This window comes from Mytilus edulis, chromosome 1 (genome assembly GCF_963676685.1).
Source record: "Mytilus edulis chromosome 1, xbMytEdul2.2, whole genome shotgun sequence".
NCBI classification, from domain to species: Eukaryota; Metazoa; Mollusca; class Bivalvia; order Mytilida; family Mytilidae; genus Mytilus; species Mytilus edulis.
The window spans coordinates 122,791,956-122,864,044 of record NC_092344.1 but is presented as its reverse complement, the minus strand read 5'-3'; the positions used below and the strand labels follow the sequence as shown (position 1 = coordinate 122,864,044).

The 72,089-nt window shown below is 32.0% G+C and overlaps 4 protein-coding genes across 8 annotated transcripts in view; 1 reads left to right on the top strand and 3 right to left on the bottom strand.

Annotated features, from left to right (window-relative positions):
• Positions 1-9,391: 9,391 nt before the first annotated feature.
• Positions 9,392-12,926, bottom strand: LOC139518522 (thrombospondin-1-like). The gene is made up of 4 exons (XM_071310026.1): positions 12,520-12,926; positions 11,178-11,267; positions 9,936-10,023; positions 9,392-9,486 (listed from the first exon to the last, which is right to left on the bottom strand). Exons 1-4 carry the CDS (start codon positions 12,878-12,880, stop codon positions 9,438-9,440), a joined length of 588 nt encoding a protein of 195 aa, XP_071166127.1. The 5' UTR covers positions 12,881-12,926; the 3' UTR covers positions 9,392-9,437.
• Positions 12,927-27,761: 14,835 nt separating this feature from the next.
• On the bottom strand, positions 27,762-50,868 carry LOC139518490 (neurogenic locus notch homolog protein 2-like). Of its 4 annotated transcripts, XM_071310006.1 has the most exons (6): positions 50,505-50,868; positions 45,687-45,755; positions 29,970-30,038; positions 29,475-29,564; positions 28,513-28,600; positions 27,762-27,889 (listed from the first exon to the last, which is right to left on the bottom strand). In XM_071310006.1, the coding sequence occupies exons 1-6, from the start codon at positions 50,836-50,838 to the stop codon at positions 27,832-27,834; spliced, it is 708 nt and encodes a 235-aa protein (XP_071166107.1). In that variant the 5' UTR covers positions 50,839-50,868; the 3' UTR covers positions 27,762-27,831. The 4 variants fall into 4 exon arrangements, 3 of the variants coding, with proteins under 3 accessions (XP_071166107.1, XP_071166112.1, XP_071166118.1); XM_071310011.1 differs by lacking the exons at positions 45,687-45,755; positions 50,505-50,868 and adding an exon at positions 31,076-31,477 and having other exon boundaries at positions 27,765-27,889; XM_071310017.1 differs by lacking the exons at positions 27,762-27,889; positions 28,513-28,600; positions 29,475-29,564; positions 29,970-30,038 and adding exons at positions 43,045-43,173; positions 43,825-43,912; positions 44,782-44,871.
• Positions 50,869-53,463: 2,595 nt separating this feature from the next.
• On the top strand, positions 53,464-55,158 carry LOC139505021 (uncharacterized). The gene has a single exon (XM_071294889.1). It carries the CDS (start codon positions 53,464-53,466, stop codon positions 55,156-55,158), a length of 1,695 nt encoding a protein of 564 aa, XP_071150990.1.
• A 6,430-nt stretch (positions 55,159-61,588) lies between these two features.
• Positions 61,589-72,089, bottom strand: part of LOC139518472 (neurogenic locus notch homolog protein 2-like) — a 70,984-nt gene continuing 60,483 nt past the window's right edge. For both annotated transcript variants that reach the window (XR_011663371.1, XM_071310000.1), the window contains exons 2-5: positions 63,602-63,640; positions 63,097-63,186; positions 62,665-62,758; positions 61,589-61,665 (exon numbers count right to left, since the gene is read on the bottom strand). Coding sequence is in view for 1 of the 2 variants with exons in the window: in XM_071310000.1 (XP_071166101.1) it covers positions 61,608-61,665; positions 62,665-62,758; positions 63,097-63,186; positions 63,602-63,640 (281 nt within the window). In the remaining variant the exon portion in view is untranslated. The remainder of the gene's footprint in view (positions 61,666-62,664; positions 62,759-63,096; positions 63,187-63,601; positions 63,641-72,089) is intronic.

Sequence of the window (72,089 nt, the reverse complement as noted above, 5' to 3'; positions counted from 1 at the left end):
TCCGGCATCAAATAATTAAAAAGAAAAAGCACATGACCTTTACGTCGTTTTGCATTTGCGCCGATCTGCATTTCATTTGCGCCGATTTTAACATCATTTGATGGGTAAACTTGCATTTAGCGGTGTCCAGGTCCTAAATAGAAAATAAAGAGATGCGGACTAAATGTACACGGGACAAAATCGTAATCAATACATAGAAAAAATACAAATTATCAACTAGCAGGGCTCCTGTTCTTCATCTTGAAAGTAGCTGGAGGGATTTCAACTCGGAACCGGACCATTTAATTATACCCATTATACAATAGCCAAATAGGTTAGTGCATCGGACTACAAATTCAAAAGGTTCCTGGTTCGATCCCCTTTCCGGGGAGAAAATTTGCAATCCACTATAAATAAATATGTTTAAACTAACCATAGCCATACACTTGTACATATGTCTTTTGATATTATTCCTGATCCTATATGTAAATACTTAAAGTCTTACACTGTATCTATATATTTTGCTCCGAGACCAGAATATAAAAAAATAAATTAAACAAAACTTGCGCTTTAGATTTAGAGAGGATCCGGTCCACAAGAAACTTTCCGACTGCAAGATTTTGCGTAATTTTTTCCAATTATTCTGGGTTTTTTAAAGTTCTACCCTCGCCAAAAATTTAGGTATGCTTTAATTGTAATAGAGGATAGTCACTGTTATGTCTTATCATCTTAGATCCTCTCCAAACTTAAAAGTAAAGATCACGCACCCTTATTGTTTAGATTGAAAAAGACTTGTGCATCCGTCGACATTATCTCCGATTAAAACAATATTGATCTGACTACCTCTGACCTGTGCATTTATACTTTAAGTTTAACGGGCTAGTTTTTTTGTCAGTTTTAAAAGTAATTACCTCCCTTGTAAGTGTCATGTTGTAATCAATCTATTATTTTGTACCATCTTTATGTAATATCATATTGTACAATTTAAAATTGTGATCTGTTTAATATCTAAATGTAACAATTTATTCTTTATCAAAGATATAAAAAATGTAATTTGAAAGTCTTTGATTACTTTATCACCGTAGTTCAAAACAAATGCTGAATGTTAAAATCGAGCGTTGAATGTTGGAAACAAGTGATAAAAGTCCAAAATCCAATGTTGAAAACGAATGTTTAATATTGAAAACAAATTTTGAAAGTTCAAAGCGAATATTGAAAGTTGAAATTCCAATGTTGAAAACCAATGTTGAATGATGAAAACGAATGTTGAATGTTGGAAACGAATGTTGAATGTTGAAAACGAATGTTGAATATTGAAATCGAATGTTGAAAACGAATGTTGAATGTTGAAAATCGAATGTTGAAAACAAATGTTGAATGTTGAATACGACTGTTGAAAACGAATGTTGAATGTTGAAAACGAATGTTGAATATTGAAATCGAATGTTGAAAACGAATGTTGAATGTTGAAAACGAATGTTAAAAGTTGAAAATCGAATGTTGAAAACGAATGTTGAATGTTGAAAACGAATGTTGAAATCGAATATTGAATGTTGAAAACGAATGTTGAAAGTTAAAAACGAATGTTGAAAGTTGAAAATCGAATGTTGAACACGAATGTTGAAAGTTGAAAATTGAATGTTGAATTTTGAAAACGAATGTTGAATGTAGAAAACCGAATGTTGAAAACGAATGTTGAATGTTGAAATCGAATGTTGAATGTTGAAAACGAATGTTGAAATCGAATGTTGAATGTTGAAAACGAATGTTGAAAGTTGAAAACGAATGTTGAAAGTTGAAAATCGAATGTTGAACACGAATGTTGAAAGTTGAAAATCGAATGTTGAATGTTGAAAACGAATGTTGAATGTTGAAATCGAATGTTGAATGTTGAAAACAAATGTTGAAATTTGAAAATCGAATGTTGAAAACGAATGTTGAATGTTAAAAACTAATGTTGAAAGTTGAAAATCGAATGTTGAAAACGAATGTTGAATGTTGAAAATCGAATGTTGAAATCGAATGTTGAATGTTGAAAATCGAATGTTGAAAACGAATGTTGAATGTTGAAATCGAATGTTGAATGTTGAAAACGAATGATGAAAGTTGAAAACTAATGTTGAAAATTGAAAATCGAATGTTGAAAACGAATGTTGAATGTTTAAAATCGAATGTTGAATGTTGAAAACGAATGTTGAATGTTGAAAAAGAATGTTGAAAGTTGAAAATCGAATGTTGAAAACAAATGTTGAATGTTGAAATAGAATGCTGAAAGTTGAAAATCGAATGTTGTAAAAGAATGTTGAATATTGAAATTGAATGTTGAATGTTGAAAACGAATGTTGAATGTTGAAATCGAATGTTGAATGTTGAAAACGAATGTTGAAAACGAATGTTGAATGTTGAAAACGAATGTTGAAAGTTGAAAATCGAATGTTGAAAACGAATGTTGAATGTTAAAAACTAATGTTGAAAGTTGAAAATCGAATGTTGAAAATGAATGTTGAATGTTGAAAACGAATGTTGAATGTTGAAAACGAATGTTGAATGTTGAATATCGAATGTTGAAAACGAATGTTGAATGTTGAAAATCGAATGTTGAAAACGAATGTTGAATGTTGAAATCGAATGTTGAATGTTGAAAACGAATGGTGAAAGTTGAAAACTAATGTTGAAAATTGAAAATCGAATGTTGAAAACGAATGTTGAATGTTGAAAACGAATGTTGAATGTTGAAAATCGAATGTTGAAAACGAATGTTGAATGTTGAAAACGAATGTTGAATGTTGAAAACGAATGTTGAAAGTTGAAAATCGAATGTTGAAAACAAATGTTGAATGTTGAAATAGAATGTTGAAAGTTGAAAATCGAATGTTGTAAAAGAATGTTGAATATTGAAATTGAATGTTGAATGTTGAAATCGAATGTTGGAAAAAAAAATAAAAAAAAATTAAAAAAAAAAATTTGAATGTTGAATGTTGAATATTGAAATCGAATGTTGAATGTTGAAATCGAATGTTGAATGTTGAAAATGGATTCAAGAAAAAAAAAAAGAAAAAAAAAATGAATGTTGAATGTTGAATGTTGAATATTGAACCAACTTGACATCCGTGAAAGTAACTCCGACAATATGCCAACAATAACAACTTGTTAGATTTATTTTTTATGAACATATTTTAACCTTTAATCATCAATTTCTTCGTCTATTGAATCCTTGCAGATTGTGTTGTTTTTATAAAGGGTTGTGGCATCTTTTTTGTTATGAAAGGGAAGTTACTCTTAACTAACCCAATATGGTAACAAACCATGTATGGTATCTAACCCTATATTTTTTAGGACATTCTATATCAAATAAACATAGTCACCACGTGTATTCTATAGGAGGTAATATAAATATATATATGGCAATGCACTGAACTGATACATCCCGTCATTGTGCTAAAATACTATTGTAAATTTGTGTATTCTTGTCTTTTTTACTAATGTGCTTTGTCTATATGCCTTTTTGTGCTTCTTTGTTACATATTTATTTGTTTTGATAATGATTCAGATTATAGGACAATGTTAACTGTATATACATTTTTTACATGTTAACCTTTTATGTGTGTTGTTTTGTTCACACATCGTTGTCAATATAATTGAGTTTGATGTGACTGTCATACAAGTGAGATGTTTATCTAGCTATCAGTCCAGGTTTGGTCCATCATTTTCCACATAAGAAAATGCCTATACCAAGTCAGGAATATGTCAATTTTTATCCGTTCATTTGAAGTGTTTAAGCTTTTGATTTTGCTACTTGATAAGGGACTTTCCGTTTTGAATTTTTCTTGGACTTCAGTATTTTTGTAATAATACTTATAACATTATATTAAAATATTTTAATATTTTGGTGAAAGACGTTACTATGATCTCAACCTTCGTTGCCATTTTCATTTTTTATACATATAAACATATACATGTGTATGCATTGTACGACACAGCTGAGACAACACAACAAAAATAACATCAAAAGACACAGAACGGCAACATATGGACTCAAATAGTGGAAGAATGAAAGCGTTCTGCCAATTGTTAAAAAAATATTATAATTTGGTCTTAAATTTTTCAATAGTATTTATCAATATATGGTTCAACCAACTTCTTGATAAATATGTCATTACATTGTGATATTTCTTAAAACAGAGTAGAGAAGCCAAAGATTTGACTTTGATTTGAGGACCTAGAACCCACTGTGAACTGACATGAATTATCATTGATTTTGTTATATTTATAAATCAACTTTTTACAAAATTTTGAATTTTTTGAAATCCTAAGACTTTTCTACCTCAGGCATAGATTACCTAAGCTGTATTTGGCAACACTTTTAGGACTTTTGGATCTCAATGCTCTTCAACTTCGTACTTTATTTGGCTTTTTTTTTTGACTTTTTTGGATTCGAGCGTCACTGATGAGTCTTTTGTAGACGAAACGCGCGTCTGGCGTATATATAAAATTTAGTCCTGGTTTCTATGATGAGTTTATCTAAACAACACCGGCAAAAATTGTTCGGACTCGATGGTATCAAACATCCGGCACAATGACGGAACATCAATAGACAGAAGAAAGATAGGTTTCACCTTATTTTCGTATATAAAATATATATACATATACAACTATTTTCTATTGTGAGATGCAATATTTTCTACAACCGTTCAAAATTATCGGAGAAATAAGTAAAAATGCACGTCAAAATGACGAATTGAGTGAACCTTTCCTCGAAATTGTTTAAATTTTCGTTAAATTATTCACACTGTACGGAAAGAAAGGTACGGGAAGATAGATACTGACAAGGAGATTGCAAAACTACTCATTATGAGCATCTCAATACTTGTCATGTCAAATTAAAAATACCGGTTTTGTCAATGTTATTTACTACACAATCACCTGGTTTCGTCTATATATATCATCCGGGGTTTTTTTTTTTTTTTTTTAAACCAACAATTTATGAAAAGCAACGTTAACACGGATCTGAACATTGTCTTTCGAAAGAATTTGAGTATAATATATATTTATTGTAAAGTAAACTTGGCGTGTTTAAGTTTATTTTAAACGGGACCTTTTGGACATCGGTAATACACATTTTCCTTTATTAGGTTTTGAGATACATCGCAATATGTGAAACCCCCCCCCCCCCTTTTTTTTATATAAAAAAACTAAACGCTAAAACAAAGTTTTAAACATCACCAAAAAGTATGCAAAAGTTAAGATTTATATAACTAAAAAGTGTGTAAAGTTTGATGCCAAAATGATAAATCGTTTTTGAGATATGGCGCAACATGTTAAAAAAAAACACACTCCAGTTTTACTTACTTACAAAGTCCTGTAACTCAAAAAGATTTAATTTGATTTTCACTAAAAGATTAACAGATCGTTTGACAATTATAAGAAATATCTTTGTCAAGTTTCATAAAAATTAGATAAGCTGTTCTCAAGTTACGATGCGACATGTTTACGCTGGACAGAAGGATAGACGGATAGATAGACGGACGGACGGACAGAATGACTGATAGATGGAGGAAAGAACGGATGGAAGGGAGGACAGACGGACGGACAGATGTATACAATAATACGTCCTGTCAAAATTGTGACGGGCGTCTAAAAACGCAAAGAAATGAAAAAAAAACCTCTTAATTAAAGGTCAATAAGTTTTATAAAGATATCAGCCAAGTCGACTTATTTGTATATCTTGTCTTCCTATATAATTTTTGCTATATTACTTTTATATGTTTTAAAATAATAGATAGAAATTGATAAAAAGAACTTCTAATTCGTCATTTAAGGGCAATGCAATAACTCCTTTAAGAAGTAATGTGAGAATTTTGAAGTATATGGACAAATGGTAGAGCTCAACATTTTGAAGATAATCATCTGGCCCTTTCGAATTTTCTATGTCTACGGCTGTTTTTAAATGATTGACATCGATTGATATCATGTACTTGCATGTCCCCCTATGTTTATTTTTTAGCCATGATGGCCATCTTGGTTTACAAGCAAGGTTACAGTAAACTTTTTAAAACAAGATACCCTAATTATGATTTTAAAAAGACATATGATTAAAGATAAGGTTTGTTGCATGCAGCCTAGTAATTTTAGATATGAAAATTTATGTAAAAAATTGTATTGAAAGATAATCAACGACGGTCGACCGGTGCCAAGTGATTTAAAAAAATGACTTTTCCTGTTGGGTTAAGTGACCTAAAAACAACCAAGAATTCCAAACAAAATTGCACCGTTCATGGATTTAAAACAAAATTGTGTAACAACTGAAAATTTCAAATTTCACGAACGAGATCACTTAATCGGACATAGCAAACAACTTCACTGGCGTTTTTTTTTTTTTTTTTTTTAAATAAGACATATTATTTATACTTAAGTGTACATACTGACATGTCACAAATGCTTAAATGATCGCAATTCAATGTATTTTGAAGGTCTGTAAGATAAAAAAAAAATGGTCACAGAAACTTAACCGATTGTTTATGGAATAATTTAAGTCAAGGTCAAAAGAATCCTGCCAGACAGACATGAATACATTCTAATTATTAAAACGAACAACACAAACCCTTAACATTTACCAATAAATCAAGGAAATAAGTGCACGGTCACATGAATCGTCATGTGGCCAAAGGAAAAATAATATAGAAATAAGTTCAAGGGCAAGGGCAATGGACATATTGCAAAAAAAAAATCGTTAGATTTGTGTTCCATACTTGTATATGTTGCAGTCAAACCTTCTAACTATTGACATATGCAGCTTTATACAAATAATTTAAAACGCTAGGAATACGAATCACTTGGTCTGGCTTGTTTAAAAATATCAATGGGAATGAAATAAACATAATCAAACTCACATATGCGATTTCGTGGGTGTCCATGTTTTCTTATTTCTTAAAATATTTTAATTCGGTATACACTTTATAAGATAGGTGGCGAATCTAGAAGACGTATAGGTTGCACTCCCCCGACCCAAAATTTGATTGCCAAAAACTATATTGATTCATGTATTTAACGATTTTTTAAAGCAAACAATAGTGAAAATATTGTTCGACTCGCTACGCTAGGCGTTATGTAATTTAGCTGTTCGAATTACCGTAACGTCGACTTTGAAATAAGCTGAATCTGTCTGTCCGTATATATTGTCAAAATATATTGACCAACGTCAATGTACGATCATCATAACACAATGGCAACAGGGATGCGACAGTACAGACCCGTTTTTGTATAGTAAGGCTAACCATGGATGTAATTTGTAAATATTACTTCCATGGGTTAACAAAATAATTATTATTGAATTTTGTCGATGACCTGAGACTATTTGCGAGAAAATCACATATCAATTGCGTGTTTCGATTTCTAAGACCGTAGACTATAATTTCAAGTTTAAACATATTTTCCATAATTCATATAGAAAACGCATATTTGAGAGCTTTAACCTCAATTTGCGTTATAGACTTCATTTCTATCTATTTTGGTGTTCACAAATTTTGAATGCAAAGTAAAATTAAAATCATTTGTATTCTATAAGAGTAGGAATTCAAGTGTTTGCTTATTATTTATTTGAATCTGAGACTGATCATATGAATAATAAGCCGTTGTCCTGTGAAAGAACTTGTTTTCCAACCACCCCAAAAAAACTCTTTTTTAACGCTGAATTTAAATTATCAATTATAATGTAATGCGATGTTTTTTTATTTGACCAAACCGGGTTATGCATTGTGAAATCTATGACAAAACCGGGTGGTAAACATTGACAAAACCGGCCAGTTCCATTTTGACATGACCCATTTCTTTCGTTCCATACTCAGAAATACAAGTATTGAAATGTTCATAATGACAAGTTTTACAATCTTTGTGTCAGTATCTATCTTTCCGTACAATGTGAACAATTTAACGAGAAATTAAACAATTTCGAGGAAAGGTTCACTCAATTCGTCATTTTGACGTGCATTTTTACTTATTTCTCCGTTAATATAGAACGGTTGTAGAAAATATTGCATCTCACAATAGAAAATAGTTGTATATGTATATATATTCTTCGATATCATAAAAAAAATAAAAAAATAAAGAGAAACCTATCTTTTTTCTGCCTATTGATGTTCCTTCATTGTGCCGGATGTTAGATACCATCGAGTCCGAACAATTTTTGCCGGTGTGGTTTAGACACAGTGGAATCGGCCGTCAATTTGGAATGTTATTGTATTGTGACGTCAAAATTTGACGGACTCTAGTTAGAAGGTCTCCACGTTTTCAATAAAATTGTGAAAATACTTTAATACTTGATTTTTAACTCTTTTTTTGTGTTATTGAGATAAAGGCGAATCAAAAAGGTGCTTCGGATTCGCCAAACTCATAAAAGTGTCATTTTCATCTTACAATATATTTTTAAGTAGAAAACTGTTTATTTTCGAATATATTTCTATCAAGATTAAATCTGGAAAATATCCCAATACGTACATTTGATCTTTGTGGAATGTATTGGAATTGTTTAAGGAACTAAGTAAACGATTTGGCAGATTTTTAGCCGGATGGTGGAATCAATGCTTATTGATATGACAAAAATTTTTGTTTAGCAACTAAAAAGTAATTTCACAGATAAAAACAGAGAGAATTCTGAATTGATATTAAAAATAATCCCCGAACGTTTACATATACTTAAAATTACCGAATTTATGAAAACATTTATTATATTCATTTTTCAAATTACATTACAACATATCAGTATATATCATAAATTAAATATGGGTTAAAGTTTACAATACATATGCCATGTTATTAATAAAAAAGGGAAGTTAATACTTCTTTTGTATTGGCTAGAAACTCTATCATTCTATATAATGAAAGATGGGCGGGAAAGAGTTTACATTAAACAGAACAAACCTGTATAGTGACACATATACAAATTAGTATAACAATTATTTTTGTTCCGTGTTGAAGAATTCACTGTGATTTTGAGATGTCTCTTTCTTTGCTTTTTGTATGCTTTTTGCTGCAGGTGTATTGACTTTAACACGAAGAATACCCTATGTCTTTTTTTTTTTATGAAACAAATATGATGTACCTAAAAACTTTAATTACTTCAACCTTGCCATTAATAATATTTAGTTCAATAGATAAAAGAAACTCCCAACATGGAACGCAATCTAGTGTTATTAATAAAAAGATATAAACTTTTTTTAATGTTTGGCATTGTTTTCTATTTAATCGCCATTTTTTTCATTGTGTGCTTGTTCTGTCTCAAATATTGACTTTTGATCGATCCCTTTTCCCTTTATTGTTCGCCTCGATATAGTTCGTTTGGTTGATGCAACGTAATGCAAATTTTATTATGATTCTTTTTGTTTCCAGTAGACAAAAAATTGAAATTGAAACTTCTGATTTATTTAATTATTACTACAATTCTTTATAACGGTCTATTTCAATTATTGAACGCTGTTGTCTGTCTGTTCAGGCTCAGTTTTTCTTCCATATCTACAAATACAAGATGGAACATTTGTTAATCAATTCAAAAGCATAAACAATTTTAAACAGAGTCGGGAAACTGGGTATTAGATCGGTATGAGCCATTTTGTTTGATGTATTTTTATGAACAAAGTGTTCTATACAATTCAATCATAAGTTTGTTCAAGTTGCATTTAGAATCCATTCGTATGATGTGTTTGGCCTTTTGATTTTGACATTTATTCAGGGACATTAATAGTGTGTTTAAAATTTCCCTTTAAGTTCGAAAGTTGAACGCACCTCATAAACTTTAATGTAGGCCAAATTTATGATTTGAAAAACTGCCACCCGATGAAACTTCCTGAAGTACATTGCATTTAGTTTTCAATTAGGATTTGTTTCTTTATCTGCATGTAAGTCATACGTGTTTCATGCGTCTTCTAATTAATCATAACCTTTAATAATAGTGGTAATCTTACCCGCAGCAAAAACGGCAATCACAACAACTTATCATCATCATCAAAATAGTTCCCAGAACAGATGCCGCTACTAGAAACCATGGTTCAGCTGCAAAATATAAATGAATACTGCATAAAGTAATGTATTGTACACATCATTGTCAGTGAGTGATCCTGTAACACATAACATTTACTTCGAAAAATAATGTAGTGCTGAAAAAAGTATACATGTATTATTGCTTACATGTTACTTAAGTATTCTTTTATCAGTGTCATACATACACGTTACCTAGTTTTGCAATAAACTTGTACTTATTCAGCAATGCCATGTATGTATTAGTTCCTTTTTTTTTTGGAGTTTTTACCACTGTCATTCTTAGATATTTAAAGTAGCATTAGGTTAATGTCAATATTTACCGTATTTCGTGTTCTCAAACTACACTTTCAGGTTTGATGATTATAGTTTTTTTCTTTCAACAGTCCACATTTAAGCATGTGCCTGCATCTCAATTACCCATGTGAATATAAACTCAAGATTTCTAACGATACTTTTAGATCTGTTCCATAAATTGACATTTTCTTTGATATTAAGACTGAAAAGACACTTTTTTCATGCAAAAGTATTTTATCAATGTTCGTACCTCAACCGGTACCATTCATCTTAAAGATACATTTCGATTTGTACTGAGAGAAATGCATGAAGTATAAAATCAGAGAGATCCGTTGTGCCGACAGGTTAAGCCTCCTTTTCAACAAATAAATTACAAAAATACCGAACTTCGATGAAAACTCTAAACGGAAAGTCCGTAATCATATGGCAAAATCAAAAACCCAATCACAGCAAACAAAGGATTAAAATAGTCATATTCCTGACTTGGTACAGGCATTTTCTAAAGCAGAAAAATGTGGATTAAACCTGTTTTATTAGCTCGAAAACATTCTTTAGCCGCAATGTGAATCCTCGAAATTTGATAGAAAAAAAAACGGTAGATTCATAAAAAATTCGATAATTCTAGTAGAAGGCCAACTCGATCCCAGTCGTTCTTTCTTATGACTCTATTGGATCAGTAAATTAGAATCAATGAAAAACTTTGTATAAAATAAAGTATTTCCTTTGTGCAGAATCACGTGTTTTCCTAAATCGTTGACATTTAAAACATAATATTTGTTGATATTAGGTGTATGTCATCCACAATGACGTCTATATAGCATTACATACTTTATTATCCAGCAGTTTGCTGAAATTATATATTAACTACTCACGTTTTTGGCAAGAATCTCCCTTGAAAAATGCCATACATGAACATTTACCATTTTTGCATTCCCCAAATGTACAACCTTGTTCACATGCATCTAAAAGTAAAGACAATTTCTGGTTTATAAATTATAAGTAAAAAAAACATTAATTTTACAGATGAAGTCTTATTGATAGATGTCAAACCAGCACAAACATGCTGACTTCAAAATATATCTTACTATTAGCTACCACGGAGATCAAATAAGTATTTGAAGACCGTACCTTGACCTGTAATGGTATACTTTTATAAATTGTGACTTGGATGGAGAGTTGTCTCATTGGCACTCATACCACAAATATTCTTATATCTAATACTGTTAAGACTAACTAATGCAGGCCAGCCGTAGTCACTAATGGTCTCCTGACTACATCATTGAATATCTGTATTAAATAAACTACTTTGCTATGTAAATTAACATTAAGTCTCTTTCTTTAGGTAAGAATTGTCAGTGAGATTGAAGAATTATAGACTTTCGTGTCTTGACTTATAATGGTTTATTTTTATGAATTATGACTTGGATGAAGAGTTGTCTCATTGGCATTCATACCACATCTTCATATATTTATAATCATTTAAAGGTTCCATTTTGACTTACATGAAATGCATATTTCGACTAAATAATGGGATGATCAAGACAAACATATTCATTAAAATAAATCTAAATTGATAAAATTAAAGCTGCTATAACCGATTTAATTACCAAATGTATGGTCAAACCATAACTAGGATTCAGAACCGGCGATTTCACTTGAGATTTTATTTTATTTAATGATATTTGATTTTCCAAACAATTGTTGAAATACAGAACCTCATTTGACTAAAAAAGAAGTATATATTGGGACATTATTTTTAATTTTAACGGTGATAAGTCTTCCGAATTAGTAGTAAAAGAATATCCCCATGTATCTTACAGTTTATTACTATTTGTGAAGATCTTTCTTGTTATCTGCGCTTAAAACTTTGAGATGAAAGTGATTTTTTCACATGGTCAATACCATACCAACGACATAAGTTAAAAGATAGAATTAAGAATTATACCAACATAATTTACTTTTATTAATGGAGAATCAAATAGACAGCAATTTAGTGTTATTGCATATAACATATATAATTTCTATACTTTTTTAAGCTTTACTTCAAGAACTTTGCATGTCAGCTTATAGTATGTCTAGATACAACTTCATTTGCAAATTTATATTCACAGATCAATTCATTTGTTATGAATATCATGTATCTTCTATATAGGTCTTTTGATATTGGAAGTAATCTGATTTGTAAATGCAATCATTATCTACCAATTTACTTACCAGATTCACAACATTTCCCTGTAAATTGTTTTGGACACTGACACTTATTCTGTCTAAACACACCATTCACGCACGTGTGTCCACATACTTTATCTTCAACGTAATCTTTTGTTGTAATGTTACAGTCTGTCGCACATTTGCCAATGGAAGTATAAGTTGTATCACAGCACAATGGTTTAAATCTTCTAGAAGTACCACCACCACATGATGAGGTACAGTTTGACCATTGTGACCACGAGCTCAAATAGCACTGTTTTTGTCCGTTGGTGCATGTATATACAGCATTGCCAATAACAAATGTAGAACTCAAAACTACCAATATAATGACATTGTACTGATTATAAAATGTTTTCAGTTTCATGTTTGATTCCCAATCGTATTGAAAATATGCCACAGAAATCTTTACTTCAGGTATATAGTTAAGAGTACAACGAATGGCAGTGATATGCAGTGTGAATGTTCTTCTTTTATAACTTTTGTATGAATGCCATAAAATACATTTCAATTGGATATATTTGATCGTATTAATAATTGGAACATATGGTATTATTTACTGTATTGAAAACCAGTGATTGTGTATAAGCATTAAAATCTTCTGTAACTATATATTTTATCTAAACTGTCTAAAATGTATAATCCCTCTAAGTGCAAAACCTCTGACAATAATCAACTAATATTATAGAGATAAAACGTAAATCCATTCTCATGTTTACCGATTTTTGTTATTTAATCCGCAGATAGAGCAGTATAGTGGACAAAGTTATACACGGTATTTTATCATTTACGGTATATTACGAATATAATTTTCAATGTTCTTGCATTTGTATGTACTGTATTCCTGTCACGTAGTGTTATTATTTTAGCAGTATTTATTTTAACATTAACTTATAAATGGGACGTTTGGCTAGCCATTAAACCAGGTTAAACTCAACATTTTTTTCTCTAAATGTTCTGTACCAAACATAGTTTGAGATATAATGGAAATAATAATGCAAATCGCGAAACCTGCATGAAATTTGGTATAAAGGTACACTGAATGATCATTCAAAACAATCAGCTGCTGACCATAAAAAAATTAACTTTTTTCAACAGGAATTTGGCTGTTGTTATCAAATAGTCTGTTTCTATGTATGTTTGCGGGTTTTTTTTATGTAGTTTGGTGTTTTTGTTGTTTGGGGTTTTTTTTTATTTTTATAATTGAATCGGTTTTTTTTATTTTAGTTTGTAACCTGAACTTTATTTCTTCTTTTAATTAACTTATGACAATAAGGTAAACTACTGTTGCATTGATTCATTCACTAATAGTTTTACCAAGTTACGACACAAATACACAACATGGTCTTGTGAAAGATAGTTTCTGGGTATACACGTTGCATGTCATTTGATTTAGGACTTTCACTTTTAATTTTCCTCGGAGTTCAGTTTTTAGTTATTTAACATAGTGGTGACCTATAGATTTTAATTTCTATTTCATGTAGGTCTCTTGTGAAGAGTTGTTTGATTGGCAATCATATCAAATGTGTTTTATAATTATTATTATCAAGACAGGTTTAAGGAGGATACAATACATTAAGACGACAAATCAATTTTACAATCAAAATCTGATGGAATATAAAATAAGTGAGACTGGGGACAATAACAAGGTAAGCGACTTCCAATATGCATATATCGCCCACTTTGCAAATTCAGATCCAGTCAAAATGTCAGAATCGAGAAAAGATTAAATTAAATATCAGACAATTAAAATGTATCTAACAGCCTTAGATCAATAAAATGCGCTATTGGTGAGTTGAGACATCAACACATCGTATCAGTCATCCTACTGTTCAACGAAGTCCGTATTGTGTAAACATGCATGAAAGTTATGTACTAACTGGAATATTTCAACACACAGTGACATAACTGAGGTGTATATCAAAGTTTGAAGTCGACCATCTGTGTCAATACCGAGGTAAGGATCAGTCATCATCTAGATGTGACAAAGGTTGTCTGAAACGGTCAAGAAAATCACAATTGCGTCCGTTTATCTTAGATGAAAACACATATTCAACTTGCAATATTTAGGATGCCACACCTGTAACTGCTGTTGAAGGAAATATGCACAACCTTTTGATTTGTTCTTCTGTGGTCCCCTACCACCTTTCTTTAGACTTGGTCAAATGTGGTGGATAAATGACTCATTGACAAATATTCTAAAGTTCATTAATATTTTTCCTTTAGTTTGCGGTCGATGGCTGACAATTATATCACGTGTCCTTGTTTTATATGTGTTTTTTAAATCTACAGTGTGAATATAGGATATACTTCAATTGCTTACCCATTAGAAAGAAATACACATGAACAAATAAGAAGATTTGGTATATTTTCGAATGAGACAACCATCTACTAGAGACTAAAAGACGGATATGTAAGTAATTGTAAGTCATCGTACGTCCGTCAACACCGAGCAAAACCCATACCATGAGTTAAAGGATTGCTGATTTGTGAGAATTAATTTCTAAGTCAGGAATATGACAGTTGTTATTCATTCATTTGAATGTGTTTGGGTGTTTGATTTTGCCATTTGAATAGGGACTCCACGTTTTGAATTTTCCTCGAAGTTTTAACTCATTTTCTGTATGATGGAATTTGTCTAAAAAGTGCAGTTTTTTTAAAATATGAAAAAAGGAAATATGGTATGATTGACAATGAAAGAACTCTTCACAAAATACCAAATGGCACAGGAATTGACAGGGTTTGGCCACCATACGGCCGTCAACAATGAACAAAGCCCATATCGCATATTAAGCAATAAAAAGCATCCAAATCAACATTTAAAACAATTAATTTGAACAAGAAAAATTACGACCTCCCAATACTCCCATAAACCTTGGACAGTGGTTTAACAGTTCAAAATAAGAACGAGAACGAACTACAAATTAAAAAAAAACATTTGAAAAATGCTCAACTCATCAGAAGGATACAAATAGTCCGTTTCTATGTATGTTCGCGTTTGTTTTTGTTGGGGTTCAGTGTTTCTATTAATCTGTTGTTTTGCACTTAAAGTTGATTTTTTCCCTCGGTTTTAGTTTGTTACCCGAATAACGACCTTCAACCCCCCCCCCCCCTCCCCCCCCCCCCATATACCTTGGACAGTGGTGTAACAGTTTGATATGAGAACGAACTACAAAACATATTTGAAAAAGGCTCAACTCATCAGAAGGATACAAATAGTCCGTTTCTATGTATGTTGGCGTTTGTGTTTGTTGGGGTTCAGTGTTTCTATTGTTCTGTTGTTTCCTCTTATAGTTGATTAGTTCCCTCGGTTTAAGCTTGAAACCCGGTTTTGCTTTCGAATAATCGATTAATGACTATTAAACAGCGGTATAATACTGTTGCCATTATTTAAAAACCTAAGTAAATGATCTAGCATATGTATAGAAGGATGATGGTATCAATTCCTGTTCAAATACAAAATATCGTTTATCAGCTAGGAAGCAATTTCACAGATAAAAACAGAAAATTAATATAAATTTCATTCCAATGTTTAGATATACTTAATGTTACCGACGTTGTAATAACATTTATCATATTCGTTCTTCAAATTACAGAACAAAATATAAACATGTATCATGATAAAGTTCATGTATTGGTCAGAGATAATATTGCATATCAAATATTTCGGATGGTGCTTTATAGTATTGTTCTATTGGCTAAAAGATCTATTATTGTTACAAATAGAAATAAGATTGGGAATTAAAGGAAACTAATCGAATATACCCGTCGTATGCATAGATTATTTATGAGAAGCAGGCACATAATAACACTTTTGAGGGGGAAAAAGAAGTAATAGATAAAAGTAACTCCTAATGTGAACACAATATAGTGCATCAACAAGTAAATATAAATTCATATAAGATTGAGAATGGAAATGGGGAATGTGTCAAAGAGACAACAATCCGACCATAGCAAAGACAATATGTTGGTTTTGTTTTTTGTTTTAGTTTTCTGTTTTTGTTTTCTGTTTAGTTGCCGAATTTCGTGTGTTGTGATTATGTTCTTCGTCGACTATTGACCTTTTGGATTATAGCTCTTCATCTTTTATATAAGCTTTGGATTTCAAATATTTTGGCCACGAGCATCACTTAAGAGACATGCATTGTCGAAATGCGCATCTAGTGCAAGAAAATTGGTACCGTTAATTGTATTGACTGTTGACTCCTGTTCCCATTATCTCCTTTGTCAGTAGACAACACAACTTTATTTGAAATCAATGATTTATTTAGCTATTATTTCTATACTTCTTAATATTGTCTATATTTATTTTTTACTCGTGTTTCTGTCTTCTTAGGCTCAACTTTTGTACCATATCTACAAATATCAGATAAATATATTAAAAGTGTTTAACTTCACATGAAACTTGAAATCTTTATAGGCCTTTTTAAGCTCACCTGGTTCAAAGGGCCAAGTGAGCTTTTCTCATCACTTTGCGTCCGTCGTCCGTCGTCGTCTGTTAACTTTTACAAAAATCTTCTCCTCTGAAACAACTGGGCCAAATTTAACCAAACTTCGCTACAATCATCATTAGGGTATCTAGTTTAAAAATTGTGTCTGGTGACCCGGCCAACTAATCAAGATGGCCGCCATGGCTAAAAATATAACATAGGGGTAAAAGGCAATTGTTGGCTTATATCTCAAAAACCAAAGCATTTAGAGCAAACCTGACCTGGGTTTAATTGTTTATCAGGTCAAGATCTATCTACACTGAAATTTTCAGATGAATCGGACAACCCTTTGTGAGGTTACTGCCCCTGAATTGGTAATTTTAAGGAGATTTTGCCGTTTTTGGTGATTATCTTGAATATTATTATAAATTGAGATAAACTGTAAACAGCAATAATGTTCAGCAAAGTAAGATTTACAAATAAGTCAACATGACCAAAATGGTCAATCCGGCTAACCAACCAAGATGACTGCCATGGCTAAAAATAGAACATAGGAGTTAAATGCAGTTTTTGGCTTATATCTCAAAAACCAAAGCATTTTGAGCAAATCTGACATTGAGGTAATTATGTTTATAAGGTCAAGATCTATCTACCTTGAAATGTTCAGACAAATCGGACAACTAGCTGTTAGGGTGCTGCCCCTGAATTGGTAACTTTAAGGAAATTTTGCCATTTTTGGTTATTATCTTGAATATTATTATAGATAGGGATAAGCTGTAAACAGTAATAATGTACACCAAAGTAAGACCTAAAAATAAGTCAACATGACCAAAATGGTCAATTGACCCTCGAAGGAGTTATTGCCCTTTATAGTCAATTTTTAACAATTTTCATACAATTTTTAAATTTTTACTTGCTTTTTCCACTGTAACTACTTGGCCAAGTTTATTATTGATAGAGATAATTGTAAGCAGCACATCACCATCACCAAAACATAATTTTGTCATGAATCCATCTGTGTCCTTTGTTTAATATTCACATAGACCAAGGTGAGCGACACGGGCTCTTTAGAGCCTCTAGTTGGCTGTTGTATTTGAATTAACAAAACGTAATATCCTTCGAGCAAAGTTGGTTCAGGCTGATACATTTTTAGATTCATTCGGTTAAAAGAAACATCTGTTGTATTTTAACGAGTTTTTGTTGTCCATATTTATTTGTATATAAGTCTTGTGCGTTTTCATGCTTCCTCTAATCAAGTATACTATCAAATGATTGATGGTTAACATACCCAAAACAAAAAACAGCAAGCTATCATCGTCACCAAGATAGTTCCCACAACAGATGTCGCTACAAGAAACTAGGGTACAGCTAGAAAATAAGTAAATATGACATAAAGTAATATAATGTATACATCATTGCCAGTAAGTGATAAGGAGGTTAAATTTAAAGTGTTAAGCATACCGTTTACTTCAAGTGATGATAAAAAAAAAGTATTGAATACATGATACGTTTGTTAATGTCAGTTGTCTAATTTGAAATTAATATATATTTACCGACACTGCTGTAAATTGCTGCGTCTCTGCAATGTTATATAAAAAAGAAGATGTGGTATTATTACCAATGAGACAACTATCCACAAAAGACCAAAATGACACAGACATTAACAACTATAGGTCACCGTACGGCCTTCAACAATGAGCAAAGCCCATACCGTAAAGTCAACTATAAAAGGCCCCGATAAGACAATGTAAAACAATTCAAACGAGAAAACTAACGGCCTTATTTATGTAAAAAAAAAACGAAAAACAAATATGTAACACATAAACAAACGACAACCACTGAATTACAGGTTCCTGACTTGGGACAGGCACATACATAAATAATGTGGCGGGGTTAAACATGTTAGCGGGATCCTGACCCTCCCCTAACCTGGGACAGTGCTATAACAGTACAACATAAGAACGAACTATAAAAATCAATTGAAAATGGCTTAACTCATCAGATGGACAAAAATACAAGTGGATGTGGCCCGGCACTTATACATCCCGACACAAAAAGACACAATGAACAGATCTGAGAGTACTCGCAGTTATCTGACAGCTAGTTCAAAGCCACTAACAACTAATAAAAAAATCATGGAACTAAGACTAAACTATCAATCCGTACACATCCAACATCCCATGGATTTAGTGTAAAGAAGTCATCGATTGCCAGAGAAATACACGACCTTGTGCAATGCCAGGTATCGACAGATTGTAGATCCATGAATATGTATATGCATATAACATACTAGTAATATTTAGTTAGCTTTTAATTTATTGATAACACAATCAATATTTATACCAATAAAACAATATTCAATGATCTAATTACAGTGTTGAATAGGTAACCTTTTAGAATAAGTTTGTATATATTCCTTTACTTACGTTTTTTGCAAGCGTTTCCCTTGAAAAATGTCATACATGAACGTTTACCATTCTTGCATTCACCAAATTTACAACCTTGTTCACATGCATCTAAATGTAACGACAATCAACGTGTTAAGACAAAATACAAAAAATAACAAATAATTATATCATGTCATACCAAACACAGTCGCAACGACTATATGGGTGCGAGTATCCGCGGCCTCAAAATGGCAATCAGCAGTAGATATCAGGCTTACAATTTAGTAATCTAAACGTTCGGTTGCACAAGAAGCTAAATAGGTTTAAGTCCGAAAGAATATGGAGGTCATGGGTTTGACAAATAGCACAAGCGGATATTTAGTATTGGTTATATTACAAAATAAAATTGAGAATGGAAATTAGGAATGTATCAAAGAGATAACAACCCGACCATAGAGCAGACAACACACTGACTTGGAACAGGCGCAAACATGCGGCGGGGTTTAACATGTTTCGTGAGCCTCCCCCTATACCTCTAGCCAATGTAGAAAAAAAATACACAACAATACTCACATTAAAACTCAGTCCGAGAGAAGTCTGAGTCCGATGTCACAATAGGTAACAAACGAAACTCAACAAAATAACAATAATACATAAATTAAAGAAAAGGATTACTAGAGGTTACTGACATGCTAGCTCCAGAATTCAATTAAACTGATAGGAAGATTATTTCCTTATATGAATATCAAGCACGATCCCTCCCGTTTGGGGTTTAGTACTACGCCATCAAAAAATATAGGAGAAGAACATAACCCGTGTCATGCCAACAGCTGGTTTTAAAATAAATGTGTTTAATTCCAATGCAAAGATTCTATAAGTGAATCAATAATAAAGCCAAAATATGCAATCTTTTATGACCTGAAAACAGTATCGTAACGTTATCCCTTCTTAATAAGTATGTTTAAAGGTTTTGCTAGCTTTTGAGGGGAGTACTGACATTTTTCTGCTTTGTAAAGAATATTACCATAAAAGATTGGATGTAAAATACCTGAACGTAAAAGATGTCTGCGTGTTGAGTTATATTTACGAATGAATTCCCTGTACCGATGATGAAATTTAGTAAATGTTATGACTAGTTTGTGATATCGAAAACCCTGGTGTAATAATTTTTCAGTAATACATAAATTTCTCTCGCTAAAATCTAAAACATAGATTGAAACTAAACGTAGAAACTCAAGTTATATATAAGTTGATCACGAATACGTATTTATTGTGTTATTCAGAGATTGTATACACACTTTGTTCTGACATAGTTTTATCGTATCGAGACACTCGGTCTACCTCATTTTGGAGCTCATACGATTTCCCATGTTTCAGTTTGTTACCTTGGTGTGTGTTTTCATAAACTAAATGCGATATTATGATATTGGTAAACCGTTGTTGCCTTATTTTGTTCATATTTTTTAAATGTTCCTTTGAATTTTTTGTGTTATCCTTCACCATCTGAAGATTTACTTTTGTAGGATAGATTGAGAATGCAATGACGTCATAAATGATAGATATTCCCGTGCTTGCATTTCCTATCATGATTTTCTTGATAGAGGGTTACTGCTCACAAGGAAGCTATTAAACCAAGAGTTCCAAATGGTGAAGTTGAAATCATCCCTTCGTAAATTTTACGGACGCCATCACGAGTTGGTTGACCGTTATGGAATAACCGTTTCACAAATGATATCGGATATGTTCCTTACGTCGTAACTACAATCCCCTTCCCTTTCATGAATGTGACCTACCGAATTAGACTATTTACCGGATTTGTAATCACATAAGCAACACGACGGGTGCCACATGTGGAGCAGGATCTGCTTACCCTTCCGGAGCACCTGAGATCACCCCTAGTTTTTGGTGGGGTTCGTGTTGTTTATTCTTTAGTTTTCTATGTTGTGTCATTTGTACTATTGTTTTTCTGTTTGTCTTTTTCATTTTTAGCCATGGCGTTGTCGGTTTGTTTTAGATTTATGAGTTTGACTGTCCCTTTGGTATCTTTCGTCCCTCTTTTATAGCCACTAATTGTCCACTCGAATTCTAAAATATTTTTTTTAAATATTACGAAGGTATCAAATAACATCATTAATAAGTTTATTATAACATTACATGTGTGTTTCATAACAATATGTCATTTTGAATGGCTAACACCATTCTGGTGTCATTTTGAAATTATTCTGTATCTTTAAACAATGAACAGATATATTCTTTTCTATCTAAAAAGAAAAGTGTATCACTTACTTGAATGAATGAATGAATACTTGATCGCAAAAAGCATATATATGCTATAGCAACGAAAATAAAATTGAAAATGGAAATAGGGAATGTGTCAAAGAGACAACAACCCGACCAAATAAAAAACAACAGCAGAGGGTCACCAACAGGTCTTCAATGTAGCGAGAAATTCCCGCACCCGGAGGCGTCCTTCAGCTGGCCCCTGAACAAATATATACTAGTCCAGTGATAATGAACGCCATACTAATTTCCAAATTGTACACAAGAAACTAAAATTAAAATAATACAAGACTAACAAAGGCCAGAGGCTCCTGACTTGGGACAGGCGCAAACATGCGGCGGGGTTAAACATGTTAGTGAGATCTCAACCCTCCCCCTATACCTCTAACCAATGTAGAAAAGTAAACGCATAACAATACGCACATTAAAATTCAGTTCAAGAGAAGTCCGAGTCTGATGTCAGAAGATGTAACCAAAGAAAATAAACAAAATGACAATAATACATAAATAACAACAGACTACTAGCAGTTAACTGACATGCCAGCTCCAGACTTCAATTAAACTGACTGAATGATTATGATTTCACAACATGACACATGATAAACAGCAGAGATCAATACATATAAATCATTACAAGAAAGCAAACAACATTAAGTAATAATATGTGATCTGATTGACCACGCAGATTTAATGTAGTTACACAATCTTTTAATATGTAAAACAGACTTTAATTTAAATAGATACTGTAATTTAGTAAGGTTTGGCCAAGAACAATAGAATTTTGGCAAATATATAAGCCTAATTGATCTATAGGCAGGGCATACTAATAAAAAGTGGTATTCGTTTTCAACACACTGCATATTACAACATTTACATAAACGTAATTCTCTAGCCATGCCAGTATATCTTCCTGTTTCAATGTTCAGTTTAAATGTACCACTTCGCAATTTAGTTAAAAAGTGTGAATTATAACAAAAATCTAAATAATGTTCAAACCTAAATTCTAACTTTATATCCTTATAAATACTAAGTTTTTCGCTCTTTTCTACATTTGATAACCAGCTTTGTATATACTGATCTTTAATTCTATTCTTAATTACATCAAAAAATCCAATAGTATGTATTTCTGATTGTTGATACCATATATAATTGAGACCACTATCAAATAGTAAGTCACGTACATTAGAAGCCCAGTTTTTTTTGCCATTATTGGCATCATCAGGTAACAATTTATAAACATCATAAACAATAGGTGTTTTGTTAGTTAACATATTCAACCAATATTTCAAAATTCTAAATTTTCTCATAATATGCATAGGAAAATGGCCCAATTCTCCATATAAAAACAATTTGGGACAGATTTGCCAACTTTTAAAATATATCGACAGAAACGATTGTGAATAATCTCAACATCTTTACCTCGATTGAAACCCCATATTTCCGAAGTATAATTAAGAACAGATGCCACCATACTGTCAAATAGATCAAGTTGTTACTTCGATAAGATTTTATATGATATTATGTTCATTTATAAAGTAATGATAGAAAATAGAAATGTATTAAATGACTATGTATAAAATAAGATAAGTTTTACTGTATATTCTCCCTGGATATCAGTTATAATTGTATGTAACAGGGATACTTGATGGAATGCTGTACATTAAGTAATTTGTTAAAACAGCAAAGAGTGCAATAAAGAATTTATGAATGTTAAAAAAAAAACAAAAACAAAAGTTGTTTCTTCTTTGACAAGTACAAATCTTTCACCGAGTTTAGCAATGACGATAAAGCTCGTGATCCCTGTTGGGACACACGTTTCTGAGTCTGTACGAATTTTCCATTAAAATAAAACATCATGCCAAGATATATAGAGGAATTTACTATTTCTAGCTCTTTATTGTCGTAGAAGAATCTGGCACTTACTGGTTGCCATCCATTTCTAAATACTATAACTTTTGTTTTTTCAGTATTAACTTCAATGTTCCACTTATGACAGTATTTCAATAATTTATCTAAAAGTTCTTGCAATAATTCTGGTGATTTTCCAAACAAAACAGTGTCATCCGCAAAAAGAATAAGATATATAAGAATATTATTCACAGTAACTGCATCATCCCGCATATCAATATGAATGTCCTCAATCAAGTCATTGATGAAGAATAACAACAAAAGAGGCGACAACGGCTGCCCTTGTTTTACCCCCATTAAATTGTCGAACGAATCGGATAAAATATTCCAGTCCTGGTCTTTTCCTAATCTTCCGTTCGCCGCCGTTAGACCTGTATTGAAGCACAACTGTAACAGCTTTCGACCGTACGCATTGGTTGTACTATCTAGCGAATGGCGTTTCGGAATTATGGGGTTTTCAATGTGTTCGAAACTAGAAACATATCTATCTAAATTATCATTTTCTAAAATGTCATCAATTATACCTATGCGGCTATTTAAGTCACCACAAACAAAAACTGAACTATTGAGATTGTACTCTAAAATAACATTTTTAGTAATCTCATGAAAATCAATATCATTAATTACATAAAAATTTGACCTCTCATGAGGTATATAAGAGAAACATAATATCATACAGTATATTGAAAAAATCATGTTTAAACTTTATAACAACAATTCCACAACTCAATTCTTTTTCTATTGAAATACCATCTATCAAATAACTTCTACAAAAAATAGCTAAACCTCCCCCATTCCTTGTTCAAATGTTATTACCTCTATTTAGACTCAATAATTTAACGAAGCCATCGATTTCTATATAATTGTCATCTTTCAACCAAGTTTCACATAAAAACAAAATGTCATATTTGTTCACTAGGTTTTAAAAAGTGTTATCTTCAAAAACCGAATTCAGTCCACGAATATTCCATGAAAGACATTTTAAGTTCTTAAATTTTTCCCTGCTTTTTTCTTATAGTGTATACTCTTTGCCCCCGACATAGATCTGATCTCTAACAAAATACGCTTTGATGTTTTTCTGTCTCAGCTCTTTCAGAAGTTTTTCTCGACGACGGTTTTGTATTTCAACAGGAAGTTGTTCAGAAATTCCAAAGTTTGTGTCTATTAGTTGTTTGGCATTCTTTTTTTACTAGATCACGCATATACGTTGTCTGAAATTTAACGAGAACTTTTTCACTCTTTTTCCCTATACGATATGCTTCGGTTAATCTTAAGTTCGTTTCGGTTTTAGCGATTTTCAAACATTCTGCGCAAAATCGTAAAGCAACATCTGAGCAATTTTCACCATCAACTTCATGAATGTTATAAAATATCAGATTGTTTCTCGTCGAATTCAAATGCACGTCAACTAGTTTCTCTTATAATTGTTCATCGACAGTACCGCTGATTTTTTTTTCTCGATAGAATCCATACTGACTTTGTTCAAATTTAGTTGTTTTGTCAGTTTATCAACTTCACGTTTAAATTCAGAAAGAGATTTTTTCTGGGAATCGAATTCATCACTTATCAACTGTGTGCTTTTTTCAACTTGATCGAGTTTACCATCAAACCTCTCAGTACACTGTTCTAGTTTATTAACTTTTGTAATCAATTTAGTAACAACAGAGTCAATTTGTTCAATTTTATTCAATTTATTCTCGAATTTGTCCATTCTTTTGGTCTTTGTTGATAGTTAGGCTGTGAAAATGCATAGGCATATTCATAGGCATAGACGTAGACATATAAGGTGCCATCATTCCAGTTCAGTCGAACAAATCTGCTGAATTGGCATCGGAAACATGTTGCTGGGACTAGGGCAATAAAAGTTATCTTGTGAAAATGATTGTTGATTCATATTGTTTCCAAAATTGTCGTTTAAACATACATTATCTTGATGAGTAGTGTTTTCGGGTTTGTTTACATTTGTAATGTCACCTGAGGTTTCACCTTTACCAATATTTTTGTTCTTCTTTTTTGTCTTTTTCTTTGAAGGTTTCTTTACTTCGAGATCATTGGAAGCACTATAGTCACTTTTGTTACTTGTGTTCGTCCTTTTAACGCCTCTTCTAGGCATTTTACTTACAAAATTTCATATTTTCATCGGACGATAAAATACCAAGCCATTCACCATAAGTCACATGACTACTTGTTGTGGTGTCAGTTTTACTTGATGATGCTGTAAACCCATTTGTTGAAACAGGAATTGTCGCTATTTCTAGAACAATGTAGAAAAAAACATGGCGTAAATAATCTTATAAATATTAAATGCGAACAGGGTATTTCACTTCATGTTAGAAAAAATATAATACTACAAAAATCCGAGAAATATCAAAATAACTACTATGAAAAACATATATTATCAGTATTTATGTTATTTATATCTGTTTAAAAAGAATGCATTATCTTTCACGTTTTAATTGGATTACATTGCCTACATGTGACTATACGGTATGAGTTTTGACGTATACGCCATTTGATTTGTGGTAGAGAGTTGTCTTTTTATCGAGCCTTCGACTTTAGTCAAAAAAGCGAGACATAGCGATCCAACATTCCGTCAGCGTCGTCCACAAATATTCACTCTGTGGTTAAAGTTTTTGAAATTTTAATAACTTTCTTGAAATCTCCTGGATTTCTACTAAACTTGGACAGAAGCTTGTTACGTTCAATAGATAGTATCCAGGAGTAAATTTTGTAAAAATAAAATTCCATTTTTTGCAAATTTAACTTATAAATGGACTGAGTTTTTTCTTCCAGTTAACATTACATTCTCTCTGTGGTTAAAGTTTTTAAAATCTTAATAACTTTCTTAAACTATCCTGGAATTGTACGAAACTTGGCTAGAAGCTTGTTTATGATCAGAAGATAGTATCCAGAAGTAAATTTTGTAAAAATAAAATTCCATTTTTTCCGTATTTTACTTATAAATGGACTGAGTTTTTTTCTTCCAGTTAACATTACATACAGTCTGCAGTTATATTTTTTAAAACATTTTAAAGATTTTGAAACTAGCCTGGATTTTTACCAAACATGGACAGAAGTTTCTGACAATCAAAAGATAGTATTAAGAGGAATAATTTTATTGATTTTTTTTCATCATTTTTGTTGAGTGTGTGATTAACAGCAAAAGTAGGCTAGACACTGGGTTCCGCAGAACCCTTAAACATTTTTTTCAATAACACTTTAACAATTTAACAATTTAATTTTGTCGACAGGTTGTTAGTATTTCTGCTGCCACTAATTACATCACTCTATCATTGCCCCTGTGTTGTATTGAAACACATCATGTTTATCTTACACTTTTAATGACGTCTTTACACTTAATAAATTAAATGTGTAAAGATGATGGTGGAAGTTTTTAACGACCTTGACTGGCTGTACACCCTTTTTGCGGTCGGTTGTGTACCGATACATATTTTGTCTAGAATTTTTGTTGAGTTGTAACTTGATTGAACTAGTTTTGCACTGATATCTGTGAGTAATTCATGATCTATTTTTTATGTCTTTCAGTCTTTGTTGTTTTTGTGTTCTGTGCAAATCTTTGGGTTTGGTTCTGTTTCAACTGTTTGTCATCGTTTGACCTTATGGTGCGGTGCTAAACTCTAATGTGAGTCCCTGCTTCAGGTTTGTCGCCTATCGTGTTACTCATGCAAGTACAAAACCTGCGATATTTATTCATGTTTTAATCGAAGAAAAGTAATTATGATTGTAGTTACGGATATTGGTTACATCCGTAACACATATATTCCATAGCCATCAATTACACCCCTAACATGGACGCTTTAACATTCACACGTTGAACCTTTGTTTTATAGATTCCTTGAAAGCAGACACCCTTTATAAACGTTATACGTGTTGTGCTTCCGGGGCCGTTTTGGGACTTTTTTCACATGGAATGCTCAAAGCTAAACGTTTCAGTATAAATTAAAAGCAACATTAGAGAAATGTGAAAAGACATGGTCATGGTATTACAAAATAAAACAGGCATTACACAATTATATAGTACACAAAACAATGCATAACCCTTAATCAAAACCAACAAGAACTTGAACCTACTTAGTAATTTACAAAAAATAGGTTTGAACGTAATGCTCTAAAAGGCAAGCAGATTCTGTTCTACATCGCCTCGCACAGTAGAAAATTGAACAATGTCATAGGAATGTGAAACTGCATTTGATTATTATGATTATAATAACCCTCTGATGTCTCCTGTTTGCATAAAAACAACAGAAACCGCACAAAATATGTATTTATTAGAATAGCTTCTTGAACACTGTCTATATTAGTTTATTCACCCTGGTTTCTGTCTGGTCCGCTTCAACTTTTTTACCATACCTTCAAAAGTCAGATAAAATATTAGAAAGTGATCTACCACTGATTTAGTAGTCTGTTCTTATTTTGTGTTGTTAAGCAAATTATTAGGTATATGGAAGCACGAAAATATGTTTATCTCTGCTGTAGTCTGTCAACGTTTGTCCAAGACATAAAACAGGAGCATGTTATTCATTAGTTGTCGTTTGTATGTGGACATTTTTTTGTTTTTCATTGTTTCTTGAGTTTGTGGGATAGTTTGGGGAAGAAAATGTTCATAAATTAACTCGATGTAAGCGACAGTAGTTAACCCAAGTCACACTTTATAAAAGTACAACATTTAAGTTCAAAGTATGTTCTTCAACATGGAGCCTTGTCTCACACCGAGAAGCACGCTATGAGCTCGTTTATTTGTTCAGAGGCCCCTGTTGCTCTTCAATAAAATTTCCCGATAAATATTAATCTGGAACATGTATCTGGATAATTTTGATATAAGCCTAATTACTGGTCTAATAATAATTGATTAACTGTGTAAATGTAACAGTTTGCAAACGGGTTTTTTTCTCACTTTGGTTGTTTTTGCTTGTATCTGAGTATTAATTCAACGGTATATGTATCCGCTTATCCGTGTTTAATGGCAAACCTACCCGCAACAAAAACGGCCAATACAGCAAACGGTCATCATGAAAGCAATTGTCCCAAGCACGGCCGCTGATACTATGAACCACGGTTTAGCTGTAACAAAAAAATAACACTACTTTCGGCTGAACATATTATACTTACCATTGCCAGTTATTATAAAAAAAAAACATAGTATCTACGAATTGCAGTAATGCGCTGTATTGTCCGCTTTAAAATGCCATGAGATGACAAATGTAAATCAATTCAAACGAGAAATTTAACGGCCAAAATTAATTATTGATATGTGTTCTCTTTAATAAAATGTTATTTATTTATGTCTCACGTTGGTAAATTGAACAAAGTTGAGGATATTTTATTTCCGTTGTCATGTATTTATCAATTATGACCTTTGGTCGAGGTCTATATGTTATATATGGACCTGTTCAGATTATATCCACCGAGGACGAAGTCCGAGTGTCACTATAATCTAACAGGTCCATATATAACGTATTGACTGAGTGAGAGTCCTTCATTTATATATTACATATGTAAATAATGTATAAGTAAAATGGAATTCAATGTTCTTTGTGGTTTTTTTAAATATTGGTTTGCACGTTTGTTAACATGATATTGACAGTATAATAATGAATCAGATTAACTTGTTTTATTGTAAACAAAAACACAGATTTGTTTCTTTTTAAAACAAAATAAGAATTCATATGGATCTCATTTCAGTCTACTTGCACATATTTACCGTCAATATACGTATAAATAGAAACATAGCGTTAATATACCTAAAAATATAAACAAGGCGTCAGAAACATTAATTTTAAAACGAGACAGTGATATCCAATGAAATCAGGAGAATGATATACCAACCATATGTAATATATACATATGATCATAAATATATAAATTTTTCAGTTAATTAGGGTTCAGATATTTAATGGTTTCATTTGAAAAATGAAATAAATATTCAAGTACTTACGTTTATTGCAAGTGCTTCCCTTGAACAATGTCATACATGAACATTTACCAGCATTGCAGTCACCAAACTTACATCCTTGTTTACATGATTCTGAAAGTAAGGCAAATCGATGTTACTTTCAGGTGAAATAATATACTTTGGGTTATTTCGATGGTGTTCGTCTGGCAACCTTAAAGTTGATATACGCGTTTCCTGACATAATGAGTAGGAAGTCCTACATGAGCGAAAAAAAAACACACACATTTTTGATTTTTTTTTTTTGGTCAGTTTGTCTTCGACTTACTAGTTTTGAATCCTTGGTATCTTCCGCTGCTTTTTGTGTATTTGATTTGAGCCCCACTATTAAAACTTTATTGAGATACAACGCGCGTGGCATACTAATTTGAAAAATTGGTATCAATGTTGAGTCTTTTGTCGTTCGCACCTTTTTTGTCAAATCAAACATATTTTCAGAAATATTTTTTTTCAAACCAAGGAATTTCATATATAACTTACTTGCTGTTATCGTACTGCTGTGGTGTGGCGTGGTTAATCCATTATGTATCCCAGGTAATGTTGTTATTTCTGTAAAACATAAAGTGAATTATCTTGTCAGAAAATTAGGAGTCGGTCCTTTCCCATTAAGTTTAGATCGACAAGTCCGAAGTGTTTATTAAGGACTTATTTTGAAACTTGCTTCACGTAAATCATTGAAACAACAAAGTTAGCAAATTAACATTGGAAAAAGCAGAAGTCTTTTGGTTTTTTTTTAATAAGCATTTTCCACCTAAATGTTGACAATCAAGATCCAAATGGGCAAAACAAAATAGCGATTTTGTTAAAATCTTCTTGATTAAGCCAAGCTTTAGACAAGGAAACATTTAACGGCTGGTTCTAGAAATTTAAATTTAATGTCAAATATATTATTTAAAATCTAATATTTCAAGTAAATTGTTTCATAAAATTTTGTTGTCGACGCGTATGTAAAATGTTTAAGGGCTTGAAACCCGTTTTGGTGGGTAATCGAAAATGATGCTAACAGTGTGTGTGACATAGTGAAAATAAGCTTAAACATAAGATAGACAAATTTACTATCTAGCATTTGTATCATCTATGATTCCGTGTGGTCATATCTATCAAATATGATAATGAAATTTTCCATATGCATAGGGCAATTTTAGGGCTTTTAAAGTTTATCAAAACAAAATATACCAACATATCTCAAGAAAAAATGGACTGTAAACTATTTTGTTAAAAAAAGACAGTAGGTTTTCTAAATTTAGGTATTTCATATTTTCATGTCGGGGCCTCTTATCTTCATTGCCAATAATACCATATTTCCTTTATATTTTATCAAATTAAAATCAAAATCTTGATCTTTCGGTTCAATTTCATAGATTTTCTTTATTACCTTTATTTATAAAAATATTTTGTAATAACATGCATAAGTAAAATAACAAAAATACCGAAATCCAAGGATAATTTGAATCGAAAAATCCCTTATCAACTGGCTAAATGAAAACCAAAAATACATGAATGCACTTCACGTTATTTTAAGTATTTTTTTGTCGTTTGAAATAATTTCATCTGTTAAGTCAGTAAATGACTTTGACTTTTCTTACCAGATTCACAACATTTTCCAGTAAATCTCTGTGGACACTGACACTTGGTCTGTCTAAACACACCATTCACGCACGTTTGTCCACATACTTTATCTTCAATGAAATCTTTTGTTGTAATATTACAGTCTGTCGCACATTTTCTAATGGAAGTATAAGTTGTATTACAGCACAGTGATTTAAATCTCCTAGAAGTACCACCACCACATGATGAGGTACAGTTTGACCATTGTAACCACGAGCTCAAATGACACTGTTTTTGTCCATTGGTGCATGTGTATACAGCATTGCCGATAACAAAAACACAACTTAAAATTACTAGTAAATATATTTGCATTTTTCTGTTCTGCGCAATACGTATTTTGGGTATGTCTCAACACAGTATGATTTAACATAAGTGGAAAATCAAACTCATAACCGACAGTTTAAAAGGAAAGGTAAAACTATACAATGTCAAAGATAATAATATGATTGATTATTCTATACATGCATTTAAAAGGGATAAAACTGAGCATACATGTTCAATGTTATTAATTTTATTGTGTTCGAAATGACAGATATATTAGAACAAATGATCAACCTTTTGTTTTGATATTAAAAAAACAACACGTTTAATGATTTCATGCGTTCAAAACGTGTTTTTATAAATGATGAACTTAGATATTAAAATCCTTTGTAAATATATGTTTTAAACACAGTGTTTGCTAATATTTCACAGTACATGTAACCACAATCTAATGATTAAAGTCATACGGGTATCAAACTAAGAAGGTGGGTAATAAGTATACCAGTATTTGGAGGGATGTTTATTACATATTAAAGTCGATTGGTTTGTTTCGTGATGAATGCAGTTGTCAGAATTTGAGTTCTTATTGTCACATGGATATCGGATTTGTGTTATCATAATAAGGGTTTTTATGTAATCTTAGGCTTATTAGATTTATTATTAAATCCTTATATTCATTGGACGTAGCTCTATACTAAAACATCCCGTCATTGTGGTATTGTGCTATGGTAAAATGTTTTGCATTCTTGGCTTTCGTTTTATCTAACGTGCTTTGTCTATATGACTTTTTCTTACATATTTTGTTTTTGTGTTTATAGTGATTGTGAATATGTACCCCTATTTTTTACATTTTTAACTATAATATTTGTTTGTTTTGTTCAACATTGTTGTCAGTATTATGAAATTTAATGCGACTGTCATACTAATGGGAGGTTAAGCTAGCTAGAAAGACATGTTTTATCTAATATTTTCAACAGAAGAAAAAGCCTGTACCAAGTCCGGAATATGACAGTTATTATTCATTCGTTACATGGTTTGATCTTGTTTTGCCTTTGATGAGGTCCTTCCGTTTTGAATTTTGAGTTCGGTATTTAGTTATTTTACTTTTTCTTTTCTTTGAGAAACATTTAGATGACTAATAAGCCTCAGTGTAGAAGGAGAACAATTACAGCTATTTCTAACACAAAAGACAAAGTTATACTTATAGTGACAACCGACCTCACTCTGCTCATCAATGTTTTAGGACCTGTGGTGGCCAAAAGAAGAAAAAAAGAGGTCGGTTGGTTCACTTTAGTATTTTGCATTTCAGACACGATATTAATGTACTTCAATGACATCTACCGGAACTTAGGATATACAAATTTATCTCTGCCTTGTCCAGTCAAACAGGTTCGTGTGAATTGCAATGCGTACTTTTAATTGGATCTCAACACAAATTCACATTTACATCATCAGTGAATATGGTATACTGTCCTTTGATTTAGAAAGATTATACATTCATTCCAGTTATCAATTTTACAAAGAACAAAACACGTAAGATTTAGACGTGCATTGTTCAGCATAAAGACCGGCTTACTCAAATAAAAGACAACATTATTAAAACTGTAATATTTGTAATATATGTATGCTCATATATCATCAGTTATTACAATTTTGCTACAAATGAATGGAATTCAAAACTGTTTATTTGCATTTAAGTTTTACATAGTTTTGAGCATGTATAAAAATAAGAATAAATGGTAGTATTGCAAATTTGACAACTATCCACCAGAGTTCGAATATGTGCATATTACCAATTATTGTGCACCCATAACAGTTATAAGAGTCCCCGACATGACAAAATCTGAAACAATTCAAACGAAAATCCTACGGCCGGGTTATTTTATATAGTTTTATTACAGCACAGTTGTTTGAATCTCCTAGCAGTACCGCCACCACAGGATGAGCTACAGTTCGACCATTGTCCCCATCCGCTCATTAGACATTGGTTCTTCCCGTTCTGACATGAAAACACAGCACTACAAACTATAAATGTAGAACTTAAAACTACCAGTGATATAATATTAAACTGCTTATAAGATATTTCAAGATTCATGTTTGATCGCCAATCGTATTTTAAATATACCACAAAATACTTGACTTATACTTATACTTATATGCGTACGTGCAAAAACTAAAAGCAAGGATATGCGGTTTTAATGTTCTTAACTTTATAACTTTTGTATGACTGCCATGAAATACATTTCACTTGGATATATTTGATCGTATAAATAATTGGAACATATATAACAATATAGTTATTGTCTATAAGTATTAAAATTTTCTGTAACTATATATTGTTATCTAAACTGTCTAAAATATATAATCCCTTTGAGTGCAAAACCTCTGACAGTCATCAAATCATATAAGAGAGATAAAACGTAAATCCACTTTTATGTTCACCGATTGTTGTCTTTTAATCCGCAGATATTACAACGTAAAGGGCAAGACTATACACGTTATTATATATTATTATTTTACGGTATATTATGAATATAATTTACAATGTTCTTGCATTTGTATGAACGTCCTGTCACGTAACGTTTTCGATTTAGCGGTATTGTTGAACATTGATTTATGAATGGGACGTTTGGCTAGCCATAAAACCACATTAAATTCAACATTTTTTTCTTAAAATGTACTGTACCAAACATGAATTTGGCAGTTGTTATCAAATGGTCTGTTTCTATGTAATTGTATGTATGCGTTTGTGTTTGATGTAGTTTGGTGTTTTTGGTTGTTCATTTTTTTTATGTGTTTCTTTTGATTTTAGTTTGTAACCTGGATTTTGTTTCTTTTTTTAATTAACTTATGACTTTTAAACAGCGGTAAACTACTGTTGCCCCGATTTATTAAAAAAAAAAACTGTACCACGTTATCGACTTCGTTTAATTACATTGTCACAACATCGCATCAAACGTTAATGATATAGTTCTATTATTATTATTATTATTGGACTTGTATTTGCTGCAATTATTATAAAGCTTTCTTTTAAATTTTAAATTAAAATCGAAAATCGAAAGTATGCTTTATATACAAAGTGGAATAGAGATATAATCAGATGAACAAATCCTCTTGATAATTGTGTTTGGTTTGACTTACGTTTATCGATAGGTTGTAGGTTTTTGTTTGTGTTCCTGTAAACACCAATTCAGCAAATTTGATAGCAGACTTTTATCCTTTATAAAAAAAACTTATTCCAAAGAATCTCAATTTAACGTTGAAAGAGATCAATACAAACAGCAACTTTTTCATCAATATATTAAAAACAAAACTCATCATATATTACTTTACAGTTATTAAACTATGTAGAATCTTTAGGGTTTTTTCGCTTGTACATGCTTAAAAATATTACGTCCCCTGCAAACACTGAAAACTGGATCTTTTAAATGTGTGTCCAGTTTTAGTAAGAACGCTTTTTTAACTTCATTCTCACGAAAACGTCCTGTTAAATAGCTTCAACAAAAATGAATTGAAATACACACAAATTATTCTAGATGACGTTTTCATTTCCTTACTTGAAAAGCTGACAACGAGTACAGCAGGCTATAGGAACTTTGTGAAGAGTTGATTAAGTCGTTAGTAACTTTCTGTCATTTTAACATTTCTTTGAAAAAAAGGAAAATAAAAAATATAATGAACTCAGATGAGAATCCGATCGGAAAGTCCATAATCAAAAGTAACTTGTTATATTTACGTTCCTTCTGTGCGCCTTTCCGTGCTGCCTCTTCTTATTTTCATATATATCGGAGTTCATACACTTGTCAAAAACAAGAAGATCAAAGAAGCCAGGTAATTTAGTTTCACGTTCAGATACTTGAAGATGTATCAAAGAACGTATTGTCCCTTTTCTAAAAAAAAAATCTATCGGAAGGTACCTTGTTGATAAATATTCGGTATAAACTTCACAAATAATACAAGATGGTCTTGTGACGCATAGTTTCTGGGTATTGACGTTGTATATCATCTTTTAACATAACGTGTTATAGTATTATTATTTTTTGTCTTCATGAATATTACTTTTTTATTTTTTTTTTGGTGGTATCCATTTGAAGTGACTCTGTATGCATGCATCCCGTTTTTTGTGTTTCTGTTCTATTAGAATTTCTGCATTCTTGTCTTTCATATTTGCCAAATTGCTTTGTCTATATGCCTTTTGTGTTTCTTTTTCACAATTGACGTTGCCCTGTACATCCCGTCTTTTTTGTTTTTTGCAATTGTTAATGTTTGTTTGTTGTTACAGTGGTTTAGATAATAACACAGTGTTGACTGCTGTACCCCTTATATTGACATTTTTACCTATTATGTCGGTTTATTTTGTTCATACATCGTTGTAATATAATGGATTTTTTTACGGATATATTTATGTACAACAGTTAGGCCGTTGATTTTCTCGTTTAGATGGTTGTATATTTGTGATTATGGGGTCTGTTTTAGCTGAAAATGCGTATTGGCTTTGATCATTGTTGAAGACCGTGCGGTGACCTATTTAATTTCTGTGTCATTTGGTCTCTTGTAAAAAGTTGTCTTATTGGCAATCATATCACATGTTTTGTTATGATTATTATTATCAAGACAGGTTTAAGGAGGAAACGACACATTAAGACGACAAAAGTTTAAATTAAATCATCTCGTAAATTCTTTGAGAATAAATAAAATCAAGTTTACAAACAAAACCTGATAGAATATAAAATGAGTGAGACTGGGGGCAATAACAAAGTAAGCGACTTCCAATATACATGTGTCACCCGAAGGGACTTCCAATATGCATGTGTCACCCGCTATACAAATTCAGATCCAATCAAAATGTCAGAATCGAGAATTACATATCATATAATTAGAATTATATCTAACATCCTAAGACCAAGAAAATACGTTATTGGGGAGTTTACACATCTACACATCGTATCAGTCAACCAATATATGACTTCATAAAACTAATGCAGGATTGATTTCTCAACGGCAATGAAATTGAGAATGAAAATGGGGAATGTGTCAAAGAGACAACAACCTGACCATAGAAAAAACAACAGCAGAAGGTCACCGACTGACATTTTCAACGCAATATGACAGAATTAGGTGTATAATAGGTTTAAGTTTGAAGTCGACCATCCGTGTCAGTGTCGAGGTAGGATCAGTTGTCATCTAGATGTGCCTAAGATTGTCTGTAACGGTTAACAAATTCCCAATTGCATCCCTAAATCTTTGATAAAAACACGTATTCAACTTGCAATCATTAGGATGCCTCGCCTGAAACTACTGTTAAATTAAATATGCACAGCGGTTTAAATTGTTCTTCTCTTTAGTCTTGGTCAAGTGTTTTCTGGTGGATAAATGACTCATTGGCAAATGTACTAAATTTTCTATATATTTTTTCTTTAGTCTTTGGTCGATGGCTGACAATCATGTCACGTGTCTTTGTTTTATATCTATTTTTTAATCTACAGTGTGAATATAGGGTATACTTAAATTTTTACCTATTAGAAAGAAATACACATGAATAAATAAGAAGATTTGGTATATTTTTGAATGCGACAACCATCTACTAGAGACTAAAAGACGGAGATGTAAGTGATTGGAAGTCATCGTACGTCCGTCAACACCGAGCAAAACCCAAATCATGAGTTAAGGGATTACTGATTTGTGAGAATCAATTACCAAGTCAGAAATATTACAGTTGTTATTCATTCATGTGAATGTGTTTGGGTGTCTGATTTTGCCATTTGCTTAGGGACTTCATGTTTTGGATTTTCCGCGGAGTTTTTAATAATTTTAAGCATGATGGAATTTGTGTTATGTTAAAAAAGGGCAGTTGATATTAAAAATTAAAAAAAGAAGATGTGGTATGATTGATAATGCGAGAACTCTCCACAAAGACAAAATGACACGAAAATTGACAGTTTTAGGCCACCGTATGAGCCGTCAACAATGAGTAAAGCACATAGTGCATAGTAAGCAATAAAAAGCATCCAAATCAAAAATTTAACATTTAATTTGAACCAGAATTACGACCTCCCACACTCCCATAAACCTTGAACAGTGGTTTAACAGTTTAAAATAAAAACGAACTACAAAACAAAAAGTCATTTGAAAAAGGCTCAACTCATCAGAAGCATTCAAATAGTCCGTTTCTATGTATGTAGGCTTTTGTTTTTATTGGGGTTCAGTGTTTCTATTGTTCTGTTGTTTCCTCTTATAGTTGATCTGTTACCTCGGTTTTAGTTTGTAACTCAGATTTGCTTTCGCTCAATCTGTTGATAACTATTGAACAGCGGTATAATACTGTTGTCTTTATTTAAAAACCTAAGTAAATGATCTAGCAGATTTATATGGATAACAACAATTCTTGTTCAAATAAAAAATATCGTTTATCAGCTAGGAAGCAATTTCACAGATAAAAACAGAAAATTAATATAAATTTCATTCCAATGTTTAGATATACTTAATGTTACCGACGTTGTAATAACATTTATCATATTCGTTCTTCAAATTACAGAACAAAATATAAACATGTATCATGATAAAGTTCATGTATTGGTCAGAGATAATATTGCATATCAAGTATTGCGGATGGTGCTTTATAGTATTGTTCTATTGTCTAAAAGATCTATTATTGTTAAAAATAGAAATAAGATTGGGAATTAAAGGCAACTAACCGAAAATACCCGTCGTATGCATAGATTATTGGAAGCAGACACATAATAAAACTTTTGAGAAAAATGTTTTGATCGATAGATAAAAGTAACTTCTTATGTGAACACAAGATAGTGCAACAACAAGTAAATATAAATTCATATGTTGGTTTTGGTTTTGTTTTCTGTTTTTGTTTTGTGATTTTGTTCTTCGTCGACCATTGACCGTTAACCCCTGTTCCCATTATCTCAATTTACAACAGACAACACAATTTTTATTCCAAACTAATAATTTATTGAGCTATTATTTCTATACTTCTTAATATTGTCTATATTAATTATTTCACGCGTGTTTCTGTCTCCCCAGGTTCAACTTTTTTACCATATCTACAAATATCAGATAAATATATTAAAAGGGATAAACTTCACATGAAACTTGAAATCTTTATAGGTCTCTTTGGCTGTTGTATTTGAGGAATGGAGCGTGATATCCTTCGAGCGAAGTTGGTTAAGGCTTAGACATTTTTAGATTGATTCGGTTAAAAGAAACATCTGTTGCATTCTAACGATTTGTTTTTGTCGTTATTTTTGTCCTATAAAGCTCTCGGTTATTTTGTGTATAAAAGAAGCCGAAAAACGTGTCAAAAGCACCTCACTAACTTTGATTTAAGCCAAATTACTGGGTTTTTTTAATATTTGATTGCCTTTTAAAATGTTGGAGTTCATGTAAGTTAAATTGCTAAACTATATTGTGTAAGGTCTTGATTAAGATTTTTTTCTGTATATGCATGTAAGTCTTGCTTGTTTTCATGCTTCCTCTAATCAAGTATACTATCAAATGATTGATGGTAAACATACCCAAAACAAAAACAGCAAACACAACAAGTTATCATGGTCATCAAGATAGTTCCTAGAACAGATGTCATTACAAGAAACCAGGGTTCAGCTAGAAAATAAATTAGACATAAAGTAAAATATTGTACACACCATTGCCAGTAAGTGATAAGGAGGTTACATGTAACGTGTTAAGAATACTGTTTATTTCGAGTGATGATAAAAAGAAGAAAGTATTTCACACAGGATAGGTGTGTTGATGTCAGTTGTTTAATTTGAAATTTATATATATTTGCCGACTCTGTTGTAAATTACTCCGTCTCAGCAATGTTATATATATATTAATTACTTACGTTTTTGGCAAGCCTTTCCCTTGAAAAATGCCATACATGAACATGTACCATTTTTGCATTCTCCAAATTCACAACCTTGTTCACAAACATCTAAATGTAAGGACAATCAACGTGTTATGACAAAATACAGAAAATAATAGTCTATACAATTATAATGTAATTATCATACCAACACAGAGGCAATGACTATCTGAGTGTGATTATCGTCGGCCTCCAAATGTCAATCAGCAGTAGATTTCAGGCTTATATTTAGTAATCTAGAAGTCCAATTGCACTAGAATCTTAATAGGTTAAAGTCCAAAAGAATATGGAGGTTATGGGTTTCACAAATATCACAAGCAGATATCTAGCCAAGTATTGGTGATATTTATAAAGCATAGATTGAAATTAATCGTAGAAACTCAAGTTATAGATAAGTTCATCACGTATTTAGTGTGTTATTCAGAGATTGTAAACACATATTTTAACCTGCGCATCTGGTGCAACAAAATTGGTACAGTTAATTTTATTATTAACCCTATCAAGGCACTCGGGCTCGCTCATTTTGGAGCTCATACATTTTTCCATGTTTTAGTTTGTTACCTTGGTGTGTGTTTTCTTAAACTAAATGCGAGAATATGATATGGGTAAACCGTTGTTGCCTTGTTTTGTTCCTATTTTTCTTAATGTTCCGTTGATATTTTAGTATGATCCTTTACCATCTGAGGATTTATTTAAGTAGGATAGATTAAGAATGCAATGACGCCATTAATCAATGTAATAGCGACTAATTGTCCACTCGAATTCTAAAATCATTTTTTTTAAATACTAAGAAGGTATCAAATAACATAATTCGTATGTTTATTATTAGATTACATGTGTGCTTCTTCATAATATGTCAATTTGAATGGCTAACACCATTCTGATGTCATTTTGAAATTAACCTGTATCTTTAAACAATGGACAGACAGATATGTTTCTAGCAATGAAGAAAAGTGTATCGCTTACTTGTTGTGATCACATTTTTACTTGATGATGCTGTGAACCCATTAGTTGCCACAGGAATTGTCGCTATTTCTAGATAGAAAAATGGCGTAAATAATCTTGTAAATATTAACTGAGAACAGGATACTTCACTTCATGTTTAAAAAATATAATACTAAAAACATTCGAAAAATATCAAAATAACTACTATTAAAAACATATCTTATCAGTATTTATGTTATTTATATCTGTTTCAATAGAATGCATTATCTTTCTCGTTTGAATTGGATAACATTTGTCATGTCGGAGCTTTCATGTGACTATACAGTATGAGTTTTGACTTGTAAGCCATTTTGGTTTATGGTGGAGAGTTGTCTTATTGTTAATTATACCACATCTTTTTATTTTTATATAGACGCAATGAAATCTTAATATAAAATATCTATTCAATTAAAGCAATCTTATTTCTAATTCCCAGTCATTAAATATTAAATTACCTACCAGATTCACAACATTTCCCAGTGAAGCTGTTTGGACACTGGCACTTGTTCTGTCTAAACACGCCATTCACGCACGTTTGTCCACATACTTTATTTTCAACGTAATCTTTTGTTGTAATATTACAGTCTGTCGCACATTTTCCAAAGGAAGTATAAGATGTATCACAGCACAGTGATTTAAATCTCCTAGACGTACCACCACCACATGATGAGGTACAGTTTGACCACTGTCCCCACTGGCTCAATTGACACTGATTCAGCCCGTTACCACATCTAAATACCGCACTACTAACTATAAATGTAGAACTTAAAACTGCCAATAAATTAAAGTAGTACCGTTCACAGAATGTTTTATAATTCATATTTGACCACCGAAAGTTATGAAAACATGCCACAATATCCAGACGTATAAAGTAAAGTGTAAAAGCAATGGCAATAATATACAGGGTATGTGTTCTTTACTTAAAACTGATTTATAAATTTATTTGATGATATTAAAGTATCTAATTATTTATTAATTATTTACCGTACTCCAAGCCTTTTATTTACAGTAAATAATACAATTTTCTGTAACTATATACTTTATCTTTACTTATCATTTTAACGAATTATCATTTTTAGGGCTGACCGACCCCCTGCCATTATGTGCGATTTAATCAATTTCATTACTTCGGTATATCTAAAAGATAAATTTTCAATGCTTAATTCAACAGGGGCTGGTGTTGCTTATTCTTTAGTGTATATGTTGTGTCATGTGTACTATTGTTTGTCTGTTTGTGTTTTCCTTTTTTAGCCATGGCGTTGTCAATTTATTTTCGATTTATGAATTTGATTTTCCCTCTGGTATCTTTCGTCTCTCTTTTACCACGACTGTCGGCTTGGTTCAATAACACAATCATATAATCTTTAAAAAAATAAAGTAAATATAATGGTATTCTGATAAATTTGAGAACACATTTGTTTACTGCAGTTTATATAGATCTTTCTTCAAGTATGAAAAAAGTCAATATTTTAGATACACTTCAATAATGCAATGAAAATGTGATGAGATAGATTTTCGTTTTTTTACCATGGCATTGTCTTTTTTTTTAACTAACGAATTTGGACATTCCTATGGTATCTGCATCAATAATGTTACACAGAAGGAATGTCTATACCAGGTCAGGAATGTGGTAGTTGTTTTCTATTCTATGATAGTTGTTTTCTGTTCGTTAGATGTGAGCTTTTCACTTTACGAAGTTATAATCGTTTTGAATTACCTTGGAGTCTGGTAATATTGATATTTTACTTTTTTCGCCCTTTTTGTAAAGCTGTATAATTTCTTGAACATAAATGTGTTCGATTACAATTTAATTTTGTCTACAGGTTGTTAGTATTTCTGCTGGCCTTAATTACATCACTATAATAACAGGCTTGTCCCTGTGTTGTATTGAAACACATCATGTTTATCTTACACTTTTAATGACGTCTTTACACTTAATAAATTTAATGTGTAAAGATGATGATGTAAGTTGTTAACGAACTTGACTGGCTGTACACTCCTTTTACGGTCGGTTGTGTACCGATACATATTTTGTCTCGAATTTTTGTTGAGTTGTAACTTGATTGAACTAGTTTTGCACTGATATCTGTGAGTAATTCATGATCGATTTTTTATGTCTTTCAGTCTTTGTTGTTTTTGTGTTCTGTGCAAATCTTTGGGTTTGGTTCTGTTTCAACTGTTTGTCATCGTTTGACCTTATGGTGCGGTGCTAAACTCCAATGTGAGTCCCTGCTGCAGGTTTGTCGCCTATCGTGTTACTCATTTAAGTACAAAACCTGCGATATTTATTCATGTTTTAATCGAAGAAAAGTAATCATGATTGTAGTTACGGATATTGGTTTACATCCGTAACACATATATTCCATAGCCATCAATTACGCCCCTAACATGGACGCTTTAACATTCACACGTTGAACCTTTGTTTTATAGATTCCTTGAAAGCAGACACCCTTTATAAACGTTATACGTGTTTTGCTTCCGGGGCCGTTTTGGGACTTTTTTCACATGGAATGCTCAAAGCTAAACGTTTCAATATAAATTAAAAGCAACATTAGAGAAATGTGAAAAGACATGGTCATGGTATTACAAAATAAAACAGGCATTACACAATTATATAGTACACAAAACAATGCATAACCCTTAATCAAAACCAACAAGAACTTGGACCTACTTAGTAATTTACAAAAAAATAGGTTTGAACGTAATGCTCCAAAAGGCAAGCAGATTCTGTTCTACATCGCCTCGCACAGTAGAAAATTGAACAATGTCATAGGAATGTGAAACTGCATTTGATTATTAATGATTATAATAACCCTCTGATGTCTCCTGTTTGCATAAAAACAACAGAAACCGCACAAAATATGTATTTATTAGAATAGCTTCTTGAACACTGTCTATATTAGTTTATTCACCCTGGTTTCTGTCTGGTCCGCTTCAACTTTTTTACCATACCTTCAAAAGTCAGATAAAATATTAGAAAGTGATCTACCACTGATTTAGTAGTCTGTTCTTATTTTGTGTTGTTAAGCAAATTATTAGGTATATGAAAGCACGAAAATATGTTTATCTCTGCTGTAGTCTGTCAACGTTTGTCCAAGACATAAAACAGGAGCCTGTTATTCATTAGTTGTCGTTTGTATGTGGACATTTTTTTGTTTTTCATTGTTTCTTGAGTTTGTGGGATATTTTGGGGAAGAAAATGTTCATAAATTAACTCGATGTAAGCGACAGTAGTTAACCCAAGTCACACTTTATAAAAGTACAACTTTTAAGTTCAAAGTATGTTCTTCAACATGGAGCCTTGTCTCACACCGAGAAGCACGCTAAGAGCTCGTTTATTTGTTAAGAGGCCCCTGTTGCTCTTCAATAAAATTTCCCGATAAATATTAATCTGGAACATGTATCTGGATAATTTTGATATAAGCCTAATTACTGGTCTAATAATAATTGATTAACTGCGTAAATGTAACAGTTTGCCTAATGAAATTGTAAAAGCCAGTCGTAAACGGTTTTTTTTTTCTCACTTTTGTTGTTTTTGCTTGTATCTGAGTATTAATTCAACGGTATATGTATCCGCTTATCCGTGTTTAATGGCAAACCTACCCGCAACAAAAACGGCCAATACAGCAAACGGTCATCATGAAAGCAACTGTCCCAAGCACGGCCGCTGCTACTATGAACCACGGTTTAGCTGTAACAAAAAAATAACACTACTTTCGGCTGAACATATTATACTTACCATTGCCAGTTATTATAAAAAAAAACATAGTATCTACGAATTGCAGTAGTGCGCTGTATTGTCCGCTTTAAAATGTCACGAGATGACAAATGTAAATCAATTCAAACGAGAAATTTAACGGCCAAAATTAATTATTGATATGTGTTCTCTTTAATAAAATGTTATTTATTTATGTCTCACGTTGGTAAATTGAACAAAGTTGAGGATATTTTATTTATCAATTATGACCTTTGGTCGAGTTCTATATGTTATATATGGACCTGTTCAGATTATATCCACCGAGGACGAAGTCCGAGTGTCACTATAATCTAACAGGTCCATATATAACGTATTGACTGAGTGAGAGTCCTTCATTTATATATTACATATGTAAATAATGTATAAGTAAAATGGAATTCAATGTTCTTTGTGATTTTTTTAAATATTGGTTTGCACGTTTGTTAACATGATATTGACATTATAATAATGAATTAGATTAACTTGTTTTATTGTAAACAAAAACACAGATTTGTTTCTTTTTAAAAAAAAATAAGAATTCAAATGGATCTCATTTCAGTCTACTTGCACATTTTCTTGCACATATTTACCGTCAATATACGTATAAATAGAAACATAGCGTTAATATACTTAAAAATATAAACAAGGCGTCAGAAACATTAATTTTAAAACGAGACAGTGATATCCAATGAAATCAGGAGAATGATACACCAACCATATGTAATAATTACATATGATCATAAATATATAAATTTTTCAATTAATTAGGGTTCAGATATTTAATGGTTTCATTTGAAAAATGAAATAAATATTCAAGTACTTACGTTTATTGCAAGTGCTTCCCTTGAACAATGTCATACATGAACATTTACCAGCATTGCAGTCACCAAACTTACATCCTTGTTTACATGATTCTGAAAGTAAGGCAAATCGATGTTACTTTCAGGTGAAATAATATACTTTGGGTTATTTCGGTGGTGTTCGTCTGGCAACCTTAAAGTTGATATACGCGTTTCCTGACATAATGAGTAGGAAGTCCTACATGAGCGAAAATAAACACACACATTTTTGATTTTTTTTTTTTTTTTTTGGTCAGTTTGTCTTCGACTTACTAGTTTTGAATCCTTGGTATCTTCCGCTGTCTTTTTTTGTGTATTTGATTTGAGCCCCACTATTAAAACCTTATTGAGATACAACGCGCGTGGCATACTAATTTGAAAAATTGGTATCAATGTTGAGTCTTTTGTCGTTCACACCTTTTTTGTCAAATCAAACATATTTTCAGAAATATTTTTTTTCAAACCAAGGAATTTCATATATAACTTACTTGCTGTTATCGTACTGCTGTGGTGTGGCGTGGTTATCTATTAAATATGAAGTTTATATACGTGTAAACCTGTTTCTTGACATAATGAATAAGAAGTCCTACACGGGCGAAAAACACACAAACATATTTTTGATTTTTTTTTTTGTCAGTTTGTCTTCGACTTGCTAGTTTTGAATACCCCCCTTGGTATCTTCCGCTGTCTTTTTTACTAAAATATAGATGGAGCGCCAAATTATTTTTTTTTAGATGAAACGCGAGTAGCATATCAAATTGAATAATTGATATCAACGATGAGTCTTTTTCCGTACACACATTTTTTTTTTATCAAGTTAAAAATATTTTCAAAAATATTTTTTTTCAAAGCAAGGAATTATTTTTGTGATACACTAGTGTATAACTTACTTGCTGTAATCGTACTGCTGTGGTGTGGCGTGGTGAATCCATTATGTATCCCAGGTAATGTTGTTATTTCTGTAAAACATAGAATAAATTATATTGTCAGTAAAGAAGGAGTCGGTTTTTTTCCATTACGTTTAGATCGACAAGTCCGAAGTTTTTGTTAAGGACTTATTTGGAACTTGCTTCACATAAATCATTACAAACAACAAAGTTAACAAATAAACATTGAAAAAAGCAGAAGCATTTTTTGTTGGTTTTTTTAAGAAGCATTTGCTATTTAAATGTTGACATCAAGATCCAAATGGGCAAAACAAAATAGAGATTTTGTTAAAATCTTCTTGATTAAACCAAGCTTTAGACTAGGAAACATTTAATGGCTGGTTCTAGAAATTTAAATTTAATGTCAAATACATTATTTAAAATTGAATAACACAAGGAAAATGTTTCATTCTTTTTTGGTTGTCGACGCGTATATGATATGTTTAAGGGCTTGAAGTCCGTTTCGGTGGGTAATTTCCTATCTAGAATTTGTATTATCTATGATTCTGTGTTCTCATATCTATTAAATATGAAGTTTATATACGTGTAAACCTGTTTCTTGACATAATGATTAGGAAGTCCCTACATGGGCGAAAAACACACAAACATATTTTTGATTATTTTTTTGTCAGTTCGTCTTCGACTTGCTAGTTTTGAATATCCCCCTTGGTAGCTTCCGCTGTCTTATTTTCTAGTATTTAGATTGAGCGCCACTTTTCAATCGTTTTTATATGAAAAGCGAGTGGCATATCAAATTGAATAATTGATATCAACGATGAGTCTTTTTCCGTTCACACATTTTTTTATCAAGTTAAAAATATTTTCAAAAATATTTTTTTTCAAAGCAAGGAATTATTTTTGTGATACACTAGTATATAACTTACTTGCTGTAATCGTACTGCTGTGGTGTGGCGTGGTGAATCCATTATGTATTCCAGGTAATGTTGTTATTTCTGTAAAACATAGAATAAATTATATTGTCAGTAAAGAAGGAGTCGGTTTTTTTCCATTACGTTTAGATCGACAAGTCCGAAGTTTTTGTTAAGGACTTATTTGGAACTTGCTTCACATAAATCATTACAAACAACAAAGTTAACAAATAAACATTGAAAAAAGCAGAAGCATTTTTTGTTGGTTTTTTTAAGAAGCATTTGCTATTTAAATGTTGACATCAAGATCCAAATGGGCAAAACAAAATAGAGATTTTGTTAAAATCTTCTTGATTAAACCAAGCTTTAGACTAGGAAACATTTAATGGCTGGTTCTAGAAATTTAAATTTAATGTCAAATATATTATTTAAAATTGAATAACACAAGGAAAATGTTTCATTCTTTTTTGGTTGTCGACGCGTATATGATATGTTTAAGGGCTTGAAGTCCGTTTCGGTGGGTAATTTCCTATTTAGAATTTGTATTATCTATGATTCTGTGTTCTCATATCTATTAAATATGAAGTTTATATACGTGTAAACCTGTTTCTTGACATAATGATTAGGAAGTCCCTACATGGGCGAAAAACACACAAACATATTTTTGATTTTTTTGTTGTCAGTTCGTCTTCGACTTGCTAATTTTGAATATCCCCCCTTGGTAGCTTCCGCTGTCTTTTTTTCTAGTATTTAGATTGAGCGCCACTTTTCAATCGTTTATAGATGAAAAGCGAGTGGCATATCAAATTGAATAATTGATATCAACGATGAGTCTTTTTCCGTTCACACATTTTTTTATCAAGTTAAAAATATTTTCAAAAATATTTTTTTTCAAAGCAAGGAATTATTTTTGTGATACACTAGTATATAACTTACTTGCTGTTATCGTACTGCTGTGGTGTGGCGTTGTGGATCCATTATGTATCCCAGGTAATGTTGTTATTTCTGTAAAACATAGAATAAATTATATTGTCAGTAAAGAAGAAGTCGGTTCCTTTCCATTAAGTTTAGATCGACAAGTCCGAAGTTTTTGTTAAGGACTTATTTGGAACTTGCTTCACATAAATCATTACAAACAACAAAGTTAACAAATAAACATTGAAAAAAGCAGAAGCATTTTTTGTTGGTTTTTTTAAGAAGCATTTGCTATTTAAATGTTGACATCAAGATCCAAATGGGCAAAACAAAATAGAGATTTTGTTAAAATCTTCTTGATTAAACCAAGCTTTAGACTAGGAAACATTTAATGGCTGGTTCTAGAAATTTAAATTTAATGTCAAATATATTATTTAAAATTGAATAACACAAGGAAAAGGTTTCATTCTTTTTTGGTTGTCGACGCGTATATGATATGTTTAAGGGCTTGAAGTCCGTTTCGGTGGGTAATTTCCTATCTAGAATTTGTATTATCTATGATTCTGTGTTCTCATATCTATTAAATATGAAGTTTATATACGTGTAAACCTGTTTCTTGACATAATGATTAGGAAGTCCCTACATGGGCGAAAAACACACAAACATATTTTTGATTTTTTTTTTGTCAGTTCGTCTTCGACTTGCTAATTTTGAATATCCCCCCTTGGTAGCTTCCGCTGTCTTTTTTTCTAGTATTTAGATTGAGCGCCACTTTTCAATCGTTTATAGATGAAAAGCGAGTGGCATATCAAATTGAATAATTGATATCAACGATGAGTCTTTTTCCGTTCACACATTTTTTTATCAAGTTAAAAATATTTTCAAAAATATTTTTTTTCAAAGCAAGGAATTATTTTTGTGATACACTAGTATATAACCTACTTGCTGTTATCGTACTGCTGTGGTGTGGCGTTGTGGATCCATTATGTATCCCAGGTAATGTTGTTATTTCTGTAAAACATAGAATAAATTATATTGTCAGTAAAGAAGAAGTCGGTTCCTTTCCATTAAGTTTAGATCGACAAGTCCGAAGTTTTTGTTAATGACTTATTTGGAACTTGCTTCACGTAAATCATTACAAACAACACAGTTAACAAATATACATTGGAAAAAGCAGAAACTTTTTTTTTTTTTTTTTTTTAAGAAGCATTTGCTACTTTATGAAAATCTTCTTGATTAAACCAAGCTTAAGACCAGCAAACATTTAACGGCTGGTTCTAGAAATTTAAATTTAATGTCAAATATCTTATTTAAAATTAAATAACACAAGTAAAATGTTTCATAAAATTTTGTTGTCGACGCGTATGTAATATGTTTAAGGGCTTGAAACCCGTTTTGGTGGGTAATCGAAAATGATGCTAACAGTGTGTGTGACAAAGTGAAAATAAGCTTAAACATTAGATAGACAAATTTCCTATCTAGCATTTGTATCATCTATGATTCCGTGTGCTCATATCTATCAAATATGATAATGAAATTTTCCATATGCATAGAGCAATTTTAGGGCTTTTAAAGTTTCTCAAAACAAAGTATACCAACAAATTTCATGAAAAAAAGGAATGTAAACTATTTTGTTAAAAAAGACAGTAGGTTTTCTATATTGAGGTATTTCATATTTTCATGTCGGGGTCTCTTATCTCATTGCCAGTAACACCATATTTCCTTTATATTTTATCAAATTAAAATCAAAATCTTGATCTTTCGGTTCATTTTCATAGATTTTCTTTGGTTTATTCCTTGAATGCCAACATCCTTTGATCTTCCGACAATTTACCTGTAAAATTATGTTGTCGTTCAAGGAATAGGTGCAAGTAGTTAACACAACAAAAGTACATGCTTATCAAAACAATCATACTAACTAAACAGATAGGTAAATTACAGGTAGCTTAATCTAGTTTTAATTAATTAAGTTGTTAAAAATCATAATTTGCTGCTTCTTCTTGAACAAAAATTGATTCTCTGGAAATGAAACTTTGAATAGTGTTGCATCACAAAGTTTATATTCGCATATTGTTAGGAATCCCAGTTTGCACAAATTCTACAATCGACTCTGGACTTTGAAGGTTTTTTTTCTCACTATTTCTATAGTTGTGTGTGTTGTAATAATCTACCTTATTACTTGATTAAATTTCTTGAAACTTTGTATCTCTAGTTTGATTACTATTTTGTTTTGTTCAGTTTGTTCATGATATTTTTTTTTTTTGGTTATAAAATTTCACCCTTTTTTATTGTAAGTGATTCGTAAAATAACATTGTTAAGTTGTTTGTCTTGTTCGCAACTCATCGGAATTCTTGTTACCCTATTTCATGAATTTTCTTGAAAAATATTTAAAATGATATGGAACTAAACAAATCTCTTCTAATCTTTATTTAGTTTGAAATAATTGTAGTAAACTTAAATTTCATTCAAATTTTTAATATTTCCTATGTAATCAACATATTCATTCCAAACATATTTTTTTTATTAAAAGTAATAAAAGGTTTAAATTTTCTTTATTTCTTTAAAATTCGTAATAATTGTAACCCTTTGGCTAACTCCATATGAGAAAGTTAAATGTTGCAATTCTATAAGTTCAGTATATATATAACTATCTTTAACATTTAAATACTTATAAAAACACTTATTGTTATTATATAAACATCTATTGAAATATTTTTGTTGGCATTCAAGGAATAGGTAAGATATAAAATGTTGGCATTCGAGGAAGACACCATTTTCTTTATTACCTTTATTTTTAAAAATATTTTGTAATAACATGCATAAGTAAAATAACAAAAATACTGAAATACAAGGATAATGTGAATCGAAAAATCCCTTATCAACTGGCTAAATGAAAACCAAAAATACATGAATGCATTTCACGTTATTTTAAGTATTTTTTTGTCGTTTGAAATAATTTCATCTGTTAATTCAGTCATTGACTTTGACTTTTCTTACCAGATTCACAGCATTTTCCAGTAAATCTCTGTGGACACTGGCACTTGTTCTGTCTAAACACACCATTCACGCACGTTTGTCCACATACTTTATTTTCAACGTAATCTTTTGTTGTAATATTACAGTCTGTCGCACATTTTCCAATAGAAGTATAAGATGTATTACAGCACAGTGATTTGAACCTCCCAGATTTACCACCACCACATGATGAGGTACAGTTTGACCATTGTAACCACGAGCTCAATTGACACTGCTTTTGTCCGTTGGTGCACGTATATACAGCATTACCGATAACAAATACAGAACTTAAAATTACTAGTAAATATAATTGCATTTTTCTGTTCTGCTCAATACGTATTTTGGGTATGTTTCAAAGCTGAATGAATTATTATAAGTGGAAAATCAAACTCCTAACCAACAGTTATTAAGGAAAAATAAAACATACAAAGTCAAAGATTATATTCTGATTGATTGTTCTATACACGCATTTAAAAGTGATAAAGCATAGCACATATGTTCAATGTTATAACTTTGATTGTGTTTGAATTGACACATATGTTAGAACAAATTATCAACCTTTTGTTCTGATATGTGATGAACTTTTATATTAAAATCCTTTGTTACTACATATTTTAAACATAACGTTCCCTAATATTTCACAGTACATATAACCACAATCTAATAATTAGTCATACGGGTATCAAACTAAGAAGGTGGGTAATAAATGTACCAGCATTTGGATGGATGGTTATTACATATTAAAGACGATAAGGTTGTTTTTATTATATTTTTTTCAACCTTCAAGATGAATGAGTTGCCAGATTATGAGTTTCGATTATCACTTGGATATCTGTTTTGAGTTATTACCATGATTATGGTTTTTATGTAATCGTAGGTTTATTGCATTTAATGTTAACCATTTATGACTTCCTTGATACGCTCTGGGTTTGTTTGGTTTTTTTTTTACTTTAACCATATTTTTGTCACTAGTAAGTCACTAGTAAGTCTTGTGTGGACAAAATGCCCTTCTGGCGTATTAAAAATTTAAAACTTGTTGCCTTTTGTTAGCTATTATTCGTGTGTTTCTTTGTCAATTGTGTTCTCCTATTTATTTATATTGTAGTCCTGTAATGTTGTGTTGTCATTTTAATGTTATATGTCACATTGCCATAAAAGAGGGAGGTTTGGCATGCCACAAAACCAGGTTCAACCCACCATTTTTTCCTTTTAAAATGTCCTGTACCAAGTCAGGAATATGGCCATTGTTATATTATAGTTCGTTTCTGTAGCCATATGTATAAACACGCACAAAAGTAATTTCATAGCTACCAGTACCCCAGTTTTGGATGACAAAGACTACGAAAGTGTTGGAATCAACATACAAACTGACAGCAATCATAATTTCAACATAGTCACACCATATATCCCACCTGAGGAAATTGAATAAATGAAAAAACTGAGTAAGAACATAGAAAATTATACCTCAGCAAGAAAACCAAATTTAGTTGTAATGGGAGACTTAAATGCCAAAAGCCTAGAATGGAACAACGATAAATCCAACAAAGCAGGAGAGATTATTGAAAACTGTATGACAAAAACTGGTATGTTATGTAGAAATGATGGACAACCAACAAGACGAAATACAAAAAGCGTTATAGATTTGGTATTGATAACTCCTGGTATAAACAACAAAGTAAAGGAATGTACAACACTAGCACATGAAGATGTCAGATCAGACCATATCTGTGTCCTCCTAGAAGTAGATGTCTGTAAAACACAAACAACAACAAAGGAAAAAAAGCAGGTATGGCAGTTGAACAAGGTTGATTGGAACAACTGGAAAGAGCAATCCGAAAAAAACATGTCTGAATGGCTTACCAACAGTTCATCCAGCAATGACGTAGATGAAGTTTACCAATCCCTTAAAGAAACAATCGACAGAACAATGACAGAGGTTATTAAAAAGAGGGAGGTTAAGAAAAAAACAAATACAAAGCCTCCATGGTGGAACATAGAAGTCAGTCAGGCAAAAAAGGATCTAAACTATAGACAAAAGCAGTACAAAAAAAGAAACATCACTCAACATAAGATAGCTCTTGAAAATGCAGAAGATAGATTCGAGCTCCAGAAAGAAAAGGCAATGGAACTCTAAGCTCATTGAAAGATTCAACTCTTCAAGAAATTCAAGAGAAATATGGACAACTTATAAAAAGATGACCAAAAAGAAGGACTGCAACACAATACTCCCACTGATTGCTGAAGGTAACGCACCAGCCTTTTCTGAGGAGGAAAAATGTACTATTTTACAAGACACTTTCTTTAAAGGCGGACACCTGAGGACAGATGAATATGACGATACATTCTATAAAGAAACAATGGAAGAGTATGAAAACATATGCAATATGGAAGATAAAATACAAACAACAAAACACAAGTTGGACTATGAAATTACATCTGATGAAGTAGAAGATGCCATCTTTGCACTTGAAATAGGCAAATCACCTGGAGCAGACGACCACTTCCCAGAATTATTTAAATTTGCTGGACCAAATTTCATAGAAGCAATGAGAGTTATGATCAACCTGTCATGGAACAATGGGAAACTCCCTACAGAATGGAAAACTGCCAATGTCAAATTCCTTCGCAAACAAGGAAAGACCAACTACTATTCCCCGTCATCTTATAGACCAATCAGCCTCACTAGTGTCATGTGTAAAATAACAGAGAGGACAATCCTAAACCGACTTGCAGCTTTTTTAGAGGGACTATATAAACGATTTTCTGAATGACATCAAAGGTGAGAACACAAAATTTGCAGATGACGGTACAATGTGGCAATCCAGAAAGCCAGAGGAAATAGATGAACTGAAAGAGGAAATGGCACAAGACATCGGAAAAGCAATAGAATGGACCAGAAAATGGAGAGTTAACATCAGCATTGAAAAAAACAGAAGTATGCATGTTCACCAAAAAGAAAATCAGTAAAGAGGATAAAACAATCCAATTAAATGGAAAAGAGCTAAATTATAACCCAAACCCAAAGTTACTCGGAGTAATATTGGACGAGAAGATGACGTTTGGGAAACACCTAGAAACCCTGGAAAAAAGAGCAAGCAGAAATCTGACCATATTACGAGAAGTAAGACAAATCAGTAAGATGAATACCAAAAAACTATTACAATTGTACTTTTGTCTAATAAGATCTGTGGTGGAATATAGCTGCCCAGCTTGGCAGGTTGCTGAACAAAAAGACCTCCAAAAACTGGATAGGCTACATAGGAAAGCGCTCACTCTGTGCCTAGATATGCCATCAACATCAGGCAGAGCAGCTTTAGAAATTGAGGCTGGGGTTTTACCAATAGACCTGAGAATCGAAGAGATTGCTATAAGAGAAATTGCAAAAATCCAATCAAAGTCCATAAAAGAACCTATTAAACAACAATTAATAAATTACCAAAAAGAAATAGGCCATGACATCCATATAACACCAATGGGCAAAGCGCTATGTCAATCATTTGAAATGGAAAAAGAAACTGGCATTAACATCAATTTAATAGAGCCGGAATTTACCTATAGACTTGGAGAAACATCAAGGACAAAAACAACACCATCATACTGGAACAGACTCGGCAGCTCGAAATCAAGAACATCAGAACAAAAGAAATTATGCATAACAGTCATGACAGAATTAATAGGTAACACAGCATATGACCAAGCAACTGCATACACTGATGGATCATGCATGGGAAACCCTGGACCATGTGGAGCTGGTGCAATCATATACACAGAAGACTCAAGACCAGCCATACGACTACACAGACCTGTCGCTCAAAGAGGATCCATCTTACTAGCAGAGCTTGTAGCAATTGTAATGGTACTGGAATTTTGTATACTGGAAAGAATACACAACACCATCACCACACTTAAGATCTTCTCTGACAGTCAAAGTGCTGTAGGACTCCTCACACTAAATTGGGCACCCAAATCCTATATTGATGTGATTCGAGACATTAAAGAACACATCGAAGACATAAGAACTAAAGGGATGGAAATTTGCATCCTATGGACACCAGGACATGCAAATATTCAAGGGAACGATGAAGCGGACTTATTGGCAAAGCAAGCAGCAGAAGAAGGAACACAACTCTTGCCAAAAAACAATATCATTACCCTTCAAGACGTAAAACAAGGTGCACACAAGAGTGTCATGCAGAAATGGCAAAGACGATGGGAACTAAGCGACACAGGAAGAGACCTCTTTGATATAACACCAAACGTCAAAAACATCCCAATCTTTGACTTTCCTTCCAAAGAAATCTTCAGCATCCTTATACAACTTAGAACTGGCTACACAACCCTTAATTATTATAAACAACGCACAGGGCAAGACACCACCGACTTATGCAGCTGTGGAATTAAGGAAACACAACAGCACTACCTCACAGAGTGCCCCAACTACGAGAGTTATAGAGAAGAAATGTACCAGCAAATTACAAAGGAAATTGGAATACGCAAGATCAACACATGCACCCTGCTAGGAAGACTAGACCACGAAAACACAGAAGAATATAAACGGAAGTTAGAAATCATTTCGGCCTTTATCTCAAAAACAGGACGTTTCGACTTACCCGAACATCCGCAACCTCAATCGTAACAGCAATAACAAAATTAAAGTACATGGAGGAAAATACATGGAGGAAGATACACATAGGGCGTAATATGCACCAATGAGAAGAGTTGTGCCATAAGGCCATAAGATTGAGGATTGAGGTGTGTGTTACATTTTAACGTTGTGTTTCCGTTGTGTCGTTTGTTTTCTCTTATATTTGAGTGTGAATTCACATTACTATAAGACGTGTCACGGTACTTATCTATCCCAAATTCATGTATTTAGTTTTGATGTAATATTTGTTATTCTCATAGGATTTTGTCTAATTCTTAGTCCGTTTCTCTCTGTGTGTGTGTGTGTGTGTGTGTGTGTGTGTGTGTGTGTGTGTGTGTGTGTGTGTGTGTGTGTGTGTGTGTGTGTGTGTGTGTGTGTGTGTGTGTGTGTGTGTGTGTGTGTGTGTGTGTGTGTGTGTGTGTGTGTGTGTGTGTGTGTGTGTGTGTGTCATTTTAATGTTGTTTCGTTGTTCTCCTCTTATATTTAATGCATTTCCCTCAGTTTTAGTTTGTTACCCCGATTTTGTCTTTTGTCCATGGATTTATGAGTTTTGAACAGCGGTGTACTACTGTTGCCTTTATTTGTTTGTTCTCTTTTTAGTTCAAATTTTTCCTTATTAGTGTCCCAATTGGAAGGACATTGGATTTCTACTTTGGTCTTGGAGATATAAAACCAAGAAGATGTGGTATGATTGCCAATGAAATAACTCTCCATTAGAAACCAAATGACACAGAACTAACAACTATACGACATTCAACAATGAGCAAAAGTTAAGTTAAAAAAGGTGAAGTCCATCAAACTGACAAAACAAAATCAATCAATGGACCAAATAACAAAATACCTGTCAGTCACAAAGGATTATAAACGTAGGCGAGACTTCTTATGTTTAGTAGGCAGACATTCGTTGGTATAAGCGATATGATATCACAGATGTTAATCATTCTATGTTACTTATTTCATTCTGAAGAGTCAACTGAAACTTCTCTGGTCTTCTAGATGAAAGATGTAATATGTCTTTTTGTATTTTTAACAGACACCAAGAACCTTCTAGGATTCGGTATGTTATTGTCTTTTTAAACAAAGTATTACTCCTACTGTTTTGTCTGTTTTTTGTATATTCATTGGCATGGCTCGGTATTTTAACATCCCGTCATTTTGTTACTGTTTAGTTAACAGTTTTGCATTCTTGTCTTTCGTTTTATCTAATGTGCCTTTTTTCACATATTTGTTTGTGTTTATATTGATTAATATCATTCCACAATAATGACTGCTGTACCCCAATTTTGACATTTTAAACTACAATGTCTGTTTGTTTTGTTCACCAATCGTTGTCAGTATAACGAAATTTTATGCGATTGTCATAATGATGATTGGTTAAGCTGGATATAAAATAAGGTTTTATCTACCATTTTCAACATAAGAAAACGCATGTACCAAGTTCGGAATATGACAGTTATTAACCATTCGTTATACGATTTGATAATTTTTGCCTTTGATAAGGGACTTTCTGTTTTGAATATAGATTTCGGTATTTTGTTATTTTACTTTTTTATCTTTGGGAAACATTTAGATGACTAATAATTCCTCAGTATATAAAGGTGAACAATTACAGCTATGTAGTACGTACTAAAACACAAGTCAAAGTTATACATATAGTGACAAACGAGCCTTTTCTGATCATTTATGTTTTAGGACCTCTAGGGTCCAAAAGCAGAAATAATGGAGGTCTAACTTTAGTGTTTTGCATTTCAGACACGATATTAATGAACTTCAATCAAATCTATTATTTGAACCGGAACTTAGGATATACAAATTTATCTCTGCCTTGTCAAGTCCAATAAGACAGGTTTGTGTGAATTGCAATGCGTACTTTTAATTGGATCTCAACACAAATTCACAATTACGTCATCAGTGAATATAGTATACTGTCCTTGATTTAAATGGATTTAGGAAGATTATATATTCATACCAGTTATCAATTTAACAAAGAACGAAATACGTAAGATTTAGACGTGCATTGTTCGGTATAAAGACAGACTTACTCACATAAAAGACAAAATTATCAAAACTGCAATATTTGTAATATATGTATGCCTATATATCATCAGTTATTACAATTTTGCTACAGTTGAATGGAATTTAAAACTGTTTATTTGCATTTAAGTTTAACATAGTTTTGAACATGTATAAAAATAAGGATATAAGGTAGTACTGCAAATGTGACAGCTATATCCCGGAGTTCGAATATGTTCATGTAAGCAGTTATTGTGTATCCATTACGGTTATAAGGGCCCTCGACATGACAAAATCTGAAACAATTCAAACGAAAATCCTACGGCCTAACTTGTAACTAATTGATTAACTAAAATCCATTACGACAGACATGAGCAAACGACAAAATATCTAAAAAAAAAAATCTTTTCTATGTGCTAAACACATACTCTTTTTCGGCAAATTGGTTGGCTGACAATAGTAGATTGTTTAACAGTCAACCCGTATTAATTTTCCTATTGTTAAACATACTTCCCTGCCTGGTATCAAATATCACGAGGTGTCCTTATGACTAAAACAATATGTATTCATAATGCAAATAACCAGCAAATATAAATAAATTAATTAACATGGGAACAGCCCCTTATATCAAAGAAGAGATGAGAGCTAGATAAGAACTTCATTATTAAAAAAAATATCAAAGGATTTTATAATGATTGTAAAGGAATAAACAAGTAAACCCTGTTAATAGTTATCAAAGGTACCAGGATTTTAATTTGATACGCCAGACGCGCGTTAAAACATTGTTCAATTAAAATTACAAATACACTCAAATTTTGTTACATCAAATCTCAATAATACTAGAATTTTTGCTTTAATTATATATAATAAGCATTTCTTGTCATTCCTGCAACAACAACAAAAAAAACCGCTACTACACTAGAGCAATGAAAAAGATTTGATTTCAATGAGGTTGTTTGTTACCTTGCTTATCTGGAGTAACAAAAAAATAATTTGAAAGTCACAGAAACGGACTATTTGATAAGATCTGCCATATTCCTAACTTGGTACCGGATATTTTAAGAAACAAATGGTGGGTTGAACCTGGTCTAATGGCATGTCAAACCTCCCGCTTTATGACTTTGTTAGAAAATGTCGCTAAAATCTACGCGACAGAAATACAGCTCAAACACACGCAAGAACATTCACAACAGACAAACCGCAGAACAACAACGAACATGGTCCACCAACGACAAGCACCAAAGGATATCAAAAACAGTTGCGCGCATACATAAATACTCTATTAACATTAAATCTCGATCTTTATACAATTATCGAAATATTCTTGCAAAAAATTGTTATGGCAATGGTTTTATGGAAAGGCAATTTTATAGTTTTTTGGACTACAAAAACAGATTATTGTACAAAACACCGTGACACGCCGCACAACAATGCAAATTCGAATTCAGTATAACAGCTATATTCGAGAAATTGACAATGTTGGCAGTGTTAAGCAATTCTATAATTATTTTGGACAGCAAATGATACGACATAACACATTATTCAACCGAAACCATAAAAGAAACATGAAAAATAAATACATGAATGTTGGATATACAAAATAACGACATACGGCGCCAAGCAATGTTAATTCACTATATATAGAACAATCATATTCGGGAATAGGTCGGTACATAGCAGACAGACGACATATATATTAAACCATAATCTAAGACGTGGAAAAATTTCATTATCTAGCTTAGACATAGACACATCGTATAGATCAACCAATTCGTGATGGTGTCCATTAAATTTATGGAATTAAGGCAACAGTAGTATACTCATAAACTATGGACAAAAAACAAAATCGGGGTAACAAACTGAAACTGAGGGAAACGCATTAAATATGAGAGGAGAACAACGACACAATGGAATGCCATTTTTAATCTTTCCGTCTCATAACTCTGTTGGAGCAGTTTCTGCGAAAGGAGCTCACTCCTGTACTTTTAGTACGCATACCATATAATAGGTAGGAAAGTTAACTTTTAGGAATTTTGGTCCTCAATGCTCTTCAAATACGTACTTTATTTGGCCTTCTCAACTTTTTTGGATTCGAGCGTCACTGATGAGTCTTTTGTAGACGAAACGCGCGTCTGGCGTATATACTAAATTTAGTTCTGGTATCTATGATGAGTTTATTAACAACCACTGAGTCGATGCCACTGCTGGTGGAGATTAATTTCCCCGAGGGTATCACAAGCCCAGTAGTCAGTACTTTTTGAGCTGACATGAATTGTCATTGGTATGGTTATATTTATAAATTTACTGTTAACAAATTTTTGATTCTTTTTTTTTTTTTTTTTTTGAAATACTAAGGCTTTTCTACCTCAGGCATAGATTACCTTCCTTAGCTGTATTTGGCAAAACTTTTAGGAATTTTGGTCCTCAATGCTCTTCAACTTCGTACTTTATTTGGCCTTCTCAACGTTTTTGGATTCGAGCGTCACTGGTGAGTCTTTTGTAGACGAAACGCGCGTCTGGCGTATATACTAAATTTAGTCCTGGTATCTATGATGAGTTTATTTACAAGGAATCTACGATTCCAATTTTTGTGGAAAACGCTCTGTTTAATACGACGACGCAGTTGATCTTTCGATTGAGCAAAGATAATAGTAGTTTAAAGTGCAGAAAAATCAAGAAATCCATCTATGACATTTGTGATAAGATTCGATGAAATTGAGTTGTGTACATTATATTGAATTCTATATGAAACTAAATATAGGATAACAATTTTTTATTCCAGGAATAGATTACCTTAGCTGTATTTGGCACAACTTTTTGGAATTTTGGGTCCTTAATGCTCTTCAACTTTCTACCTGTTTGGCTTTATAACTATTTTGATCTGAGCGTCACTGATGAATCTTATGTAGACGAAACGCGCGTCTAGCGTATTAAATTATAATCCTGGTACCTTTGATAAATGACCCAAAAATTGAGAAATTCATTTTATTTTTGCTGTTACTTTTAATACGAAATTTCAGAATAGAACATTTATCAGTCATATTACAATGTGCAATTTCAGAATATAACATTGGTAATTGCAAAGTCAACATTAGATTTTCATTTTATCAAATTCAACATCGAAATGATGTTTTGACCAATTTTGCTCTATATTGGAAACAACAGTCATAGGAATTTTGAAACATTATATGTATTGCAAAGGCTTTCAACAAGAGGTTTTGTTTTTAATGTCAAATATGATGATTTATCATAAAAGCTATTCCTAAAGTCAGACTAGTTAGACAACTGTCTATTTGTGAAGGCATAAACGTTATCTTCTAGTTTTCTTTAGATTATTTTGTTGTTATGTTGTTATGTTTCGTGCTCATTTACATGTACCCTAGCATATCTTGTATTAAGGTTCTCGCTATTTATCGTAGAAAATATATTACAACTTTAAGTGTAGTGTTTCGATGTTCACGTCTCATACAAAGCAGATGACAAGTCTTCCTAATATAAATGCAATGAGTCGAATATTTACGACAATGAAACATATTCATAGAAATCTGTCACATATATTAGTATGAGGTCCTAGACTTGTTTTAAGCAGAACAGGAAGAAATTAACTTGCGTTTTTGTTGTCTGTAACTTAGGTGTGAAAAGATCAATTTGTGAAAAATAAGATCACCACCACATTCTCACATAAAGATTTGGAAATCTAGTGTCAAAATATTACATCCCCTGAAAACTTGATGTTGTTTTTTTTGTGTTTTTTAGCAAATACGATATTTAAAATACATTACAAAAATAAACGTCCTGTGAAATAGTAACAATATAATTCAATTTAAAAACAAAAAAAAACAGAATGTCTATATAATGTTATCATTTCCCAACTTTACAGTATTTCAGCTGGAGTGCCTCAAGGGTCGGTCCTTGGACCATTACTTTTTTATAATATATATTAATTATATTGCAGAAAGACTTATTTCTCTGTGCAGACTCTTCGCAGATGACACATCGTTCAGCTGTGCAGATCGTGATGCTTTTCAGATAGAAACTGTGATAAACCATGATCTGGAAAAGCTGAACGAATGGTCCAAAAAATGGTTAATGTCTTTTAATGCAGATAAAACAGAAATTATGTTATTTTCTAATCTTGAAACCCCCGAAATGAACTTTATATTCAATGATAAAAATATACCTATTACAAATATTCATAAACATTTAGGGGTTAAATATAGCAATGATGCTAAATGGAATGGTTATGTTGATAATATAACTTAAGCACGCTTAAACATATAAATAAGCTACAGGAATGTTAAACTGCCTTTGATTATTACGATTAAAATTATTCTGCGACCTCTTGATTTCTCTTGTATTTTGCATAAAAACAACAGTAGCCTCAAACAATTTTATATTTATTTAAATAATAGCTTCTTGAAATATGTCTATATACGTTTATTTCCACTGGTTTCTATCTCTATCGCTGCAACTTTTTTACCATACCTTCAACAGTCAAAGAAACATATTTGAAAGTGACCAACCCCTGATTAAGTAGTTTGTTCTTACTTTCTGTTAGTTTCTGTCCAAAACTTAAAAGAGGAGCCTGTAATTCATGGGTTTTCGTAATGTACTCATAAAAAATGTCCTAATCAGGATTAAGACACATAAAATAGCATCATAAATGAATCCGTGAGTGTTCTAGACTGTATTGTTTTACATGTTGTAATGTCCGTTATTATATAGTTTGCTTTGCGGTATGCGTGTTATTGGTTTTTTCTTAATCCATACGGTGAAAACATCTACGTCATTTTATCTCAGGTTGTTAGTTGCTTTGTTGCTAATGATATTTATGTGGAAAAATAACATATCAATTTTTTTATACGAGATACTCGAAATTGAAATTGGCATGGGCATATTTTTTGTAATGTTTGCAAATATTAAGGAAAAAAATTCGTGCTATTTCATATTTGCCATTTTCAGCACTGGGTTTGACTATCGTTGATGCAGGCAGTTTGAGAATAGCTTTTTTTTGTGTGTGTATGCGTTCTTATTCAAGCTAATCCAGAAAAGCGCGACAGACGAACCACATTTATGATGTGAATGCATCATTCCATCCAAGTCACCATTTGTAAAAGTAAACCGTTATAGGTCAAAGTAATGCCTTCAAAAGGTCCCAACACACTGTTTATTTGTATTTTTGTAAAGTCAACAGAGTGAAACATAGGTTGATTAATTTATATCTTATGCTCAGAGACCTCTGTTGCTCTTCAATATAATTTCCATATGAACATATATCTAGAACATGTATCTTAATAATTTAGGTACAGGACTAACTACTGGTCTAATATAATTGATTTACTGCTTCAATGTTACAGTTTGCATAAGGAAATTGTAAAAGCTAGTCAAATACAGTTTTTGCTTACGTATGGTGTTTTTGCCTGTATCTGAATATTAATTCAACGGTATATGTATCTGCTTATCCGTGTTTAATGGCAAACTTACGTATACCCGCAACAAAAACGTCCAATACAGCAAACGGTCATCATGAAAGCAATTGTCCCAAGCACAGCCGCTGCTACTATGAACCACTGTTTAGCTGTAACAAATATATAACACTATTTTCGACCTAACATATGCATATTTTACTTACCATTACCAGTCTTTATATAAACATAGTTTACATATTTCAGTAGTGCTCTGCATTGTTAGCTATAAAGGGCTCGAAATGACAATTTTAACGAATAATTTAACGGCATATTATTAATTCTTGATAGATGTTCTCTTTCATAAAATGTCATTGATATGTTTCTCACATTGGAAAGTTAAGGATATTTCATTTCTGTTCTCATAATATATATATAAATTTTTCATTTATTACGTTTAAGATATTAACTGGTTCCATTTGAACAATGCAATAAATATTCAAGTACTTACGTTGATTACAAGTGTTTCCTTTGAAAAATATCATACACGAACATTTACCAGCATTGCAGTTACCAAATTTACAACCTTGTTTACACGATTCTGAAAGTAAGACAAATTTATTTTACTTTCAGGTGTAATGTTGAACTTCGTGTTATTTTAGTGGTGTACGTCGCGGCAACCTAAAAGTTCATATACATGTAAACCTGTGTCATGACATAACAAATAGGAAGTCCTACACAGGCGGAAAAAAAACAAACAAGTAATATAAATTTTGGGTTATTTTTTTAGTCACCCCTATCAAGAAAAGCGCAATATATGATCTCATCTGATTAAAATACAGATCATATGACCATGCTTTGCCATTTGAGTCTAATATAGATGTAATGTGCGTGTCATGCCAAAATGAATGTTTGGTATCATTGGTGGGTATTTTTTTTTAAAAACACAGCTTTTAACAATAAAAATGTTGTTTTGTTAAGCCAAGGAATTATTTTGTGAAATATGTATAACTTACTTGTGTTTTGTGACGTGTTGAATCCATTAGTTGCTATTTCTGTAAAACATAGAGTAAATCATAGTGTCAGTAAATTTAGAGTCGGTCCTTTTCCTTTTAGTTTAGATAGAAAGTCGAAACTGAAGGTTTGGTAAGGGACTCGTTTGCCAACTTGCTTCAAGTAAATCATTGCATACAACAAAGTTGATTAGATATAAACATTGGAAAGTGCAGAAGCTTTTTTCTTTTAAAAGCATTATCTACTAAAACGTTCACAATCATGATCTAAATGGGCAAAACAAAATAAAGACTTTAAAGACAGTTCCCCTTGATTTAAATTCAGCTTAATTATAAAAAAGAAGATGTGGTATGATTGCCAATGGGACAAATGTCCACAAGAGACCAAAAATGACACAGACATTAACAACTATAGGTCACCGTACGGCATTCACCAATGAGCGAAATCCATACCGCATAGTCATCTATAAAAGACCCCGATATGACAATGTAAAACAATTCAAACGAGAAAACTAACGGCCTTATTTTAAAAAAAAAAACAAGGAACGAAAAACAAATATGTAACACATAAACTAGCATATTAATCTATTGTAATAAAAATTCATAATATCTAATAAAATTTGTAGATTTAGCTAACAAAGTCCTTATATTTGTATAAAGTAACATTTGTTTATAGTGAAAAATAGTTTTAATTTTAAATAAGATACAATAAAAAAAAATTGCTTGCTAGTCCCTATTACCACTAGTTAACTTTGGTTCATTTCCCAATCAATCTATCATCAAGGAGAGATATATAATTCGATTTTCATTCATAGTCTTTTTTAAAATGATGAACGGTTCTTTATATTGGTATGTAATCATTTTAAACGTTTCAAATTTATGAAATTATATCCGTACATCAATGTTTCTGATACACCAATAACAAAAACGGAAATAAATTGAATTGATACATTTTGTAATTATATCAGAAACGTAAACTTAATTATAAAATAATGAACCTGTTAAAGGGAGACAATTTCGAATTTGCACATAATACAACGGAATGTCACTCTTGCATACAAATGGCACATCAATATAATTAATTAACTGTGCAATTGTGCTCCACCTTCAATGATGATTCTGAATTATAAATATAACCAAAAGTCGTTAATCTATAGATAGTGAAGACTAATGAAAGCTAATATAACCTACTGTTAAAATATTTCTTTGCAATTTTTTAAAACTTCCTCAGAAATATGCTCGAGCCACTTGACTTTCATAGCTCATAATTAACGTTTTTACACAATATTTAAAAAAAGTAGCTAAAGATTATTCGCTTCTCAAAGTTTAAGACACAATAAAAATCGTATGCTTGCACCATCTTACCCAAATACAGATTTAATTAAGTTCTGAACATGCTGAACATTTCGACATTTCTTCTTTTATTTTTACCGGTTTTAAACAAATCACAAGTACGTGTTGAGATCCGACAAAATACCTATATCCCGATATCGTCAGGTAAATTTGCTACATAAACAAACGACAAGCCTTGGAAGCATATATAGGGTGGGTTTAGAAACTTAACTTGGCAAATATATTATTTAAAATTTGATAACACAAGTAACATGTTTCAAAATATTTTGTTGTCGACTCGTGTATCGTATGTTTACGGCCAAGAAACCCGTTTTGGTTGGCTATAAAAAATTATGCTAAAACTGTGACAAAATTGAAGTAAGTTAAAACATAAGAAAAACACATTTCTAGCAATCATATCAACTATGATTATGTGTGATCATATCCTTTCAATATGATAATGAAAAAGGCCATTTTATATGGCAAGCCGTTGTGGAATTTATTCCCTATTTATTAATATTAAAAAATCATTTATTAATATTAATAAATGATTTTTTAATATTAATAAATCATTTTTTAATATTAATAAATCGAATTTTTAATATTAAATAATACGCTGATTTTTTAATATTAATAAATGAATATTTAATATTAAAAATTCATTTATTAATATTAAAAAATCATTTTTTAATATTAAATATTCAGTCTGATTTCTTAATATTAATAAATGAATTTTTAATATTAAATAATACGCTGATTTTTTAATATTAAAAAATCATTTATTAATATTAAAAAATCAACATCAATGTAACCTTAGCGTTTAATATAAGGCAAATCAATCATTATCTGTCAAACGCTTTAATGATGATTATTGGACAAGTCGGTCCGTGGAAATTTTGGAGACTAGTCTATGTTAAGTTAACTCGGACCAATGTTTTTATATTATTGACAGAACGTCTAGTATTATATATATGCATGGACACTATTTTCTTCCAATTGCCAATATTTTTATACTATTGACAGAACGTCTAGTGCCTGTGCTCGGACCATCTTATATCGACCCTGACAAGTATTTTAGGAAAGTTTGAACTATTTAATGATTATAAACCATTAAATATTAAATGTTTAATTAGATTTTCTTTCAATAGTTTCTGAACTTGCCAAAATAAAAGCGTTTTAGGGACAAAACAAATTGAGAATGACCGATATTTGGCAAACATACCACAGTACCGTGGTTAAATATTCTGCATTGCCCCTATCAGAGCTTTGAAAAGATCTATTCATATCAATATTTAAGTTCAGGAACAAATCAAAACATAATGTCACATTCAAGTGAACCACTGACTAAATTCTCGATCGATTTATTTACTTGGGTCGACATAAGCGATTTGTATGCATCTTTTTACTAGTCAAATAAGACACGGAATTTCGACCCTTCCATTTTTTACATTCAAATAATTGTAATACGATTTCCCTAACTTGGAGTCTGGACTAAGTAAACATACAAACTAGTCCAATGCATACAGTTGAGTTACCTTGTTTCTTCCAGGGGCGTAGCTGCCTTAGGCACGTTAGGCACGTGTCTACACATAATTTTTGTATAAAAAAATTAATAAACAACGCTATCTGCAGATGCACATGATGCACGCTAGAGAAGTCGTCAAAACTCTTTAATTATCAAATATCATGTATACACTAGTAACTATTAGTGAATGGAGTATTGGATATACTTAAATGTCATCATATCCCCCCTTTATATAGAAAATATAACTAGAACTTTCGTTCAGATCATTTCGCTTCTATCAACAAATGCTAGAATAAACCTCAACTTAGTTATAAGTAAATGAGCTGTAACGACAAATTATTCACCAAAAGAGAAGCCTTTCATGTCCCTCTCTGGAACGAGGCGTAAATTTTTGTTTTACGTAAGGACTTATTGCCACCTCAACTTACACACATGATTTTTTGTTAATTAGTTGCTGGTTTTCAACTAGCTTCCCACTTAGTCTTCATTCTACCTACATAAAACCGTGCCAAAGTTGGGCGTCCGTTTGGCTGTGCAGGATGTATACAGACGCAGTCAAATCAGGTCAGAATGGGGACGTTAAATCCGATGCATGATGGAGAGAGAATGCCACGCTCTCTGCACGTTAAGAAACTTGCAACAACTCTTTGAGGGGTTCGTAGGTGGTCTACTGAAATTCTAAATTTATGTTCCTATCCAATAAACCCTCATTTGCCAATGCATGGGATTTCCAAATTTCCAGACCTTCGTCCTCGACGACCCCTATTACAGAACCTAGCTTCCTGTTATATTTATCATTATTTTGATTTTGTCCTGAACATGCATGAACTATTTGCCACTGGACGTTAAACAATCCATCAATCAATCAAGCTTTCAGTAACTGCGAGTAATCAAAGATCTACGTGTAATGACCATAAACATGCATTCAAATTCCTAAGCAGGTAGGGAGTATATACAGGATATAAGGAAATATGAATTTCTTGAATTTTGTCCCAAAGTATGAACAGAACTTCTGCCCGAGGCATTGACTGTGTGTATATCATTAGTATGTGTTTGTGTAGCCAGGGGCAAGATCGTCAATATATATGTACTTTCAATTGACGTATATTAATTATTCCCAATCAGAAAGAAATAGATGTGAAAATACTATATAAGTTATGCTGCTTAATTAAGGGCTTATTTAATAAAGAAAATGTTGTATGATTACCAATGAGACAACTCTCCACAAGAGACCAAATGACACAGAAAGTAAAAACTATAGGTCACCGTATGGCCTTCAACAATGAGCAAAGCCCATACTGCATAATCAGCTACCCGCACTGGGCAACACATATTGTAGATATTTTTATTGCACTGGCTACATCTAAATTACAAAAACATTATTGTTACATTGGAGACTACTAGTAGTTGCCGGAATAAATGGTTGGGTAGGGATCTGAATAATTACAAATGTAACATATTATTTAGGTCTACGGCTACCATGTTACATTGCGTTATTGTTACATAAATGCACTTCAATGTACGCTAGATTTATTAAACTAGACTAAGTCTCTAATGTAACAATAATTTGTATACGACCGCAAAAAAAATTTGCAGTCGTATTGTGGTATCACGTCGTCGTCGTCGTCTGCGTCGTCCGAAGACACTTAGTTTCCAGACAATAATTTTAGTTTAAGTAAATGGATCTCTATGAAACCACAAAAACAAGGTTGGGATTGATTTTGGGGGTTATGGCCACAACAGTTTAAGAATTTTAAAAGGGCCTAAAAAGCGGTCCAAATAAGCATTTTTTGAGTTTCCAGACACTAACTTGTGTTAGTGTATAGATCTTTCTGAAAATGTACCATAAGGTTCCATACCGGAAAAGGAAGGTTGGGATGGCTTTTGGGGGTTATGGCCCTAACTGTTTAGGAATGATGGGCCAACAAGGGTACAGAAACAATTCATTTCTAATACTTTGTATAAATTGCTTATTTCTTGACCAAATATCATAGAAGGTACTTGTTGAATATCATCTAAATATATCAGGTGTTTGTTGAATGTCCTATAGGTATAGCAGGTACTTGTTGAATGTCCTATTGGTATAGTAGGTTCTTGTTGAATGTCTTACAGTATGATAGGTACTTGTTGAATGTCCTACAGTATGACAGGTACTTGTTGAATATCCTATTGGTATAGTAGGTTCTTGTTGAATGTCCTACAGTATGACCGGTACTTGTTGAATGTCCTAGTGGTATAGTAGGTTCTTGTTGAATGTCCTACAGTATGGCAGGTACTTGTTGAATGTCCTAATGGTATAGTAGGTCCTTATTGAATGTCTTACAGTATGATAGGTACTTGTTGAATGTCCTATTGGTATAGTAGGTTTTTGTTGAATGTCCTATTGGTATAGTAGGTTCTTGTTGAATCTCCTACAGTATGACAGGTACTTGTTCAATGTCTTAATGGTATAGTAGGTTCTTGTTGAATGTCCTACATTATGATATGTACTTGTTAAATGTCCTACAGTATGACAGGTAATTGTTGAATATCCTATTGGTATAGTAGGTTTTTGTTGAATGTCCTACAGTATGAAAGGTACTTGTTTAATGTTTTATTGGTATAGTAGGTTCTTGTTGAATTAAATTATGTGGTTCAAAATATGACTTCAGTTGATTCTCACTATCCATTGCTTGAGATTTCTGTTGATTCTTGCTATCTACATGTATAATGTTCTCTGTAGCTGCAGCACAGAAACTTTCCTGTTCATATCTAGAAAAAAGTTTTTTGGGCTCAATCCTGGACTTAGTAGAGCTTATTTCCAAATATGAAGGGTCACCTTTCAGCTTTTGAGTATTTACAGTACCTATTCTGCCCTCTCTTTTTACAGCAAACTGCTGTAAGTAAGAATTGTCTACGTTCTTTTGAATATTTTGTTTGTGGAAATCTTTGCGTTGGTCAAACTTTTTGCTGTTAGTCATCACAGCCTGTGGCAACAGTTTACCACTTTCTGAGTACTTTTCATACTTTAAGTTTTCATTTGAAAAATGTTTCTTTTCCATCAAAACATTGTGTGACAAGAGACTACCATTTTCTGAATCTTCTAAATTTCTATTTTCAGTTGAAAAATATTTTTTCCCATTGACTTCAGAAACTTTATTTGTGTTTTGACCTTTCACAGAATTACTGCAATTGCTACTTTTAATGTGTGTGGTTTTAAACTTTCTTCTGAATTTTAAGACTGGCTGACTGTTGGAAGAATTTTGGTATAGCTCATCAATACATCTATCAAGATAATTATACACTGGTATTACATAGTCTGTCATACATGTATGGTTGTTGTCCATTGTCACAGTGTGAGTTCAATGTTCATGCTACCCTCATCTGAAAAAAAGAAACATGTTCATATACATTGTATGTAAGATGGTGATTGATTGATTGATGGTGTAAAATGAGCTTCTTGGCAGCCAGTTTTTATTGGTGACTAAAGCAAGAAATGTATTGTGCAAGAATCAGCATATTGTGTGAAGAAATTCATCACATACATTACATGTAATTTCATAAAACACAAAAAATAGTCTTTAAGTATGATTTTTTTCACCCTTCAGAATTTATGGAATATATGTCCTAAATAATAATCCTTGTTTTGACTGTTCTTCAAAAGTCTGGTGATTTCGTGCATGCCTTCAGAAAATAGCGATTTGCCAGTGGGGCTATTTTTCATGCATTCTGACGTATTAAACAGGTCAGGAATAACAACCAATTGGTGGATTATACCTCAATTGACGTATAATCCACCTATTGAGGTATATTGGTATAGACTAATTGATGTTTAGGCCAACTAAAATTAATTTGTAGATTTTCATCCAAATTTTTGAAAAAAATGGAGCGGGTGGGAGGATTTTTTTTTTTAAAATTTTTATTTCTTATTAAACCTTCTTGTGACGTGTTCTTCAAATATGCATGTGTAATAAAAAGCTTATATTATGTATATACATATATACTGAACGACTTTAGAAACGCAACACTCATTTTGTTGATTTTTTTTTACAAAATCTTGTTTGATTCTATTATACCTTCTTTTCATGCTTATAATACTTCTTTCTCCTAATAAAAAATCTAAATCTGACTTACCTGTGGTTATTGAATATACCGAATTTTGGACCAATGAAAGACTGTTTCAGGTTTTTTGCTTTGTGAAACAGTTCTTTAAATCCTTTGCCTCACTTAATTCAGTTTTAAAATGTTGCCTCCATTTTGTCAAGACTGAAAACATGAAAACATAAACGTGCTGCAACCATACTTTATGACTTCAGAAACTTGTCTTATTGTCCTTCCGACAACGATACAAGAAGACAAGATTTGTTGCTGGCCATCAATGAACAGATCAACGTGTAGTGACAATGAAACGGCAACAGAATTTGAATACGCATTCGGCAACGTCATTTGCCAAAGAATCGACTGAAGGAAAACCTTTAAAGCCCTCAAGTTCCAACCGCATAATTGCCAAAACAAATTAACAAATTAATGGGTTGATCAAAAGCAAAATCAGAAGGTGCAAAACAGATCCTAAAACATGTCAGACAGAATTTGTTGATCTTCCTGACAATCATTTTGGCGTTTGTAACAGGCAGTTTTCGCTTTTGACGGTGACACATTCATTCAAAAATAACACATAAATAATCTAGTGTTGCGTTTCTAAAGCCGGTGCGTATATAAGGAATCGTACATTATATTTCAAATCTTAATATGAACAAAAAACTCTAACTGGCAACCACTGTTCTACATGTAATTGCTGCTTTAGAAACCTAAACAGCAAAAACATAAAAGAAGAATGCTCTCTTCAGTTGGACTACCTTCACCAAATTTAGTGTCTTTTTAAGCGACCATTTTTTGTCTCCATAAACATGATAAAATGACACAAATATGCAACTAAAGAATTACGAGTTCAGAATAAAATTAAACCGTTTTGAAAACGAATGGGTTGGTGCTTTATGATTCTTCTTATATCCAAATATAATTAGAAAGTAAAACATGAACTTGACCAAAAAAGAGATGTTTAATGGCTCTATTGAGGGTATTGGGAATAAATAAACTCATCATAGATACCAGGACTAAATTTAGTACATACGCCAGATGCACGCTTCGTCTACATTACAAAAGACTCATCAGTGACGCTCAAAGGTGTTTGTGCTGTTTGTCAACAAAAAAAGCGAGGGGCAAATCTAATAGTATGTTTGCCGACTTTTTGAACCCTATTATACTGTCATAAATCTAACAAGTTCGTGCTTGCGTCATTTTATTTATACAGTTATGCTTTTGTACGATTGTGTTCCATGATTTGTGTTCTTTGAGTATAATTCAGTCCAAAATTCCTGCCACAAAATCATTTATCAATAAAAAAATCAACCGGTTTAAATTTCTAAATCACAGAAATTTGTGTCATGCCGCAATTTGCCATCTTGGACACAGCGTATTACTTGTAACCCGATTATTTAATGCCCTTCCTAAAAACAATCTCTATTCTCAGTAGACGACTTGGTCATCATAGAGCTGCAGAATCTTTTTCAATTACTCGAAGTAATACGAAAACCGAAATTTGAAACAGGAAGTTTGGAAGGAAACAAAATTTATGGCGGTTTCCGGAAATCGTAA

Excerpts from the sequence above, each read along its gene's own strand:
- LOC139518522 (XM_071310026.1), bottom strand. The coding sequence starts at position 12,880 with ATGAAACTGAAAACATTTTATAATCAGTACAATGTCATTATATTGGTA. Across the intron at positions 11,268-12,519 it reads AGGGAAATGTTGTGAATCTG|ATGCATGTGAACAAGGTTGT; the intron begins GTAAGTAAATTG and ends CTTTACTTTTAG. Across the intron at positions 10,024-11,177 it reads GGGAGATTCTTGCCAAAAAC|CTGAACCATGGTTTCTAGTA; the intron begins GTGAGTAGTTAA and ends TATATTTTGCAG.
- LOC139505021 (XM_071294889.1), top strand. The coding sequence starts at position 53,464 with ATGTTCACCAAAAAGAAAATCAGTAAAGAGGATAAAACAATCCAATTA.
- LOC139518490 (XM_071310006.1), bottom strand. The coding sequence starts at position 50,838 with ATGCAATTATATTTACTAGTAATTTTAAGTTCTGTATTTGTTATCGGT. Across the intron at positions 45,756-50,504 it reads TGGAAAATGCTGTGAATCTG|AAATAACAACATTACCTGGG; the intron begins GTAAGAAAAGTC and ends TATGTTTTACAG. Across the intron at positions 30,039-45,686 it reads CAGCAGTACGATTACAGCAA|AAATAACAACATTACCTGGG; the intron begins GTAAGTTATACA and ends TATGTTTTACAG.